At 39.9% G+C, this 72,089-nt stretch overlaps 1 long non-coding RNA gene across 1 annotated transcript; it reads left to right on the top strand.

Annotated features, from left to right (window-relative positions):
- Positions 1-20,031: 20,031 nt before the first annotated feature.
- On the top strand, positions 20,032-47,372 carry LOC111192869 (uncharacterized). Its single transcript, XR_007433070.1, has 3 exons — positions 20,032-20,155; positions 21,645-21,722; positions 47,141-47,372. It is a non-coding gene; the product is annotated as an uncharacterized LOC111192869 (long non-coding RNA).
- The last annotated feature ends 24,717 nt before the right edge of the window (positions 47,373-72,089 follow it).

The following is a 72,089-nucleotide window of genomic DNA, read 5'->3' as shown; positions in this document are numbered from 1 at the left end:
AGCTGGCCTCCACAGTCACCGGACCTGAACCCAATCCAGATGGTTTGGGGTGAGCTGGAGCACATTGTGAAGAAGGCAAAGAGCCAACAAGTGCTACACACCTCTGGGAACTCCTTCCTTCAAGACTGTTGGAAAACCATTTCAAGGTACCACCACTTGAAGCTCATTGAGAGAATGATGAAAAGAGTGTGCAAAGCAGCAATCAGAGCAAAGGGTGGCTATTTTGAAGACCCTGCAATTTTATTTTTAATTTTTTTTTGTTATTTCACCTTTTTTTGTTAAGTACATAAAACTCCACATGTGTTCATTCATAGTTTTGATGCCTTCAGTGAGAATCTACAATGTAAATAGTCATGAAAATAAAGAAAACACATCGAAAAAGAGAAGGTGTGTTCAAACCTTTGGCTGTACTGTAGCAAACTGAAAGTTGTGTTCAGTCTTTTATTTGAAGTCTTGTACTTCATCCAAAACAATCCTTACAGCACGGCATCACTTGGAAATCCGAAAAGCAAACAGACTTATAACTTAAAACTTATATCGTCGCTGTCCTATGAAAAACACTTATCTCCATTTTTGTTAATTTTTAGTTTACTACATCATTTGAACAGACAAACTGTCCCTTACACTGTGCAAAAATTTATTTATGAACGGACCAATAGAAACTCTTTAAAATGACCTAAAATAAATTCTTTTTATATTGACTTCCATTGAAAGTTTACAAGGTTTTTTTTCTCTCTCCTGTAAACTTGCTGTTTTGGAGATAAGTGCACAACGTCCTTCTTCAATCTCTTTTTTTTCTTTTTCCTTTTTTCTTTTTGGTCGTGCTCATGCGTAAAGTGCTTTAACTAACAGCAAATCAAATACTGACACGTATGCATAATATTAAGACTTACAATAACAATTGAACGATTGAAAAACAGAAAGTAACAATATAAATTCAAATGTTAACTTTTATTTGACTCTTACATGCTTTAATGTATTAAAATAAGGTTAATAAGATTGCCAAAACACTTCGCGAGACACAGTGCGAGAGTGGACGACGTGGAATACTGATTATCTCGACTATATTCACGTAAAAAAACTCGCGTCACCGGCAGCACCAGCGGCTCCAGCTTTTAAAATATGATCGATAATTACGAACGCTGATTCCGATAAAATATTCCTCACGTCCAGGCAGAGTAATGAACACACTAAAATGCACAGCCATGTTTTTTTTCATCAGCTACTTCTTAGAGCCGTCCTTCATCCTAGTGCGCTGCCTAACATCGCCAATTAAGACAGTGGAATTGGTGAAGTTTCTCCGGATAATGCACTGACCATAAATGCCTTTTATAGTGCATGGAAATAAAAGCCTCCATTACAGTGGGCAGCGGAAAATTTCTTTATAGAGGAAAATGAAGGCTCTGTATGTGCCCCAGTAAATGGGGTAGGGGGTGCTGAGCAGAGTGAGGCTAACTGACGGCCTGTCCTTGCAGCTGGGCTGGATGCTGGTCCTGGTGCTGATGCTGTGGCTGGTGCTGGGACTGGGACTGGTCCTGATGCTGGTGCTGGTGCTGGTGCTGGGACTGGTCCTGATGCTGGTGCTGGTGCTGATGCTGGTGCTGGTGCTGGGACTGGGACTGGTCCTGATGCTGGTGCTGGTGCTGGTGCTGGGACTGGTCCTGATGCTGGTGCTGGTGCTGATGCTGGTGCTGGTGCTGGGACTGGGACTGGTCCTGATGCTGGTGCTGGTGCTGGTGCTGATGCTGGTGCTGGTGCTGAGGGTGAGGGTGACGATGAGTATTTTGTTCTGGAACAGAAAATGAAGGAGGAAAAGGAAAGGTTGAGGTCGGTGCATCTTATTTCACGCTAGATGAGGTTTTCAGGTGGCAGAAGGAGGAAGAAAATGAGTGGTGGGGGTGGCTGATTGGGGCCTAATTAGGGATTTCGGACCCCTGGGACGTCTGGTCTGAAGTGCCCTGGCATGGCAACACACCTAGGCGCGCACATGCACCGACTGATACACGCAACAATACGGACACACACTCATGCGTTCAGGTCTTTCTGAAAGGATACTGTATATCACATCGAGATGTTATTACAACTTACAGTGCAATACTGGCTTTTGCAGGACTTGATAATGTAGGAAAATGACAATATGCAAATGAGTCATTTTCACAGTACATTATATGCAACATTTTATTATGTGAAATGATGTTATTCTTTTCCTTATTTGTTTATTAATGCAAAAAAAAACCCACAGAAATTATTTGTGAAGCTTTTGTTTAACACTGTCCTAAAAAATGAATGTTGCACATTTTTAACAATGTATAACTACTATTGCATCTCAATAAAAAATGTGAAACTATTAGAGTGACCTATTTTATGCGTTTTTGCATTTTTTTTTTATTGTTGATGATCATGGCTTACAGACCAAAAAAAAATCAGTAACTCAGAAAAGGTGAATATTATACAAGACCAATTGGTACTTTTGGCAGTATGGGCAGTGTGCCAAATCCTGGTGGAAAATGAAATCCACATCTCTATAAAAGTTGGTCAGCAGAGTGAATCATGAAGTGGACTTGATAGAACACAGTGGATCAACACCAGCAGATGACATGACTCTCTATACCATCACTGATCATCAGTACATTTTGCATTTGATTTGTAAATCAAGGGACGAGAGTCTGGAGGAAGAGTGGAGAGACACACAGTCCAAACTGCTTGAGGTCTAGTGTGAAGTTTCAATCACACAATCAGTGATGGTTTGGAGAGACATGTCATCTGCTGGTGTTGATCCACTGTGTTTTATTATCAAGTCTAAAGTCAGTGCAGTTTTGTTTTCCCACAAAATCTTACAGCACTTCATGCTTCCCTCTGCTGACAACTTTTATGGAGATGCGGATTTCATTTTCCAGCAGGACTTGGCACACTGCCCACACAAGTACCAATTGGTCTTATATATATATTTTTTTTTTTTTTGAGACACTGATTTTGGGTTTTCATTGGCTGTAAGCCATAATCATCAACAATAAAAGAAATAAATGCTTAGAACAGATAATTATGTGTGTAATAAATCTATATATATAATATATTAGTTTCACATTTTGATTCTATTATTCTATTCTATATTTTTGTATATCCCCATCTTTACCTAAAGTCTATATATCTATGTCTATACATCTGTGTGTCATATTGTTTAATCTCTGTTTTTGCTATTTTACATATTGCATCTTATATTTTATACATTATTATGTATAATAATCATTATTATATATTTTTAAGCATTTTACTGTCAGTTCTTAAGGTGTATGACTTCATGTGACTAATAAACATTGATCTGATTTATATCAGTTGTAACCAAAGGGAGCAGACGGGAGGCGGACGTAAAAGCGGGTAAGACAGAATCATTTATTAAATAACAAATAAACAAACAAACAAATAAGGAAGTAACGAGAAAATATGAAAACATAAACAAACAGGGAAACAAACAAGAGCTGCACTAACCAGAAAATAACTAACAGGGCTAGGGATATATACAAGGAAGAAATATACTAGATAAACAAGGAACTAGAACAAACAAGAGAATAAACAGGGAATATAAACTTAACACAGAACTAAGGAACGTGGAAATACACTAGCAAAAACGTGGCAAGACAAACGACAGAGAAAGGTCCAAAGACCGATGGATAAACATAGACAAAGGGGTACTATTTATACTAACATGAAACAATTAACACCTGGGGAAAGGGCGGAGCTACAAATTACAAAGACGTGATGAAAAAATACTGGGGAAACACACTAGGAAACGCAGAAACACAGGAAACAGAGCAAGAGCGTGACATCAGTTAATAACTTCCATTGCAAAATGTCATTGTTTGAACGCTTTATGACAACAGAATGCATTCTCTAGTGATCTCTTAATAAGGTCAAAAGTTATTATATTGCAGAACTAATTTTAGTGATAACCAATTTTTAGTAACATTACATAAAGGGATCTTCAATGAGATTTTATTACTTTATTACTTACTAGTAATTACGATATTAACACAAAGCAGTACAATCACAATATAGAATTGTGTTTATAGCCTACAGCCCTCCAATGTGTCTAATGACATTATGTGGACACCTCCACACAGCACACTTATACAAACACAGTGCGGCTGTCACCAGCCTGGCACTAAAAACAAACGCAGCTAGAGGAGAAGAGGAGGAGCGCGGGAGGAGCAGGAGGAGAGGGAGGAGTGCTGAAGGAGGGGGAGAGAAAAGGTTAATGCAGACGTGTGAGTGCACATGACAGCGCTTAGACCCTGGTGAGAGTGAGGGAGCACCAAAACGAGGAGTCCAGGGACTTTCATCTTCATATTCACTGGCCCCTTTTGTTTCCCCCTCTGTGCTCAAACTTCAAATTTATTGCCGAGCTTTTTTTTTTCTTTTCTTTTTTTTCAGAGGCAGGGATGACCTTGAGAGGACCTCGTAGTCATCCATTCCACTCAAACGCTACCTAATTAGCGACACCATGGTTTAGGGTTTGCTAAATCATGGGCTACAATAATCAAACCAAGCGCTGTCAAGGCCTGATACAAGCCACTAAGCAAAAAAAAAAAAAAAAAGAAGAAGAAAAAGAAAAGGCTCGTCTGGGCACGATACTGCAGCAGAAATAATTACGCCCTCTCCGTGCACTCACTTATAGTCTGCACCGAGGCAAAGGGGCACATGTGAGGAGGAAAGGAGGGAGAGAGAGTATAAAAAAAAGTCATCGAAAAATAAAATAAACAAAATGTCTGAAGCTTTAAAAAAAAAAAGTTTCTATTGTGTTTAAAAGAGTGGAGGTGAGTGGAGGACTGAGAGAAGAGAGAGAGAGAGAGAGAGAAAAAAAAGGTAGAATAAGAGGGTGCAGAAAGGAAAGAGAGTGAGAGAGAACACAGTTCCACTGCTTCACAGCTCAATGCTTGGGGTCAATAGCTCTCCTGCATGAACCTGGAATCAGGCCTGGTATCAATAGGGTCACGTTTATCTGCTCCAGGGTGTCCTATTCTATTGGCAATATGGGATGAGATAAGCCTGTGGATGTGTCTGTCTGTGTGTGTGTTTGTAAGAGAAATGAGAGAAAGGAAGAAACAAACAGAGGCAGAAAAAGTGTGTGGAGAGAGAGAAAGAGAGAGAGAGAGAGTGAGAGCGAGATGTGCATGGGGCAGATGAAGAAATGGAAAAAAAGACAATAAACTAAAAGAGGGATAAGCAGAAATAGAGAAAGATAAAGGCCAAGAGTGAGCAAAAAAAGTAAGAAGCAGAAGTAAGAGAGAAAGAGAGAGAGAGAGAGAGAGAGAACAGGAGGCAGAATGAGAAGAAAAGTGAGAAGAAAAATGTGGGTAGGATGTATGAAGAGCAGAGAAAGAAGAGGGAGAGAATAAGAGGCAAAAAGAGAGAGAAAGAGACTGAGAACAAGATAAAGGCCACGAGTAAGAGAGTAAGAAGCAGAAAAAGAGAGAGAGAAACGAGAGAGAACAACGAACGAGAGAGAAAGCAAGAGAGAGAGTGAGAGAGCAAAATGTGCATAGAGCAGATGGAGAAACAGAAAATAAGAGACTGAACTAAAAGAGGGAGAAGCAGAACAGAAAGAGCGAGAGTGAGTTAATGAAAGTAAGAAAATAGAGAGAAAAGAGAGAGCTTGAGAAAAAGAGAGAGAGAGAGAGACAGATAGAGACAGGACAGAAGGCAGAATGAGAGAGAAATTGAAAACTTGTGGAGAGAGAATGAAAGGAAAAGTGAGAAGAAGAGGGAGAAGAGAAAGAAAGTATAAAAGGCAAAAAGAGAGAGAAAGAGACTGAGAACAAGATAATGCCATGAGCAAAAGAGTGAAAAGCAGAGAAAGATAGAGAGAGAGAGAGAGAGAGAGAGAGAGAGAGAGAGAGCAACAGGGCGATGAGAAAAATAGAAGAGTAAGATGTAGGTAAAGTAGAGGAAGAGATAAACAGAGAGAGAGAGAGAGAGAGAGAGAGACTGACATTGGAGTCTAATCAGCGTGTCAAAAGCTGGTCCAGGTGAGCTGAGTGGAGGAGTATGGCTTCCTGTCACTCTGCCTCTCTTCCTCTCTCTTTCTTTCTCTCTCTTTCTCTCTCGCTCGCTCGCTCTCTCAGTGACCTCGCAGAAATGCGTTCATTGTCCCTATTGACAAGCAACATTGAGAGGAGCTTACACCAGCCATTTAAATCACTTACTCTCTTTCAGAGCCTCCCGAACAACAAGCAGCACGCCGCCTCTTTTATTACTCACTTTCCGAAAGGAGAGGAAAAAAGAATTATAATATGGCAATTTAGCTAAATAATTACCGCATTTTACAGCTACGCCTACACAGCCTCCGCTGGCGCAAAAAAAAAAAAAAAAGAGAACGAAAAAAAAAAAAAAAGCTAATAATTCAATTTCTCGCTTCCTGTAATTGTCACCAAAGCACCTAAAGGTCATATCACTCACCCAGAAGAAAGGGAAAAGGCAGGCAGGGGCTTGAGTCGTGCTCACGGGGGTAATTTAGTGAAGTGAGTGTTAAGAGGAACGGCGACGTAATGGACTGGCGGCGCGGTTGTGACCCCGCGCTCCGTCTGGGAGGGGGATGCGCCTTCTCCGGGTGGCCATCTTGGACGGCCGACAGTGAGCGATTGAGCGATTGTCTCAAAATGGAGCTGCTGTTTGCCTTGCATGAACGGGGGTGAAGCCCCAGTCAGCGGGGCTTTTTTCTTGCCTTATTTAATGGCAGTTGTAAAAAGCAGGCGGGCTGGCGTGGCGGCGGCGGTGGCGGTGGCGGTGGCGGGCTGGGGTGTGGACTGGGCTTTGCAGTAATTGTCTAATACAGTGCTGGGTATTAAAGTCATCGAGTGCCAAAAGGGAACACGCCGGCGCTTGACCCTGAGCCACTTTGGAGTAATCTAGTATTCAATCCAGCGTGTAATGACTGCGAGGGGCTGTCAATCCTGCTGGCTTTCTCTCTCTCTCTCTCTCTCTCTCTCTCTCTCTCTCTCTCTTTCGTTCGCTGGGCTCGGCCCACCCTCACTCTAAATGCCTGTGGATGGTGGGTTCTCACCAGAGGGGCTGCATGAAAGAAGAGGAAAAAAAAGAAAATGAGATGAATGAGTGGCAGGTGTAGTCGTATTTGCCCCGTGTCCAGCTCTAGCCACCATCCTCCGGCCTGTAATCTCCATCAAGCACTCCAGCCCCTCAGACTTCTTCTGCTTCTAGGCCTCTCCATCACCCCTCCGCCAGCTCTGTGGAAAAAGAGCGCGAGCGAGAATAAGGTTCGGGGCAAGGCTTTCCAAAGTGCTCATGGCTGTTTAATACTAATGAGGGCAGAGCTGTTACTTTAGGGAGGAAAAGTTCACACACAGCTGTTTGGGACTTTAGCTTCAGTTAGCTTAACCCCCGCAGTCGCCTCTGACCACTCCGATCGATAGGCCTCATCCAGCCGCTCATCCGACTATAATGACTGAGAGACCGACTGACTGTCTTCCAGAGATTTGCGCCGGCAAGGGTTGGACCGGCGGTGGGCTTGCATCTTAAAATCTCCACCCGTTTCTCTGGAGCCTGAGCCTACACACAGTGTTATGCTTCAGAGAGCCGCAGACTGAATATTCAGTGCTCACAGGAGGAAAGTGTACCAAAGTTGGGATGAACAGATTGGTTTAACACATAAATACACTGAAATGTACACTGCCAAATGTCAAACTGTATCATAACATGTATTCTGGCATGACCCACGGAAGGTAGAGATCGCTGCACTGACTTGTGGGAGCCTGCCATGAAATTCTAGCCAGACACAGCCACTCACGACCCAATTGAGCTGAATTTATAAAGGCGAATACTGAAAAGTTTAACAAAACTATAATAGTTAAACTAGTTGTGCACTTCAAATATACAGGCTCAAAGATATGGTCAATTTTATAAACAGCGGTGAAAATGCAGACATCCCAAGTTGCAAAAGTTGATTTCAGGGAGGTTACCCCCCCTCAACCCCCGCCAAAAAAACAAAAACAAAAAAAAACTTGCACACACCAAAGGATAACGAAAATTTTATTTTATATTAATTAATTTTACTTTTTTTTTTTTTATTAAATTTAGAGTATTCAGAGGTGAAATGAGTTTTATCTTTTTTCTTTTTGGAAGGCCCTGCCTCTGCTTTCATTTTTTTTTTTTTTTTGGAAAAAACTTTTTTGACAAAAATTGACAGCTACAGTATCACAAAAAATTGCACAACATCAAAACATTTCATGTCATATTACAATAATTATTAATATTGCCTCCGCCATGAAACTCCCGTCCGGGAGGGGGGAAAAACACTGCCCACCCACACTAAAAACTGATTGGCTGTCTCACAGACTTTTTGCAGAGAACAGGCCAATCAGAACCCTCTCTGTTTTCTCTCTCTCCTTCCCACACGTGATTAGAGAAAAAAAGTCTGTAGCCTGTGTGCGCGTTTGTGTGCTCTTGGGGCACTCGTTCTGAATTCCGGGAGATTATATGTGACTCGCGGGCATCAGGGAGCCACTACAGAAATGCGGGAAACTCCCGCAGCTTCAGGGAGACTTGGTCTGTCTGAAAATGTTTTTTTTATATTCTATGACAAAATAAGGAGATAAAAAAACCTTTGGAGATGATTCCAATTGCTGAATTGTAACTATTCTTATGGAAGGATAATTTCTGAAGTGTTGGTTTGTGCTTTACAGTAGAAAGAAATACACAAAACCTAATGCGAAGGCAACCTGAGAGCCTCTCAGGACAGAAATGTACTGGAACGGCATAGTCACCTACCCTCAACCCGGTAGAGCACAGTAGAGCATGCTTTTCACTTACTGCAGACAAAACTGGAGCAGAAAGTCTGCAGGAAAGGCCTGGCAAGGCGAGTGAGGAGACGTGATGTCCTCATTGGTGATGCCCATGAGTTCTTTTAGTGGCAGCTCCTGTAGCTTCAGTCTGGTAACTTGATGGAAATAGCAGACAAGTAGAGGTGAAGCAGGAGGAACAGACAGGAAGTTCTACCAGCCATCTCTGACAACTGCAACTGATTTTCAATTCACTTTTTTTTCAGTGTCTCTGCTTCTTTTCGAAGTTGGATGGTGCTGCACAATATGGAGAATCTTCTTGGCACAAAAACTCAAACTGGACCACCAAGCTGCCTGAGAGTGTGTTCTACTGGTTTTGTGAACACAAAGTGTATCCAGTGGTCTCCAACAAATCAACCTGTAGTTTTAACCCTGATTGATTGTACCCGGTCCTTTAAATCACTGAATTCAGATGATTCGATTTTTTATTGGGACCCTCAGAAAAACACAGACATAACTGTATAATCACGTCTCACAGTGAGACAAACAAGCCCTCAGCAGTCACCTTTTGTCAAAACTACACAGACAGAAGATATATATATTTATAGAAATGGCTTGTTAACACCCACACCAGTATAAGTTGTGAGGTGTTATTATGTGTGAGTGAGGACGTGTCGGCTCTAGAATTTTTCTAAGTAAGTGACACATTGTTCACTTGAATGTAATACTTTTTTTTTTTAATTTAATTTACCAATTTTTTTTGGTGCTAATTTTTTGTGCTAAAAGTTTTAAACAAAAAAAAAATATATAATAATAATAATAAATCTGCAATCCAAATTTTAAGGATCAAAAGGAAAAAATGTATGTTGCAAATTCAAAACAAGAATAAATGTATAAAATATATATGGAAATTATCATTATTTTGACTGCATTATTTTAATGTTTTTGTGTAAAACTTTTTTTTTTGTTGTGTAAAACAAAATAAACTTGAATGAAGGAAATGAATCATTTTTGCTGTACAAAGACTTCAGGGGACCAATCAGATTTCAGCTGGGGCCCATTCGCCCTGTGGCCCCCTCCCTAGAACTGCGAGTGGACATTATGGCAGTTTGAGCAAAGCCTAATCGTAGGTGCCAGGTGAATGGGACATATCTGAAGTTCTGTGGGGGTATATATATTAAATATATTAAATATTTCATAGATATCATTACCATCCACAGTGGACAGTGCAGTGACTTGCTGCATTTGTCTGGAATTGTTAATGTACACATGTACATAAATTACTCTGAAAGAAATCAAATTCACATTTAATGCAAAAGGCTTCAAATGCATATTGATCAGGTCAGTGAAGCTTTTTGTTTGTTTGTTTTGCTTCAATAGAATAAAACAAAAGCTATGAGACATAATTCTAGTTGTATATTTCCCATTACATTTGGCAAATACAGTAAATGTAAGCGTCAAACTTCAGTGGTGTTTGTCGATAATCTGTTTAGATATTTAAAAAATTATAGGTAATGATTAGTGATGTCAATTCTATTTAAAAAATATATAAAAAATAAACAAATGAAAAAAATGAGTATTTTGTCATCCTCGTTTTATTTATTTTATTTATTTTTTTTGGTTAACAATAAATAGTTTTTAGGATTATTTTATTATAATTTTTTTCATTAGTGACTCCAGGTTGTCGGCCTGTTTTCACTGAATTGACCCGAAACAAACAGGACTCTTCGACAGCCATACATTACTTACATACGAGTCCAGTCCTGGAGACAGAGAGACGGACAATAGAGAAAGAGCCAATCCTAAGCAGAGGGTCGAGGTGTCACTGCTTGCCCTCCCCCGATACATCCCTTGTCTCCCCCGCTTAGCAAAGCGGCACCTGTCACACTGTTTGAGCAGATGTGGGAGAAAAACAGTGGCACTTCACAACACTGTCATTCACATTCATAATACGCATTGCAGTATAAAGAGGGCCATTAGGGGCCCAACCTGGGAGCCATTAAATCATTTTAAATCGCTGTAACATCCCATTAGTGTCAGTGGTGAGACCACATAATAGTCTGTATTATAGAGCACAGCAGTGCAGCCCATTTGGGCTAAATCACAGGCCCTGCCTCTGCTCGCAGTCCCGCGTGCCGGTCGGAGCCTCCATCCAGGGACGCCGATGCCGGGGAGAAGGCTGCGTTCTCTCGGGGCTCCCCTCAGCTCACTATCAGTTATCAGCACACATGAAGCTGCATCCGCAATGAGCTGATCCCTGCCAGCGTGGTCTGCTACTGTGTAGGAAGCGCCTGTTGAACTATAAGCCACCACTTACTGATTGAGGCACATGGTTAAGAAGTAGTTAGAGTCTTTAGTTAGAGTTTCAGCTTTTCAGCTACAGCTGTATTTAGGCAAACTTATACACTGTGTTATATCTGTTTTATTGCATATAAAATATGCAATATACATATTCGTATTTTACATCCTGTCCCGGGCGTCTGGGTTTTTTTTTTTTTTTTTCAGAAAGTGAGGAAATGTCCTGGTTTTTAAATTATCTTTATTGGACCAGAGAGCAGTAGACAGCGTGACAAAACGCTCCCAGGTGTCCTGGTTTACCCAAATGAAAATATGGTCACCCTATGTGAGCTTATTAATTAAAGATTAATATTGCGAGTAAATACGTACTTACACTTTAAAATAGCCATTGTTTTCAAACATCCACTGTAAATCTAATATTTAGGTCATTTAGGTGAGAAAAAAAAGTAAATGCAGTTTTGAGAATGTAAATTATTGCCAATATTGTCACAGGAATTCAAAAACCTTCCAAAGTCTGGTTGTTCTATAAATTGTGTGAAAATCTCATGATTCGTGTCACCTGATTCAAGGTCATTTGCTCTGTTTCTCCTAATGGTTGATATTTTCAGTCTTTTTGAATAACTAAAGTAAGGAATATTCACTGTAATTGTTCATTAGGGAGCATCTCAAGGCTCGGCGCGTCGCACCTCTGAAAGAAGGCCCCCCGTTCCATTGTTTCAGCCACTCACGCCACTTTGATTGCTTATTGGCTGTCTCGCCTGACAACGCCCGGCCACTGAAACAAATCCCATGTGCCGCTGTGCCCCCTGTCAAGAGCGGAAGAGGAGAGGAGAAGAGAGGAGAGGAGAAAAAAGAAGAGAGAGACTTCAGCTGTGAGAATGAAATAAATGTCCCTGTCAAACTCTCTCTGTCTCATTAGGGCGCAGAGTCTCGAGGTGCCACCTCCAAAACAGCTGACAAACAAGCGGCGGACCTGTTCTATTTCTTATTAAAGCTCCGTCTCCGGCAGCGCTTCACTTCAATCATTCAACGCAACATGAATTTTACACAAACTCAACAGCATTGCGCCAGCTAGGGATGTGTTTCAATGAACACAATAGATTTTTAGTATCTTCCTCTATTCTCCCCTCCCAACACCTCCCACCTCAATCCTCCTCATGACTGGCGAAGTGTGCCACAATAAGGAAGAAAAAAGTCATTTGCAGACAGTTAGGAGTCAAAACGGGCTAAAAGCTGATGACTTTCATGGCTCTTTGACTAAATTCCCAATACATGCCACATGCATCCAAGCATCCGAGGCAAAAAGTGAATCCAACATGTCAGCAGCAAGCGCCACCCCAACCACCCCCCACCACCCCCCTACCATCTGCATCTCCAGTGTGTGAAGCAGGCGAACGCTGCAGATGAGAAAACCTGAATAAAGAAAGACACTTTTAGAAGGGTTGCACTGAGGACAGTGTGAATTATTAAAAGGCCAAGCCGTTTCTCTTTGGCACACTCAACTCGTTTCACCAGTACTGGCGGAGAAGCTTAAACACAGGCCGTTTGCAATGTGCTTCGCTATTTTGGACGCTATCTCCAAATCAAGAAATCAACAAGACTCTCCTGCCTCAGGCAGCAAGCTCACTAACTCACACACTCACACTCACTATCCGCGACACCACTGATCTAAAAAACACTTTAGCACGGATTACTGGATACTGTACGTCCCCAGCTAACTGAACTGCAGGCTGTTTCATCATACTCACAGGCCCGGATATCGTTCCCGGCACAAAAAGAATATTACGTTATGTTGGGAGACGGTTCTGACTGTCATATGGAATCCTTGAGTACAAATTACACACATTTTACAGCATCGAAACGTCAATGAAACCCTTCTAAAAAGATGAAGAACACGTCCTGTTTCAACATGTTACACTGAAGCTACATCTGTCTCGCATAAATATATCATCAACTCCTCCAAAAAAAAAAATAAAAAGAAAAAAAAAGAAACTTAACCTTGAACTGAAATGAGCCGCCGGATTTCTAGTCATTTTTCCCTCCCACTCCCAGTTTTGCCACATGAAAAATGGAACACGGCCGCTGATTGCGTTTATAAGTGCGTTTATATTACGAGGCCAAAACACGTCACACGTTAAGAAAACTGATCATTCAACCAAAAGAGCCAAGATGCTTTTTCCCCTTTAAAAAAAATCCCCTCATCATTAATGTGTTTGGATAAGTAAAAAAAAAAGAGTTGGAGTATAAAGTTATGGGCATTCGTTCTTTTTTCTCGCTTTTTACTGACAGCGTAAAAGTGGGATACTGAAAGAAGTCCGAAAGAAGTTCCACAGACGATGTCACTTCCAGGACATAACATTTCCACGCAATCCTGCATTAACATTTATGCCCAAAAGCCATCCATTATTCAACATAATTTGAGAGTGATGAGCTGAAAGTGACATTAATGGTAGAAACGCGATTGATATACTTAGACTCAAACTAAGACATGCAAATTCAAATACACACAGACACATACAGACACACACACAGAGACACACACACACACACACTTACACATAGACACACTATGTCTCTCCTAGTTTGACTCACAAAGCACTCACATACACTTAGATATATAGACACCCAGAAGAACATTTTCATTGCTCATACAATCTAGCCCACGGAGAAACACCATTAGAACAAACTAAGACATGAGATCTCTTCATTTCTTTTCTTTATTTAATAACTGTTGAGACTTCACATTTCTTCTTTACATCTGACCTTTAAAACTTATATTTAGCAACAAACAACTAATTCCTATGTCCAGTTTATTTTTTACCATGTGGAGATCTAGGCCCTTCCCAAAAGGCAGGACGAAATGTTGAGCTAAAAATATTTCTCCAGTCATTTATATATTATGTTGAAACAGTACACAGTAAAAAAGTTTGAAGCAGCACAGTCACAATGCTAACAGCCAACCCCCATCAGGATTTAAGCTGTAATGCTAACAGACTCAGCAGCTCGGCTCAGCAAGGTTGGAGCAACATAGCCGCAATGCTAACAACCAACCTTGGCAGGGTTAGAGGCACAGTGATAACAGCTGGTCTTGGCAGGGTTAAAGCCGTGATGCTAACAAATGGAGCGACCAGGCTTAGCATGATCAGAGTGTTTTAGCCACAATGCTAGCAACATGCCCGGGTAGGGTTAGAGATGTGATGCCAACAGAAAGAAAGAGACAAAAAAATATATAGTGCCTACTTCCACAATGTTCTTTTGCATGGTTTGCACACAAAAATGCCACAGACACACCCATACGCATCAAGCCAAGAAGCACAGTAAAATGTTTTGAGGAAAGTGCATGTGGACTCAAACCCTTAGTATTAGGGCAAGTCTGAGCACAATATGAGCACATTTGAGACACATTTAAGACACATTGGAACAGCAGGAGACTTATTGTATGCTAAAGTCTCCTCTGTCCTTCAAAAATAAACTGCAGAGATATGAAGAATATATATATTTTTTTGTTAAATTTTCTTTTCCTCTGGGCAGACACGCACACAGAGACACAGGACAAGCATAGGCGTGCAACACAATCAAATGAGTGTTTTTTTTCTCCCCACACTCAAACACACATAGGTGATTCAATTCAACTTCAAACGAGTACTCGTACTCAATCTATAAGTCAATCTGAGGCCTTAATTTATGCGCATAATAATAACGACGACGACGACGAGGCAGTGGAAGAGTGGAAAACTATTTAAGTAGCAAGACAATCAACACAAATCAACATAAGAAAGTCTTTCATGTAGAGGAAGAGAAAAAAAAAAAAAACGGCATTTAATTAGATGCATTGAAAACAGCCCTGGACGCCCAGTAAAGTACTGTGGAGAACGCTAAGCGCTCAGCTAATCAAATCACAATCACTTTGTGAGCTACTGAGAAGGCATGCATTTGCTGCAAATTCCAAAACGGCATCAACTAATTTAGATCTACTTCCTCGCCGCGCGCTCCATTTGAAAAGGTGTGCGGCGGATATGGCTTGAGCGCATTTCTTCCAGGCTTCGGAAGTTCTGTTTTTGGATCCATACGTTGGCTAAGAAGTGCACTGTTACGTCATAAAGGCTTTACGAGCCGCTAACGAACTGGAATGCTCGGAAACAAAGGCCCGTCGTTCTGACTCGCCTAACTGCAGTCAATTATAAATTATGCAGTCATTGTAGGGCCCACAAAAGAAGACATCTCCCTCCTTCCAGTCAAATGTAATTATGGCTGTGCGCCGCGCGATCTCCGGCTGACAGGAACAGTGACTGATGACCTTCGCGGTGAAAGACTTCTTTTTTCTTTTTTTTTTTTCAACCCCACCTCGCCGCCCCCCCACCCCCTCCACACCAACCGTCAGGTCAGGTCAGCCATCGGTTCACCCCCACCACAACATCCAACATCTCAATACGACGGACCTTGACGCGGCCCTCTCGCGCGCCAGCCCGATTGACAAATCAGCGCGTGGGCGCGAGGGCTGCCACGTCTCGCCTATCACTCACAATCAAGTAGCTATCACTCGTCTCCGTCAGCGGGGCGGGAGAAATGAGAGCTCGTCAGAGGCGCTAATTTGACACAGCCCGCTTGGCTTGCCATAATTGCTCTGTCACTGTCAGTCCTCGGACGGCCTCACTGTACAATTTGGACGAACAATTACGGCCCCCCGTTTACCGGGTGCCATTATATGCCACTGATGTTGCAGGGGCCTCGCGCTGACATGCCTCATCAGGCCCGGATGCGGCCCATTAATGAACGTTGTTAGCATTTCTCTTGGAGTTAGCCCTGCCGCTAATAAACAGCCAGTGTTCCATGAAGGAGCATCGCCATCCTCGTGACATGATATTTATTGTCTGCTCCTGACAGGGTGGGGTGCGTGTGTTGGGTGGTTCTGGTGGTGGTGGGGGAGAGAAAAGGGGGGGGTGTTAAACAGAAAATGAGTAAGAGAGAAAGCGCGAGAGAGAGAGAGAGAGAGAGAGAGAGAGACAGAGTGAAAAAAAGAGAGAGAGAGAGATTATGGTGGTTTATGGGCTATAGGACTGTTATGGCCTGTGCTATAGCAGTAGCTTCTCTGCAGAAAGCGAGGTCATTCTTCTGTTCCTTTACAGTACACCTGTTATGTATGTGTGTGTGTGTGTGTGTGTGTGTCTGTGTGTGTACCAGGAGAAGCACGGACTCCTGCCGTGTCCTAATGGTGGCGGTGTCCTCTAAAGAGCCCTCATTTCCTGCCCTGCCCCCTGGGTGGTGTGCACTGACACCACAGGGGCCATCTTAACTCTGGAGGGGGGTCACCATTCATCATGGCCTGCCCCCGTCCTGCACTGCACCACTTCCTGTCCTAAGGCAATTATACGCTGATCAGACGCGGCAGAGGTGTCATCTGGATACGCCTGCACGTACACGTACACACACACACACACAAAAACACACACACACACACACACACACACACACACACACACACACACACACACACATCCATGTCTTTATGCATGCAGCAAGCACCAAGACTGAGGTGTCATCCTTCACAAACAGTTTCTTTAGGGTTCTTTAGTAAAGGCAATGTTCTATATAACATCGTGACGTGACATGACGTGGGGATAGCAGTTTGCAAACTGATCACACAAAGTGTCACCTCAGGGATTGGCTCGGAAATGCTCATACCCACTGTATATAAGTTTTGTGGTGCTATCTTGTTGTGAGTAAAGTCGAGCCGAGGCCAGTTGGCTCATGGGGAAGTGGCTTAAGTGAATTAATTACTGGAGGCCTAAAACATTCAGTTTTGGAAGATGTACGGGCATATCATGTTCCTTTCTCAATCCACAGTGCTAGGTGTGTACCAGTAATACATCATAGAAGTCACTGATTCTCACAGTGGACAGAGCAATGGGTGGCAATGATCATGACCCGCAGAATCTGGCTAATATTGTCTTACCAATTGTGAACAGTTTAGGAGGACCCACATGCATATTCCCCACAGGTCAAAGTAATGTTCTTCGGCTTTTAAAGTTAAGAGAAACGCAAAAAGTCACAGGATACAGTACTAGTGCTGCACGACGGATGTCATTGGCCCTGCTTTGTTTAATATTGTGATATATATATATATATATATATATATATATATATATATATATATATATATATATCACAATGTTATTGTCCTTTTTTTGCCTATATATATATATATATATATATATATATATATATATATATATATATATATATAGGCAAAAAAAGGACATTTGCAATGTAAACTTTTTCCAATAACATGCAGCTCTACACAGTACTACTTATACTATGATACTATGACAGCAGATTTTCTTAAGGAATATGTGTGAAAATAGTATTCTCTGTCTCGCTTGATAAACTAACAAAGCCCAAAACTAACACCCTAAAAGCCTAAATGGCTCCTCATTAACGACATAAGATTTCAGCATCCAGCATTAATAAAAGGGGCCACTTTTCTGAAAAGTTTGCATGGCGAGGTTTCTGTATTAAGGCAGTGTATTTTAATGGCAACTGCTTGTAACACAAATTAGCAAAACACTGGTATCTCTTCGCCGCTAATTTGCAGCGCTGCGCTCCGTTTCTGTTTACTTTCTCATCCGCTTTATTGATCTGAATAAGCGGAGAAAAGGGGGAAAAAAAACAATTACGACAATAGCATTAAGCCTTCATATTCCACTATTGATCAGTGAACCCTACACTCATTCTAATAGCGCTACACTTTTTAATAGACTTTGCAATTAAATTGATAACTCTCAACAGCTCCCCGGCTTAATGAGATGTGTGTTCCCGTCCGCCTTCTCCGGCACAAACACAAAGCAAAAGCGCCTCGTGTTTTCACAGAGGTATCGGTTTTCATCTCTGCCTGTGTTTGGTTGCTCCCAGAATAAACTCATTAATTTGGTTAATTATTTGACCCTATCTTTCCTCGGATGCTGTGTGACAGTTGCAGGGAGGGAACAAAGGCCCGCCGCAACACTAACGCTCCCCTCCCTATCACTAAATAAACAAGCCAATAATACCCCAATGGCTGATTACAGAGCGTGTGAGCATTCCCTTTCAGGAGCAGATGAAATTGTTACAGCGTGTTTTTGACAGCTCCACTGCAGACAGTGTGCCGTGGCTATTATAGGGAGGATCCTGGTTGCAATTATTAAAGCTTTACAGACGAACTGCATAAATTAACGCGTCTACAGCCAGCCATGGGCAAGCACAGATGCTTTTATTCCTCGTTTTTTGTTGTTTACCCAACTATAACAACAATTTCATTGGTTGGATTCTAGATTTCTGCTATTCTGAATAAAGGCCCTGTCCCACTGCGATTGCGTCTAAATATCCACTAAAGTACGTCCAAATTTATCAGAAAACACTGCGTCCACTGAGTGAACGCGCTGCGTCCAAAATATAGACGCACTGCGTCCAAATGCAAATTACGTCCATATTCCGTCTAAATTGAAGTTGGACGCCGACTTCCAAATTTGTACGTCGACATCCACTCTTTGGACGTCGACTTCCAACTATATATGGTTGTTTTTTCTAGTGAATCATCATTTCTTCTTGAGCTACAAGAGAGAGCACATCTATTCTCTTCTACACAACCATGGACCACAAATTCCTTGCAGTGATGGTGCAGCAGCAGAACATACTTCTCCATGTGCTGGACCAGACCGGGAGGAGGAGGAGGCGGCAGCAGGAGAGGACTGTATGGGTACTTCAGATAGTGAGTGGAACAGTAGGAAAAAGGCAAATAGAACAGAAAACTGAGTGTTTCTTACTTTTTCTTGATTTTTTTGTTTAAATTCATTTATTTACAGACAGTATGAAGCCAATATATTTCATATTTTGCCTGCTTAACTTCATTTTATTTGTTAATATACATATATTCCTGCATTTTACATCATTAGGCCTCCTTTTTACAACTTGCAAACCTGTCATTGTTGCATTTTGCATTTTTTTAATTCTTTATTAGGGGCAGAATGACTGCAGACAAGTCAGTCCAGTACACATGTCCTCTTCTTCCACAGCTACTGTATGCTTTTGCAATGAATGCAGCATTTGGGTTTGTGTTGCTGTAGCTTCTTGACTACATTGCCCAGGATGCACCACACATTGACATTACACCCAATCCTGATCAAATGACACAGAACATGACACTTCCAGGAAGTAGATCACCTGAGTTCTAACCAAATGATTTAGCCCTAATAAAGAGGCTAATTCTTTCTTAGTCAGTGATAAGTATTGACGCTTTATCCTTGTACAACTTTTTCAATTATATATATATATATATATATATATATATATACTCTGTCGTTTTGACCTTGCTTTTGTACTTCCTGACCTTGATTTTTGCCTGCCCTCTGATATTGCTTTTTTTTTGTTTTTTTTACCTCTGTACTGTTTATCTACGCTGGTATGCTATCTCTCTTGTTGGTGCTGTTTACCGGTATTGACCTTGCTTTGTCTAACCACCCCTTTGTTATATACATTATTTAATAAAGTATTTTTTGATTTGGATCTGCGTGTGTCTGAGACCTGCTCAGTTATGATAGAAGCTTAATTTTCTTACAGAACTTAATGTAATTTAGTGCATTAATGCTGCATCACATTAAAAAAAAAACTTTAGACTATACTTCATACCAAATCTTGACATGACAGGCGCTGGCTTTTGAATGTATTACTGATAACAGTCCGGATGGTCTTTTTCATTTCTGGTCTGGAATACTAATATATTCATCAAGTAAGGTTTCTGTTTTGCACAGAAGTGTGTGACACCCACAAAGTGTGGTCATGTTTGTTTTAATAATTAAATTTATTTTTTATATTTATTTAATTAAATCTACCATGTAACTCTTTTCATGTACTTTAATCCTAATGTTTCAAAGGCAAGTACACCTGCTATATCCTGCTGCTGCCAGTAGATGGCGGTGGAGCGCTGGCTGTTGCTGTGACTGACTGTGACTAGCTGTAGTAGCCTTGAATTCCCCTCTCAGACCCCTCTCAGAGATACTTGAGAAAGCTAACATGCTTTTAAACCTGTTTTTCAGGTGAGTTCTGTGCTAAAAATGCACAAAAATCACTTTAAACTAGTTAATATATTATACCAGTCCATGTTTAGTCACCTAGGCTGAAATGTGAATCAATTAAATGTTTATTATTTGGTTAAAATGGCGGATGCATTGTGTATTGTTTTAATCAGTTGTGTTCGAGTTATGTTAAAAATATTTAAATATGAGATGTTCTAAGCTGCTATGAAAGTGTTTTTTATGTTTCTATGTAGTATTGTATTCTTTTACAAGTATATTTTGCCCATTTAACTGGATATTGACGTGTTTTTTTTTTTTTTTTTTTTTTAGAAAATGGCTGTTCTAAGAGGGGTGTGTTACAGTACTAGCAGTTAGCAGCTTTAGCATTTGTTTTGTTTATCTCCCTGTTCAGTTTAATGTGTATAAGTTTGCAAGCGAACCTGCTCTGAATGTTGGTCTTTGGCGAGCACTGAGTAATGAATATAATCAAATATATATGTAAAAATATTGGGTAAATTACTATTGTTTATAGTAATATAGTAATACATTTATAGTACTCTATTAGGCTAAACATATGCTAAAGAAAGTGTCAGAGATAAAAAAAAAAAATTCTGTATATATATATATATATATATATATATATATATATATATATATATATATATATATATATATATATATATATATATTTATGGACTTGCACCTACATTTGTATATTTTCAATATAGATTTGTAATGAACCAAAACCAGAATATATAAAAGAGATTTCTTTATGAAAAAAAAAAAATGGTTTCTGTCTCATGCTTTTAAACCTGTTTTTCAGGCATATATCTGTTCATGGGTCTCAAGTCTGGGACCTGTAACAAATGCTTTAATTGGCATTTGTAATTTGCATATGACTAAATGATGGTTTAACATGTAAAAAAATCTGATTTGGTGTTGCACATTACTTTAACTCTCTAAACTTGTTCTCTTTAAACATATACAGCTCTGAAAAAAAGAGACAACTTAAAAATTGAAAAATGAATTTCTTTGATTTTACCAAATTGAAAACCTCTGGAATATAATCAAGACGAAGATAGATGATCACAAGCCATCAAACCAAGCTGAACTGCTTGAAATTTTGCACCAGGAGTAAAGGCATAAAGTTATCCAAAAGCAGTGTGTAAGACTGGTGGAGGAGAGAACATGCCAAGATGCATGAAAACTTTGATTTAAAAAAAAAACACCAGGGTTATTCCACCAAATATTGATTTCTGAATTCGTTGCATTATTTGAGGTCTGAAAGCTCTGCATCTTTTTTGTTATTTCCGCCATTTTCTTATTTTCTGCAAATAAATGCTCTAAATGTTATATTTATTTTTATTATGGAATTTGGGAGAAAAGTTGTCTGTAGTTTATAGAATAAAACAACAATGTTGATTTAACTCAAACATATACATATAAATAGCAAAATCAGAGAAACTGATTCAGAAACTAAAGTGTTCTCTTTATTTTTTTATTTTTTCAGAGCTGTACAGTACAGTAATAGTGGCATTTTAGCTGCCTCATGCTGGAGAGAGGAGGCGCAGGATGGAAGAATGTAAAGGTATGACGCACTGTATGACAGAGACAAGAACATCTGCAGCTAGAAATAGCGCAGCTATAAAGTCAGAAAAAAACAGTCCTTTTTTATTATTTACACACCAGCTCATGGTCCATCTCTTTCCATACCATTAACTGCATGTGTCCTATAGTGACACGCGGTTCTGCGGTATCCACAACCAGGGAGGGGCGGTGAGGGAAATGACTTACAGTCCAGCCTAAAGTTGCCAAAAAAAGCAACAGAAGGGGGCTCGGAAATATCAAGCCATTAATCCATTTTGCTCCGAAAAAACAGATTTGACCTCTCAGTGGTGGAGTAGGACGTTAGGCGCTGATGTGGGCTGATGCGGGGCTGACAGTGCAAGGGCTCATGTCTGGATAGGGTAATTAGGGGAGCGGTGGCATGCTCGCTCTAGCAGCCGGGCTAAATCCCATTATTTGGCTCTCCTCCCGGAGAGAGCGAATTGTGTGTCAAGTAGGATGCATGCAGTAACTGCTATGAAATTACAGCTGCTGCGAGGCTGGAGGGCGAGTAATGCACTTCCATTGTGTCCTCGAGTGCATCCAAATAAGCAGGGCTAAGTGGCAGTGTTGGCTGTGGGGTGCCGGGGCCTGCCACCTGATGCAGCTACGCTGCTCTGTTTTGCACTGCTTCGCTTACGGGCGTGAAGCTACCAAGCTAAGATAAAGATAACAGTGAGGGTATGATAATACGTTTAGGAAGAAGGAACATTCATAACACTGTAGATGAGCCTCACTTTATGTGTTAGGAGTCTCTGATTCGCGAAGAAAGATCTGTGAATTACATTGACATGCCAAAAGTCATGGGACAGGACTTTGCCTATTTCAATGGACTGCAGTAAATAGAAGTGACATAAATTCCACAAGTAGACTGAAGACATCCTCACGTAAAGTTTTCTCTTATGAGGAAATAAAGTATTGAGCTTAAAGACATCGTCATCTATTCCAGACACAATACCAGTCATGATATGATTATAAAACTGACAGGATCAGAGGAGTTGTGGAGGAATAGAAGGGTGATCATCAACCAATGTAGTGGAAAGTCTTCCCTGGACAAAATCCAGTTTTACCACAACAAAAGCAAGATAAACTGAAAGTGTCTTAAGACTTTAGTCTATATACTCGTTTTGGCTAGAACAGGCTTTATGCTATTTCTGTACTTCTAGCAGCTAACTAACGCAGGTTAAATCCCCTGTGGAGTTGGGGGAGTTGTTACTGAATGCAATTAGCAATACTCCAAAATCTATTAGAATCGAAGAGACAATTAGTGAACTACGACAGCATTTTAAGGACACTTAAACAATTCACTCCAAGAAAAGTCATAATATTATGAAAATAAAGTCATAATATTACGAGATTAAAGTCGGAATATTACGAGAATAAAATCGTTATATTGCTAGATTAAAGATGTAATATAATGAGAATTAATTCATAATATAATTAGATTAAAGTCATAACATTACGGTAATAAAGTTGTATTGTTTTGAGGGAAAAAAAAACATTAATTACTTGGGTTGTAGTTTTAGAAGCTCTGATCTGTTACAGGGCTGCTGTGATTACCATCAGTATCTGCATTTATAACCTGCTGCTATTAATGCTCTGTTGTTACAGTTAAATAATACAGTGTGCAGATTCTTTCATGGTGGCGTCACTACCGGTACCGAACAGTAATCTTATAATATTATGACTTTATTATTCTACTATTACAAATTTAATCTCATGATATTAAGACTTTATTCTCGTAATATTACGACTTTAATCCCGTATTATTACTAGAACTGTATTTTTGTCTGTAAGAGTGGCCCTAAAATGCTGTAAAAGTGCACCCAAAGCAGGATAAACTATATTAATATTCCTTGGTATCAGAAGAAACAATGAATACGTAGGCAGAACAGGCTGTATCCCATTTCAGTAGTTAGCACGTAACTAACCCAGGCTTTCTAACTCTCTCTAGCGCTCACACACTGAAGAAAAGAAAATCCCCGATCTCCACCCTCTTCATCAGATTTTTCTCTTATGAGGAAATCAAGTATTGAGCTCGCAGAAACTGTGATCTATTCCATAAACAATGCCAGTCGGGATATGAATAAAACTGACGGGATCAGAATGCATTAGCATTTGTGTCGCTAGCTAGCAAAATCCATCATGTTTTCCGAGCTCCTTGCAACAGTGACAGCGTGAAAAGGATGTGGGATAGAAGCCTGTGGAGTCGGAGAAAAAAAAATTAAGGCCATTTCAGTGAGAGAAGAGGGGAAAAGAACCTAAAACTGTCAGAAAAGACGCAAGCCAGAGTTTCCGCAAATCTATTATGAATGGAATAAATCCTTGTGAAGAGGCAGGATAATCACACACACACACACACAAACGTGAACACACACAGACGTGCCTCTAAGCATAAAAAATGTTCGTTAACACAGGCTGGGTCAACAATCCCTTGCTTTTTTTTCCACTCGTTTGCCATCTATCATCTGTACTGTCCGTCAGCAGAGTAAAGCAGGTGATCTGAAACAGAACTTAGACTGCTGAGGAAAAGAAAGAGAGAGAGAGAGAGAGACAGCAAAAGACAGAGAGAGAAAGAGAGAGAGGGAGAGACAGAGATGCCAAATGATAGCTGCTAACACTGAGTTCTTTGTTCCAGCCAAAAAAAAAAAGAAATAAGTTTCATGAGACAGACGCAGCTACCTAGGGCCCATTCATACGTGTTAGTTAGACTTCAAACAGTGGCCTCTGATGAGAAGCCTGTCTCCTGCTAATATCTGGTCGCATGCCTGGGTTAAACTGCTTAAGTGACTTATTTCTTCCATAAATAATGCATATGCAGATGCGCTGAACTTCGCAAAAAAAAATAAGAACGGCCCCGCAACTGACAGCCAGGGTTTGTTTAAGCTCGGGTTTCGGCTTTGGAAATAGATCTGTCTGGTTTAATATCAGGATGGGGCTATAATTATGACAGTCTATTGTGCTGGTTATATCACCACACGCTAACACAGATTACTATATTTGGTGAACGCACGGCAGCTAAGCCCACTCCTCTTCCCTGCCAGATAAAGAGACAGTTGTCAAAGGCAAGGAGGCTGCGCTCCAAATCTAAATTTGGGGTGGGAGGGATAAGCCGATCTAATACAATTTACAAATGCAAAAAGTATATACAGCGCTGTGCCGAGGGTTTGGCACATGATTTAACCCTTGTGTGGTGTTCATATTTTTTGTTACTTGTATTTATTTCAGCACAATTAAGCAATTTTACATTAAAATGCTTTACACATGTTGCTTCACCTAAATTGCAAGCAATATAAACAGCTTACATGGTTAATATTTGCCCTTTACCTTTCTTGTGTAACATTTCTTTCAAAAAGTGCTACTCTTTTTTTTTATTAGTTTTTTAATAAAATGTAAAAGAAAATGAATTAAACTCAAGATATGAGTCGAAAATTTGTTTAGTTTCAAATTTACAAATGAAGCAATGTTTATTAGCCCTTGGCCAAAAACACTGTATGTAATATAAATGTGGTTGGGGGGGGGGTGGTGTACAGTGTGTGTTTATCGAAAATGAGTTTTGATATATGTTTTTCACAAAAAATGTTAGAAAGAGTTTGAGTTAGAAAAAATATTTTTTTGTATAATTTGATGAAAAATGAAAACGGGTCCCACAGACCCGAACACCACACAAGGGTTAAAAATATTTCTCTTTGAAATAATGTTTGAAGAATGTTTTTGTTTGAAAAAAATATATAATAATATCACATATCAAAAATGCAGTTGCAAGTAAACATAAATACTGCACACTTAAAATTCTTTCATTTTCAAAAAAAAAATACAAACGTCAGTGCACCTTATATCTCGGTTTGCCTTGTGTATGAATTTTACCAGTCAGGTTCTAAGGAGCAGTAAAGTCACACAGGAGTATAGAGGAGTTTCAGTTTAGTTCTCCAGCACCGAGACTGTATTAGCAGTATTAGCATTAACTGCTAAGCACTAGTTCTTTCGCAGTTCAGAGGTTAGTATTATCACCCTACTAACCCCAGCTAGCACTGCTGGAGCAGCATTAGCATTAGCCGCTAACTGTGTTAAGTTCTAGCTCTTTCGCTATTCTCAGGTGAGTACATCGGACTGTAGTCTGCGTGTTTACCGCGTTAAAACAAGCTAAGTGGAACAACGCACTACCCAATATCGTCCTGGATCACCAGCGGCATTTACTAGCAATACTAGTTAATCGCTTATTCTAATGCCGGAGCACCCAGCCTTAGATTTCCAGTGGAAATCTGTAAATCTAAGCTTACTGTAAATAAAAAGAAGCGTTTTACTCAAACAAATAAACATTTTTCAGGAGAGAAATCTGTGTAAATTAACATCCAGTGCTCGTTTGACTCTAAAAAAAGTTTTTTTTTCAAGAATTAAACATTTTATTTACTTAACTTAGCTTAACTTCACTTAGTTACCCCCCACGACCACCACCACCTAGAGGCGAGACCTGCTGAGTTAGAAGGGAAACATGGTGACACCACTGTTCCTTACTAGTGTCGCTTAAAATGTTCCTTATAATCTGGTGCACATTATGTATAAAAAATAGACCAGACTGTGTTATTTTATGTATTTATTTGTATGTTTTGGCTCAGGACTTATTTTCTCCAGTTTAGTCATGCCGTTTGAGAGTAAATGGTTAATGTAATGAGATGGCTGTGAGTAAGTCTTGCTGTTTCTTGTGATTTTTGAATCATGTCTGTTACTCTAAACCTAGGTTTTAAAACCTAGACTTTTTTCCTCGCGGGTATAACTCAGTCGATTTGCATGGGTTTGCATATAATTACAAAATAGTCTTTTTTTTCTTAGGGTTTAATAAAAGTCATAGAGCATAAGAGGTTAAAACATTCAGTAATCACGTGAGCTGAAGACTGAATTCCGTGCTAAATTAAGAGACAAGATCTTGCTTTTTAGCCATATGGCTTGATCAATTAGAAACATTTCTTGGGATTAGAGTTCAGGCACAGCAGGAGAACACGTGAACATATGCAAAAGACATTTAAACATCTGAGATGTTAAGCATTAATGAGTTTCCTCTTCATTTTTTTAAAGAACGGAGATTGACATATTAGCAAGATAAGCAGATAGAATTCATTTTGCTCATCTGCTGCTTCTCTCTCAGCTTATTACTGACACAATTATGGATTGTAAACTGGTTAATGAATACAAAGTAGGTTAAATCGATCAAGTTATTAATGTTTTAAAACAGTGGAGAGCACATCTGGAAAAGCAGGGCCTGCTTCCTTGGGCGCAGTATTTTTCATCCGTGAGCAAGCAGAGATGAATATCTCGATACATAATTTCCCTCATCCTCCTTCTTTAAGACCTTGTCTTACCGCAGTGAAATGTATCCTATTTCATATTAATCCCCCCTTGGTGTTGCACCGCTAAAGAGAAACTCATATCTCAGCTTCCTCCCCTCCCTCTGAAATTAACGTGCTGAATGGCTTAGAGATGGGTGCTAATAGCCGGAAAGCACAGAAAGCCTGGTACAGTGGAAAATATCCCGATCGGGAAGAGACGGCTTAAAGCCTGACCTTGGAACACATTACCCAGACATTGGAGGATGCCAGTTAAGCTGTGTAAACAGCAGCTTACAATGAGCAAATCATACATTCTCAATTTTTCTCTCTCACACACGTACATTCCTCGTAAGTCTTATTAAAGAAGATTTTAAAACATACTGATTTATGAAAAAGGTCACAATTTTAGAAACCCTTCTTCTGCCCTAATCTAGGTAAATACTGTATAGATAAAATATATAGTGTTAAGTATTTCTAGGTGAAAATTTGGTGATTAGTTTTCAATGGTTAAAAAAAAAGAAAAAAAAGTCAATGTTCACACAATTTAAAAGAATTCGAGGCATTTGGAGATTTTGAAGATGTCTATTATAAAAGGAGATCATTCTAAAAACACTGCCTATGGGGTGTTCTACTGACTCCATAAAAGCAGCTAGCGATTTTTTTTCTCTAATTTGACTAGAAAATAAATCTTTGATGATTGTCCTGATTGCTAAATATGATAAACACAAGTACAGAACAATTAAGTTAGACATAATAAGTAATTATAATTTTGTTAGCCTTTTGTTTGTGCAGAATTTAAAGGTAAAAAACAGTTAAGTCACTTTGTGTTGTATTTAAATCTTTTAGATCGCAATCTTCTGCAATGTTTACACAGATTATAAGCATATGAAAATGTAATTTTAATACTAGCACAGTTTTCCCAAAAAACTTTTCATAATTATTTTGATTTGTACAGCTGTACAGCTCTGGAAAGAATTAAGAGAACACTTCAGTTTCTGATTTTGCTATTTATAGGTACATGTTTGAGTAAAATGAACATTGTTGTTTTATTCTATAAACTACAGACAACATTTCTCCCAAATCACTTATATGCAGAAAATGAGAAATGGCTCAAATGACAAAAAAGATGCAGAGCTTTCAGACCTCAAATAATGCAAAGAAAACAAGTTCAAATTCATAACATTTAACAATTGCAGAAATCAATATTTACTGGCATAACCCTGTTTTTAAATCACAGTTTTTATACATCTTGGCATGTTCTCCTCCACCAGTCTTACACGCTGCTTTTGGATAACTTCATGCCTTTACTCCTGGTGCAAAAATAGTTAGAAGAATGGCTTGTGATGATCCATCTTCCTCTTGATTATATTCCAGAGGTTTTCATTTAGAAAACTCATCATTTTTAGGTGGTATCTTATTTTTTTCCAGAGCTGTATATGTGTATACGCATAAACACTGCACACACATTTATGGAAGTGCGAAAGGAAAGAAACACAGAATCAGCCTCAGCCTCCACTTGTTCACAATAACAGGGCAGAGATTTATGCACATGTAGATTTAGCCTACTTTTGTATTTTTGTTCCTCACACCATTAAAGCACATCAAACTGAAAAAAGGCCAAACTCGGAGTGACCCACTCTTCCAAGCGGAACATTTATTATGAGAAAAAAAATCCCACAGCTGTAACTTTGTTGTGTGATGAGGTGGTAAAACATCAAGGTAAATTCCACTGTTTGTGTGTATATGTGCGTGCGTGTGTGTGTGTTAATGTGTGTGTGTGTCAGTGTGTTGTGGGGAGGGGGAGGGGAAGCTGCTGAGTCCCTGGTGATATTTATTTGATCTTGTTTAGTTCATTATGCACCGTGTGGGACTGCACTGTGACTTGTGGATAAATGCCATATGAAAGCGTTGTGATCTAAGAGACGCACCTGCACTTTTATCAGTGCTCCCCAAACAGATCAATTAGTAAAGCTAAACAGTAAATAATTCATGCCTTTGCTTTGTGGCCTGGTTTCATCACTATCGGGAGAAAAAGGAAAACAGTTCGTTAGTGCGGGGGGAAACGGGCTTGATTGAGTGGCGCTTTAACCCGCGCTGATGTTGAGAGAGCTTGCCGAGAAGGAACCGGAGCTCCGAATTATCCCAGACGTCCGTCACACACCCTGTCCCACACAGCGGTTGGCGACCGGGCCTGGGCCGGGGTCAAGCGGAGGGACTCTGGGAGGTCTGTGGAGCTGGGAATGAGGGTATGACTGGGCATGCAGGAATGTGTCCTTGTCCTGCTCGACACGAGAGCCCATCAAACCTTATTTACTAAAAATATTCAGATCAGCTGAATTTTAACAAGCTGTGCCAGGAACAAGCCACGTCCTGGAGGAACCTGGAGGAATCGGAAAGAGAGAACGAGAGAGAGAGAGAGAGAGAGAGAATAAGAGAGAGAGTCACTTATTTGTCAGGAGACGGGCAGGTACATAAACTTTTCTTTTTTTTTTGCTTTTTTTTTTTTTTTGCTTTTACCCTTCTTTTCCTCCTTTTCTGGAATAAAATCTGAATTCAGGGGGTCCACTCAGGGGCTGCAGATTGCTCCGCTGTTCTGAGTCGGGCAATTTGAATAAATTATTCGGAGGAGAAAAAGAGGGAGAGAGATGGAGAAAAAGAGAAAGGGAGAAAGAGAGGGAGAGAGAGAGAGAGAGAGAGAGAGAGAGAGAGAGAGAGAGAGAGAGGGAGAAAAATGGCTCGGTGGTTCATTTTGTGCGAAATTATATTTTCGCTGGAAAGGTTAATTTTGAAGGGAGCCTGAATGGCTGGGAACGGTGCAGCAGAGGGAGCAGGCTGCTGGAGGAGGCGGCAGTTATTAAAAGCGACTGCGTTTCCTCCCAGATCTCTCCAGAGAGCGGAATCAGTGGAGATGTTAAACCTTGCTTGACACCCCAGTTGGATAATTGTGGGTGTGGGAGCTAATCAGCGGAAGATGTCTCCTCAATTTAAATCTTGTCAGTTAGTCAAGATTAGGCCCTCCTGTATTGGGCACCATTAGCTTTGTTGCATGTCAATGTGAGCGAGAGGCTGCTGGCAAGGTCCGGCAGCGAGGGTAAAAGGCGCGCACTCCCTGGTTAAGGCAGATGTATTCAAGTTATAACGACGCTATGGAATCTTTCAGGGGGGGACGCATATAGATGGGAGGGAAGAGGGGGAAACATTCCCTGTGTGAAATTATGCAGCGTTTGAAAGCGCATTTGTTCCCACTGACCCAAACGTGAGCCCAGAGGAACCGAGAACTTAAAGAGGAATGATGTGATTGGCGGCAGATTGGTGGAAAATTTCCTGTCACTAAATTATACGAGGGAATGCAGGACGTTTTGCGTTTTCTGCTATTATTGTGATGTTGTTAAAACCTACTGTACGCTGAAAATGTTTTGAAAGAAGCACGTATGCTAAAAAAAAAAAGGACAGGCAGAAGTGTCCATCTTGTTCTGTCAATCATTTATCAGAGTGGTGGATGAAACCACTGCAATGATTAAATCCACAGTCCTCTCTCAAACTGTAATCATGCAAAAGTCAAAGCCACACAGAAATGCAATCGTTTCAGTATGCTTCTTCACTTTCTGACCAATCCCGTCTAACAGCCTAACAGCGTTTTCCAAAACTAACTCTACTGTCTAACTTTAATGAAGGCTTAGGCTGGGCTGCCTCATAATTTACCTCAGAGGTTGGAATGCTCTAGCTGGGAATATGTGATGTGACACCCAAGTTTACTGCATTCTAAGTAATGTTTTTAGAAAAACAGTCAGTATAAGGCTGATTTGATGTCATTTACGAGAGTTTTATGACAAATTCAATCAAAATATGCCCCACTTTTATAATCCCATGTTATCATTTTTAGCATTATCCTAGAGGAGCTTTAACAGCAATACCAGTTGACAACAACGCATGATGCACTATTCTCTAGGAAGTTGGACCAATCCAAGCCATCTTGGAGTGGAGTATAGAGCCTCCATTATTGAGCTGTGGAGCAGTAAGGTGGTGGTCATTCAACCAACATTACTAACCTTACTGACCTTACTAATTAATAATGCCCACTCTAATCACTGAATGAACTCCTTTTAATGCCCATGATTTTTGGAATTTGGAACTGCAAATGGGCATATTTAGGGTCCCTATGTGTAAGTGTGTATTATTGGAATTATTTGACTTTGACTGGTTTTGTGGACTGGAAATTATGTATTGCATAAAAATCTCTAAGCCCTTCATCTCTAGATGTGATCTAAATTTTTTATTCTCCAATGGAAAAAAGGGAACAAAGCTTTTATTTATGTTTTCAATTTTAAACACTCACGCCCAGGCAAAGCGGAGCGGCCTCACTTCATACGAACGGCCAACAAACATTAAAACATTTCACAGAAAGGCACATATGTGCTTCCTCTATGGCGGTGTTAAATTATTGCTCGGCTCTCTACGTTCTCACATGAAAGGGATCTGGAGATCCATACGTTGACGGCCTAAATGGCTAATAACCAGTGACAGCGTGATCTCATTAATAACGGGAGAGTATAAATTTAGTGCCGTTTGAAAGGGGACTAATTCAAGAATGTGCAGTGAATTTTATAGCCCCTGTCTGGCTGGCGGAGGCCCAGGCCTTTGCATTCCCCCCATGGTAAATATTTGTAACAGATTTCTGCTGGAGGACAAAAGCTCCTTTCAGTGAGCGGCTGCTGTAACCTCCCGTCGAATGCTGGGTCAGGCCAAATAAACAACGCAGCGCTGCCAAGTTCACCAGCCCCACTGATTCCTGCGCTGGGCTGCTGCATACCAGCCCGTCTCCTCATCACAGCACACTGAGTGCTGACAGATGTTTCTGCAGCCCCCCCTCCTCCTCCCTCCTCCTCCCTCCATCTCTCTCTCTCTCTCTCGAATGTGTCCACCCTCCTGTTTTAGCACTGTCTCCAACATCTGGAGCTTCTGCATTCTGCAGTCTTTGTGGGCCTCACCACAAGCATTACTTTATATTGCTATCCTCTCTTTTAGACTGGCCATCTGCATTAAAGCGCTAGCATTAGCATTGAAGCGTAAGAGTGTATAAATAAAATACACATCCAACAAAATTTGGCTGCCAAAATTTTTCTTAAGCACATTACGTTTACATTACAAGCCTCATTAATGAATACATTTTTTTTTTTTTGGATCTGGATTGAATCTTGATGGTTCACATTAGGGGTGTGACGAGATCTCGTGGATATTTCTCGTCAGGCTTAAACCTGTCTCGCGGGGCAAAAAAAAACAGTTAAGTGTGGAGTTTTTAAGAGGGATCTGGCAACCCAGTAGCGATAGGGATATGATGAGTATAATGGCTGAGCAGTGAGAGCAGCTCTCAGCAGAAGAGGAAAATTCGGGCATTTGCATAGAAGATGCTTCTGCTACTTTTAAGTTGTATGTCCGGCTGCATTTTGGCTCCAGTGGAAACAATAAACGGTAACAGAGTGACCAACAAAACACAAACCATAAATAAATACTGTAAGTAAATCCTACACGTGACTGTTTCATAGACAGCTGTACTAATCCCTTAGCTCTGTACTGTATTTAAAAAATGTTCTGTCCTGTTTGCACTTCAAGCATAATCACATAATTCTTAAAATGACTGGTTGTGGTTATGCATATTTAAATTACCAGAGATTTAGGAGAAAAAAACACAAATCAAAGGCTTAATATGACTGGTTGTGGTTTGCACTTATTGTATGCACTATATAAGACCTATAAAAGTTTTATTTTTATTTTTTATTCTCATTTCTATTTCTTATAGAATCAATGTGTGAGCGAAACCAGTCTGTTAGGTTTGCGTTATATGATTTTGTCAAATAAAACTCTAGTTTTCAAGCCTTTTTTCATTTTTGACTTTTTCTTTAACATTTAATTTTTAAATCTCGTTTCGTCTCGTTCTCGTGAACCCAATATCATGTCTCGTCTCGTCACACCCCTAGTTCACATTCATTAATCTAACCTGTGTGACCTGTATCTGTCTAGCTGGCTAAAGATAATGATGATCAAGTCAAATCAAGTGGCTTTTATTGTCATTACATCTGAGTACAGGTACAAAGTGTAGTGAAATTACATTCCTCCAGAACCATGGTGCAACATGGAACACCAAAAACAACATAACTGACAAACAAAAGTGCAACACAAAACTATAACACTACAATAATGATGATGTTGATGACATAATGAAAGTCACATGACACAAATCAGATACAATGTGTCCAAACTAGGACCACTATAAATGTAAAAAGGCTGTTCACATTCACACTAGTTTTAAATCTGATTTTGAATCAGTTTTAAATCAGATTTGAGTCACTTTTATATGTTTCCTTAGATCAGATACAAATCTAAAATGTTGTCAACAGATGTCAGGTCGAATTTTGTGTCTTTTTTTTATTTGTGGAGGGTCAGATGGGTTAAGAACAGGGTGGAGAACATGTGTACAGAGGTTGGGGCTTAGCGAAGAGATATCTGGGTACAAAACAAGCAATCAAGTCACCACAGCGATTAGTGAGAGGGTCATCATTCAAAGTGTCACTGCCCACTGCTGTGTAATAAGTGAAAAAAATCTCTATTTTGTAGGTGGAGATACTGATGCTGTAGAATTAATTTTTTTATATACTTGTAGATTCATTAGCCTACATTCTTTTCTTGTTTTTTTTTTTTTGCTTTACTATTTACTACCAGGACTATAACTGTAAGCATGTTTGTACATAAAAACAATTGTAATACATATTTAGTGCATTAAATATAGCCCAAAATGAAACACTCCTAAAGCATTCCTCATAATTCACTAATTAATATTTTTATTTATTTTTTCTCAGTTTTGTAGCCAAATGTGACCTGTTTACTTTTCCTTTTGTTGATTAAATGCCCTACATAAAATATGACAAAATTTTACTGCTTGATACATTACAGGTTATACAAACTACTGTAGGAAAAACTACACCGACATGCCAAAACTCATTTATCTGTAAAAATCTGTATACGTTGGTAGGTGCTATCTTGTGATTAGGTATAAGTGAACACTCACTTATCAGCGTGCTCATGGTAATGCGAATTATTGCGTGAGTTTGAACCAGGCCTAATATTTCCTATTTAGTGCAAGAATTTGTCATTCCTTGATCCACAGGGTTGCATGTGTCTCATGGAATTCACATAGAAGGCATTACTACTCACAGTGGACAGGGCAGTGGGTGGTAATGATTGTGACTGGCGGCATCTGACTAGAAATGTCCATTTGATTTTCATTGGATTTTCAATGCAGGAGCCTCCAAAAAGTCATAACCTGCGAGTTAGTGCAACCCGGCAGTGCATCCTTTAGCTTACATGGGATATGACAAAAGTCATGGGACACTACTATGTGTTAAAAATCCTTGTTGAAACAAACTGCTGCTTGCACAACTATTTGTGTAGATCAAATAAAAAGATTATAGTTTTTTTGTTGTATTTTTCTTGAAGTACTGAACTTTAAACTAAATGTTTTCAATGAACTGTGGTGTGAACAGAACAATGTTCTGTTTAACTCCTCTAGACATGTTTTTGACTCCTCTAGTTTTTTTTTTTTTTTGTTCAGGATTTAGAATGCTGATACTATATAGCACATTAAATATATAATATTTTTTTTTATCATGAGCTGTAACACTAATGCTAATAACCCAGTTAAACATCTGTTTAAGAACATTAAACAGATGACTAGCCAAACTGCAACTTGCTGAACCAGTAAAAGGCAGTACTGGTATTTCAGTGTGTCCAAAATTGTAATATGATGTGTTGAAAATTATAATATATGGGTGCTTTAGGAATTACTGTATAGGTACAATTTCTTGACTGACGAGCAGAGCAAAGAAAGCCTTTGTTAAACTGCACACACACTTTTCATATGTGACCTCCCTCTCTCTCTCACACTCATTCACTCACTCACTCATTCACTCACACACACACACACGCACACACACACCTAAAAAAATCGTTTGCTCAGCAGCACTGCACCCACTGAACGGCCCCCTGTACCGCCTGTCTTTCCTCAGCGCTGGAGCTGGAGCTTCAATGAGCGCCATGCTAATAGCTAATGATTAAGCCTGGCTAATAATGAAGTCTGAGGAGGGGGCGGGCACAAGGATCCTCCCTGACACTCTACGCCATCAGAATAAAAAAAAGAGAGAGAGAAAGAGAGAAAGGAGGAACAAAAAAAAACAACAACAAATGCACATGACAGAGGGAGCTCCAGCCCGTTGCTGAAGCGCCGTGGCGGAGGAGCGAAGAGCGAGCGTTTAGCGCTGTAGATTAGCCGCATCAAAGGCGCCTCCGCTGTGAGGTGGAGCCCAGTTCAAGGCCCGTGTAAACAGCTTGTTGCCGGCTGCTGGGCTGGAGCCCACACAAAAGGCGCGCTCTGTGAGGAGCGGCAGCTCGAGCCGGGGGAAGCTGAGTAAAACATCGATCCATAACCGCACGCGTTAACACCCCTGCGCGCTCCAGCCCCAGCAAGCCTTCCTGCTCATCAGCCTGTGGCAAGAGCAGCTCTATTACACACACTAAGAGGCTTTCGCTATGTGTCCGGCTCAATATCAACAACACCAGTCAATGCTGGGGGTTAGAAAAACTGGGCCTGACGGAATGTGTCTGCCTGTCTCACTGTCTCGCTGTATGACCGTGCGAAAATATATAATAATAAATAATAAAGCTATTATAAAAAAAAAAGGTAACGCCTTAATCTATTAGACTTAATACACATACTCCTAATACATTATAATGCATTTATAAGGCATTATTAACATGATTATACATATTTACAAAAAAGGTACAACACATTATAGGCATGCTTACTAGGCTTTATTATTATTAATGAATTATTATTAAATAATCAAATATCTGTTATTAACAAAATGTTCCCAGAATGGACGTCTTTTACTTTTACTTTTCACTTTTATTTTTTTTTACAGAGTACAACAACAACTTATAATACATTATAAACTTATATAAGCTATTACAATATTTATAATAATAATAATAATAATAATAATAATAATAATAATAATAATAATAATAATAATAATGATTTAAGTGATTAAATGACGCTTATTAAGGCAGATTTGTCAAGGTAGTGGCATAAAACGTCTTATAAACACAGTTGATAATGCATTATATATATATCTGGAAACAATTAAGAGACCATTTCAGTTTCTGAATCAGTTTCTCTAAATTTAGCTATTTATAGGTATATGTTTGAGTAAAATGAACATTGTTGTTTTATTCTATAAACTACGAACAACATTTTTCCCAAATTCCAAATAAAAATACTGTCATTCAGAGCTTTTATTTGCAGAAAATAAGAAATGGCTGAAATAACAAATAAGATGCAGAGCTTTCAGACCTTAAATAATTAAAAGAAAGCAAGTTCATATATATATATATATATATATATATATATATATATATATATATATATATATATATATATATATATATATATATTTTTTTTTTTTTATCACAGTTTTCATGCAACTTGGCATGTTCTCCTCCACCAGTCTTACACACTGCTTTTGAATAACTTTTTGCCTTTTTTGCACTCCTGGCACAAAAAATTCAAGCACTTCAGTTTGGTTTGATGGCTTGTGATCATCCATCTTCCTCTTGATTACTGTATACTCCGGAGGTTTTCAATTTGGTAAAATCAAAGAAACTCATTTTTACATCTTTAACCATAAATCCTACAACAAGAATCATGCAGTTATGTTGTAGACATAATGTAATACTACAGTCATAGAGTAAATAATACTAATAATTTAACATCAGTACTTTTCAGTGCAGTACAGTAATTTGTACTATAATATGTAATATTTGGCGGCCGGCTCCGGTTACCAATCTGCAAATGAGCTACTTAGATGTCACAATGCTAAAATCATTAACTGGTGTCGCGCGCCAGTGTATGTGACGTGTCTGTATTTGGGGATTTTTAATAGTCGTCGCAGCATTAATTATTGATAAGGCTGGCAATTGATTGGTTAACCGGCTAATGTAATTGAAAAATGAAAATCATCAGAGTTGAGCAGTCGCCTGGAGTACTGAACAAGAAGCGGTGGATGGGGTGGGGGGATGTGGGGGTGTGTGTGTGTGTGTTTAGTTCTTAGGGGATCACCCTACGTAGAATTTCATCATTACCAGCACACTATAAAAGTGGAGTGGTGATTAAAAAGACTTGATTGATTTCGCTCTCATTGGAATTAGCCGTCCCTCCTCTGTCTGTCTGACTGCTGTACATGCAGACAGGCATGTGTATGTGCATGCATGTGTGTGTGTGTATGCATGCGTACGGATGTGAGAGATGGTGTGAGAGTGTGTGTGAGTGTACGTGTGAGGGAGTCTGCGTGACTGTGCGTTGGTGTTGTCAAAAGGTGGCCCCACTCCCTCAGTTTTCATTCTTCCCCCGTCTTTCTCCTACACACTCGGCTGCTCAGAGACACTGCTCACACTGCTCACCACACACACACACACAGACTCCCGCTCGCACTGCGCCTATTGATTTTACTATCTGCCGCAATGAGTGATCATCCGCTCCCAATTCCTCCACTCACATATGAGTTCAATATCCATAATGATACTGAGGGGATATTTCATTAGTAGGAATTGGGAAGAGTGGAGGAGAAGAAAAAAAATACAGGGATGAAAAACACATGGAAGAAGTGGGATCTTATTCCCGGCTTATAAATAGAGTTTTCAGATAAAAATCAATTTGAAAAGTGTTATTATTAGAGTGAGAATATTTTCAGGAATATTTGAGCATTTTGTTCAAATGTGTAAATGTTGAAAAAAGGAAATTTAATAATAAAAAAAGACCTGTTTTACATTTATTTCCCAATATTTGGAATTTAATAATACTATTTATAAGTGTTTTGCATGTTTAGTGACCTTGCTATCTATAGTATGCTATATATAGTATAATACTGAGTATGGATCTATACTGTAAATATAGTATATGTAGCATATTTTACTGTAGATACTACAGATGATCCTGTATACAATCTATACTATACATACTATGGAATTAATATGACACTATCTATACTTTAGATAGTATGGACAATGTTATGAATGTAATACACACTATATAGATGCTAAAAATGATAAAGTATATTATTCTATACTATTAGACACTAAATATTTTGTGGATGCTGCTGCAAATGTAAAATTAACATTTACAGATAAAAGAACATATATTTTTGGAAAACAATTGTTTAAAAAATATCTGTTTATTTTGTGTGTGTGTTTGTAAATACAAATATTTTGTTGTTTCCTATTTAGGTTATTTATTTGTTTCCTTTTTTTATTAGAGCACATGTATGTTTTGTATCCATTTACACAATAACATGACTCCCATTCACAGTCAAACAATAATGACAATAATTTGTTGCTACCATGGTAATTTTACTGGATAACAGGACAAACAACAAAGAAACAAAAGAAAACAGAAAAAAAACATCTTCATGCTTATTTCACTATGCATGTCATTTTGGAGCATTTCTATTTAATTAATAATTTATTCATTTTGTACTATGTAAAAAATAATCAGCATATTTAAATGATGTTAAAAGGTGGAAAAGAGCAACAAATTCTGCATAAAAGCACATTTAAAAAATAAATGTAATTATTAGACACAAAAATGAATAAAATGATTTCAGATTTTAGAAGTATTAAGAGAAAAAAAGAAGAGTCTGTATCATTTATTTTATCATTCTATCATATTAGTCTATCATCCATTTACTAATCTGATTGAATGCCTGATTTCTAGCACCTGGTATATATATATATATATATATATATATATATATATATATATATATATATATATATATATATATATATATATATATATATATATATATATATATATATATATATATATATATATATATATATATATATATATATATATATATATATATAATCTCCATTACTACCCTGCTGGAGGGGGGTGGACCAGCGGTAGTAGGTGGACAGGAGTGTGTGTGTGTGTGTTAATCGTACGCCCTCCACCCTGCCTGGGTGTTAATTCAGCAGGGCTGTTAAGAGAGGTGTAGATTAGCAGATAAAGGTGCAGCACGCAGGGGTCAGTCCGATATGGACTCCCAGCCTAACCAGGGCTTGTCAGATGCCTGCATGGATTAAGCCTGAGGTTTCCTCTCTCGCTCCTTTCCCCCTCTCTCTCTCTCTTTTTCTCTCCCTCTCTGTCTCTTTCTCTCTCTCTGTCTCTCTTCTTCCCTCGCGTTGTCAAGAGGTCAGAGGTTAACCATCTACCCCGTTTACCGGGCCCTCAATCAGAAGAGAGGTGGTGCAGGCGATCTGCATAATGGCCGACGCGCAAGCGCACACATGCACACGCACACACACTTTCTTATACACCTCTATTGCTTCATTTTGCTAGGGCTGAAAGGGGACCAGCACATGTGGAGTCTGCCATAGGGGATTACAGTGCATACAAAACGAAAAGAAAGAGGGGGAAAAAAGGTCTGCTAATACACACTTTTTTTTTCTTTTTTTTTTGGCTTTTCATTTTTACAGATGCGGCGAGGATGTCTCAGTTAAGAGTGAACGGAACGGCAAGCGCGGCGAGAGATCACTCTTCTCAGCAAGCCATTCTAATGACAGAGAAGAAGAACAAAAAAAAAAGGAAAAAAAGAAAAGAAGAAGAAGTGGGGAGGAACGGCGGCGAAATACGGGGAAAAAAAATGAAAAATGTGGAACATGAAACTCCGCAAATTTGACTTATAACAAGCAAAATTACACCCTGCTGTCATTTAAATTATGGCTGCCCTCTATAAAGGTGTCTTTTAGGTGCATTAATTGAATTCGGCACTATTTTCCAATAATAATCTGTAAAGTTCATCCGTCCATCCCTCACCGGATCCCCCGCCGCGCGCGCGAGGAGGACGTATCTATTTCAGTGGCTTAATTTATTTTCATGATTCGCTGATAATGACTGCCATGCAGGCTGTACATCAGAATTAACCTTCATTTCACTGAGGTATATTACGATGACAGTCGCCGACACATTTCACCTACACAAAGGGCATTCTCCCTCTCCCTGCTTTATAATCATCCTCGGCAGACGAAGATTGTTTGATAGCCGATTAATTTTCATAGAAAATCAAGTGGCCAGCTCTCCCAAATGGCATGCAGCCTCGTGCTTGGTGACTTTTCTGGCAATTAGGTGTTTTATTTAATCCTCTCTTGCTCTCGCTCTCTCTTTTTTTTTTTTTTTTTGGCATGATTTTCTTAAATTGCACATTTTTTTTAACCCATAATCCTACCAGCACTACCATCGCCATAATCCCCCAACACCCACCACCCCTTCAGCCCTTACTATCTCCACCCAGCAATTTATTTTCAGTGATGCCAACATAACAAAAGTGCTGTAAATTAATCAGGGACATCAAGTGACAGGGGGGCTTTCTAATTTCTATGCAAACCATTAAGTGTCAGATATGAATTCCACCATTTGCCATGGTCTCAGTCAAAAGATTTCATTAGGGAGCTGACGTCACACACGAAGCCCACGCCGGATCATTTCTGTCCTATTTTCTCCCTCATGAGCTCTTTGTTCTTCTAGCCTTTGTAGGATCTGGGCACTAAAAAGGCCTATGCAAATTACAATAATAGATTTCGCTAAGCACCGAAGCAGTGGCATGATAGCCTATTTAGAGGGAAACCAAAGTAACATTCAATTTATGGTATTAACCCCGGCACATGCGAAAGGTTGCCGAAAAAAGTGATTAAGAAATTACGGAATTGGTCCACATTGCTTGAAGTTTTTTTTTTTTCCATCTCTCTCTCTCTCTCTCTTGCTCTCTTTCTCCCTCTCCCTCGCTCTCCCCTCTTTCACAATGACATGGCATACATAATAAAGAAGGACTGGTAATTAGAATGTTCTGGAGAGCAGTTGGGCGCAAGCTTTCAGTACTGACACTGAGAGCGGCGAGTGAGAGAGCGAGCTGCCTCCACGGCCACCGAGGTCTACAGGTTACGACCGCGGCTAAATATAGGCTGCAGGAGACAGGGCTGCTGGCACTGACTGATGGAAGGACTAAATACAGGAAATATAGCATTTAAAAATATATATATAAAGCTCGAGCTTCACCATTCAATTCCATTCAATTCATTACAAACGGACGTCATTACAATTTTACAGCATATACTTACAACTGTCTGTGTAACTGTCCTCACAACAGATTTATATATATATATATATTTCTCAGATTTTGCTATTTATAGGTGTATGTTTGAGTAAAATGAACATTGTTGTTTTATTCTATAAACTACGGACAACATTTCTCCCAAATTCCAAATAAAAATATTGTCATTTAGAGCATTTATTTGCAGAAAATGAGAAATGGCTGAAATAACAAAAAAGATGCAGAGCTTTCAGACCTCAAATAATACAAAGAAATCAAGTTCATATATATATATATAAAGTTTTCAGAGTTCAGAAATCAATATTTGGTGGAATAATACTGGTTTTAATCTCAATTTTCATGCATCTCCACACTTTCTCCTCCACCAGTCTTACACACTGCTTTTGGATAACTTTATGCCGCCTTTACTCCTGGTGCAAAAATTCTAGCAGTTCAGTTCGGTTTGATAGCTTGTGATCATCCATTTTCCTCTTGATTATATTCAAGATGTAAAATCTGCACATAAAAACTCATCTTTTTTTAAGTGGTCTCTATTTTTTTTTCCAGAACTGTTTATAAAAGTGTGTGAGTGTGAATAAAAAAAATTTCTCTCATTAGTACCAAAACTGGTTCTTCTATGGCATCACACAAATAACTTTTATTGTTATGAGAGCAAGCGGCCTTCTGAAACATCTGATCCATTAATGGACATTCACACTAAATGTTATTTATGACGGTTCCTGCATTCAAATGAGGCACTTCTAATATCCAAGTGTTACACATTAATCGCCTTTTGGTTCAGCCGTCAGAGTTTTATCCATATTTCACGGGAAATCTATATGATTAATAAAAGATGACATACAGAACACATTCAATCTCTCGCACGGGGGATTGAATACATTCACAACTGGCCTGCATTTGGTTCAAGATGTTTTGAGGATTTTAGGAGTTCTGATCAACTTCCAGCTTCAGAAAGGTGGAGTGAGTTGCCTGAGAATTTGAAATCTCTATGGTCTGCTCAGTAGAGACCAGAGAAGAGTCAGACTCGCCTACTTATCTCCCAAATCAAGCATGTCTCAGACTGCCTTCATTGAGCTTACAGAGAATGAAAACAGCAGATTCCCAGTTTGTCCAGGAAATAAACAGTATAATTGTAGATCAACTCTATTTAATAAAAAAAAATTACAGTATTCCAATATAATTTTATAGCATAAAAAAAAATCTAAGACAAAAAATGTGTCAATATTATATTTGGAATGAATTGTTTTGTCATCGAAACACAAAGCGATGTGCGGAGCTACACGTCATACTGCAACCAGCCAGTAGAGGCGCTAGACATGTAGTTGCTTCCCATTTAAAAGATGTAGCATTGGCTTCATACATAAAGCCATAAAGTGGACAAAATAGCCTGGAAGAGATACATTTTATTGTATAATTAAAGATTAAAAAACTTTCTTTTTTAATTTGCCAAACTCTCCACAATTTTCAGGTTTTACTTATATCAACCCATTTACAGGCCTACAGTATACAGGATACAAGTGTAGTTGATACAAAACCATTTTTCTCTGCAGTAAACAGATAATTCACACTATGAAACTCCTACAGGACATTTGGAGAAGCTGCATGTTTTCTGTCTACTCCACTTAATAATTCCAGATCAGTAACAGGAATCAGACCCAAATTCTGCATGATTGAAAATAGACAGAAAAAAATAAACAGACATAACGAAACTAAAGTTGCAAAAAATAAAAATTCTGATAATAATTCTGTAATTAATCTACAGTTACAGTAGATACAGAATCACCAGCACTGTAATCTGTTGTACCCATACTGCTCTGTAATTAATCTACAGTTACAGTAGATACAGAATCACCAGCACTGTAATCTGTTTTACCCATACTGCTCTGTAATTAATCTACAGTTACAGTAGATACAGAATCAGAAGTTATCAGAAGAAAATTGCATTCACATAAATAGAGGTTTTAAAATGAAGTTTAGGAAAGTGCCAATTTTATGATATTATATATGTTATTCATTATATTTTTGCTGACAGTAGCTGATTTATTTAATTTTTTTAATAATTTCTTTTACAATTAAGATTTGTAGTAACGTTTCTAATCAAACATGACACCTTTTTACCTTTTTATGTAAAGCTTATGTAGATATAAATCCTAAAATCCTGTTAAGGGGTTGAGTTATAGGAGTAAGGAACATAAGTCAAGAATACATATTGGGGCCTGGGAATTTAAAGGATAACCAGCAAACAATTAACACAATTAATCACAAAAAATTCATAGTGATTTTTTTTTTTTTTAAGTTTAAGAAGAAAACATTCTGGACAGTCAGTAGGATGCGACTCTACTGCACTGTTTTTACTACTGTTTTTAGGCAGTTCATAGAGTAGGCTGCTTCAGACGCTCCAGACAGGTTTTAGCCCTGCAGCTAAAAACTAGGGCCCTCGTCTCCCAGCCACGAGCCTGCAAATAAATATAATCAATCCTGCATTTACATACAAATGGGCCTTCTCTAGCCTCTCTCTCTCTTATTCTCATTCTCTCTCCCTCTTTCTCTCTCTCTCTCTTACTTAGTGATCTGTCTGCCGTCTAGAAGCAGACAAATACGTTCATTCTCTACGTCAATTTCAGATTTAGCTTCCAATAGCTTCCAATGCTTTATTGATTGTTTCTTTTTTTTTTACTGCCCTTTTTCCTGTTCCTCAAAAACATTTCCACTTCATTCTATTAGCGGATATCGGGGGAGCCTTGAGCTGACAAGTCGCGTAAGCTTCCTCATCGCCCGCCCAACAAGATTATGACTATTGACACTGTCACTTTTCCCGCCACTTATCATTGCTTACTGGTGGTGGGATCGCGGCAGTGCATCAAGGTGCCACTTAAAGTTGGTAAACTGGCGGAGAAAGAGAGAGAGGAGAAAGATAGAGAGAGAGAGAGAGAGAGGGTCCGTGCAGTACGCCTCATTCACTTCGAGTCAAGCTGACAGACCGCTGGCCTCATATGAGTGTCAAACCTGGTCCAGGACAAATTTCCTCCACCCATCAGACACATACAGGGGTTGGACAATGAAACCGAAACACCTGGTTTTAGACCACAATCATTTATTGCCCCGACAGACAGTTCTGGTGGTAACAGGACACAATCCAGGTTAGCACCCGAATATTTCAAACATTCCTTTTCAAACAGCTTCCTCTTACTGCGTCCACAGTTAATCCTGTTGGATGTGGTTCGTCCTTCTCGGCGGTATGCCGACATTGCTCTGGATACTGTGGCTCTGGATACATCACAAAGACCAATAGTGGTGGAGTCAAGACTCATCAAATGCATAGATCCTTCTCTGTAGGGGGGGCTTTTTTTAAATACAGCAGATGCAGTTTTGTGGGAGCTTGAAATTAGAGTTTGGCAAATGATTGTGCATGTTGTGCTGTTTTTTTGTTTTTGTTTTCATGCTTGGCCATTATTAAGTGAACTTTTCTTTTGAGGAGCTGTGTGCTGAAGTGTGCTAGCTCGCCTACAGTACAGTACAGGCCAAAAGTTTGGACACACCTTCTCTTTTTTAATGCGTTTTCTTTATTTTCATGACTATTTACATTGTAGATTCTCAATGAAGGCATCAGAACTATGAATGAACACAGGTGGAGTTTTATGTACTTAACAAAAAATGAGCTGGACTCCACCGACACCGGACCTGAACCCAATCCAGAGTGAAGCAAAGGGGCCGAAAAGTGCTAAACACCTCTGGGAACTCCTTCCTTCCTTCAAGACTGTTGGAAAACCATTTCAGGAGGCCACCTCTTGAAGCTCATTGAGAGAATGATGCCAAGAGTGTGCAAAGCAGCAATCAGAGCAAAGGGTGGCTATTTTGAAGAAACTAGAATGTATATTTTCTTTTTTTTTTTGTTAAGTACATAAAACTCCACATGTTCATTCATAGTTTTGATGCCTTCAGTGAGAATCTACAATGTAAGTGTGTCCAAACTTTTGGCCTGTACTGTATATGCATTTGGTTGGTGTTTTTTGCTTTTTTTTGCTATTACTCGCACACTCACTCCAACACACTCACTCTTACTCACTCACACAGCACACTCAAGACTCGAGACGCTCCATCATTACCACCACACACAGGCGGCGGCTGCGGCGCTACGTCGTTCGCAAATGTTCGCAGTTCGCGATGTGATCCATATGTATCATTAGTGTAAACGATCGCTTCATGGGACGACTGCTTGCGAGATACGGCGCAGCCCTGTCCAAGCACATCACGGCTCACGAAATGCAACTTTTGCTCGTGCCTGTAATTAAAGTGTCAGGCTGGCGCCTGCTCCCGCACACAATAACCCTGCTAGGTTTAATTTGAATAGGTAATCTCTGCGTTTGCTATGCATTAAGAGAAACATCTGAGCTATTGCACTATTAACTGTTTCACTCACCCAGCGTCGGCCTTTTAATTAGAGTTTAATAGCAGTTATTAACTCATTACAGGGTGTTGGGGGAGCATTTGGAGCTACTGTGACCCCTAGCAAAGTTGACACTTCAATGGTGGAATATTTCCCGGAAAAAAAAAAAAAAAAATCATTCATTTAATTGTGACCTATGCAAATGTGCAGTTCGTCATTACAACCCAGCTGCAATAATTAACTAGAGTGCTTCGAATTAAAATATAAATGGAGGAATTGTGTGTCAGCCGTGGAGCACACTTAAAAAAAAAAAAAAAGAAGAAGAAGAGAGAATTAAGGAGGGGGAGAGAAGGCAGAAGAGCAGAAAAAAACGAGGAGACTTCATTCGTCTGAATTGTTTTAAATGAGATCAGCCGCGCTGGCGCAAGCAGCATCCTCTGTTTTGTAAAGGAGAGAACGGTTCAGAATTTCCGAGCTGACACACGATACGCTTCCCCATTTCTCCAAGGGGTTACAGCAGATTGAGGGAACGCATTCACACACACACATATGTGTGTACACACAATCACACACTTGCAACTGGAGTATCAACACGTAGCATATCTAGTGTCAGCAGCCCAGATTGCCGCGAACAAACGCATTACGATTTGCATTTCGCAAGCAATTTTGTTTACTCGCAGACGTTAAGTGCTGTATCAACACCTCCGTCGCTTCCACGACACCATTACTGTCACATGAGGCCGCGAGGCGAATCCCAGCACGCACGTCTTCAGCAGAAACAATTAAAGCCTTCAGAGACTTTATTCCAGAAACACTTACACAGTGTTCCTCTTACATGCTGCTCCCATGAATCCTGGAAAAAGCTGAACGTCGCATTTAAAGGAGTTCTTCAGTGCTTGGAGTCTGGTTACACCTGATATTCATAACATCCATCCAGGAAACGGGAATCATTTTCGATGATCATCAGATCATGGATGGATTTTACTCTTTTAATCTTCATAAAAAAAAAACATGTGAAGCCATCACCAAGTCCTGTCGTGTTCAGATCCCAATCAGAAAAAAAAACTCAAACCCTATTTGGAGTTGATCAGAGTCGTGGATCTCATCCACATTTGATGGAGCAGAAAGTTTACAAAAGAATTTGAAAGTTTTATGTGATTGGATTCCAAAAGTTCATATCAGGAATAATGATTGGCTTCTCTTTCCTTCTTTGTCTCTTTCTCTCTTTAGCAGTACTAGATGGAGTTCCATTGCAGTTTAACCTTTTGATTCACACATTCAGACAATGTCTTTCAAAGGGTCACACTTACTAATCTTGACCAATTTAAAACCATTAAACAATTAAAGAGCTATAAGCTTCAGCTCTAGTTCTAGCAGGAAACTCCAGTGCTCGTCACTCGTATCTCAACCAATCACCAGCTTCCACCTGTCTTGATAAGACCTCTGCTTATATGCCCTTTTCTGCTTTCAGGCGCTGTTTAGTTTCTTCTCCTTCCTCCCCACCGCCGCCAGTTTGGTCCCGCCGGCTGCCTGGTAATTGGCTCCGCCCTCTGCCTCCTACATATGGCAGGATCTCTGAGGGTCCAGATGCTGCGTACCTGGGCCGATGACCGGGCCTATGCCAAAACCCAACTTTATATAAATTGTTATCTAATACATTGTTAATACTATTAAAATAAAAGCTGTTATTGTTGCAACTTTGACTTTGGAGTCTTCCTGGAAAAATTTCTATTTGGGCTTATATGAACAGTGGTGCTTTTCAGCGAACCAGTGTGTGATTCCATCAGTTTTAGTGGAAATGTCAAAACGTCACATCATACGTTATCAACAGAGGGCTTAGTACAGCAATGGTAAAGAGATGGTAAAGCGATGGTTCATACTGAAGAACCTAGGGTTCTTTGGTTCCCACTGTGAACAAATGTGTTCCGGATTACAGAACTTTTTTTTTGGTGGTGGAAATGTGATGAATGGTTCCAAATTAGGTTTGTGTCCCAAAAAACCATTAAACACTTTTCAGAAAATCTGAAAATCTTCTTTTGAGAGGTTTCTTACAGTGTTTACTCTGCTTCAAATGGTTAAATGTTTTTTTTTTTTTTTTTTTTTTTTTGCATTTTCTAATGGAGCCGTTCCAGGAATATGAGAACTACAGTTGCAAGAGAAAGTATCTAAACTCTTTGGGATGACTTGGATTTTTACATAAATTGGTCATTAAACATGTGATCTTCATCCAAGTCACAACAACACACAAAAAATAACATACAACAACTTTTTTGTGTGGTATTAGTTTAAGCAGACTGTGTTTGTCTATTGTTGTGACTTAGATGAAGATCAGAACACATTTAATGACCACTTTATGCAGAAATCCAAGTCATCCCAAAGGGTTCACATACTTTTTCTTGCAACTGTACCTATAGTTTCACCACATTATAGAACCACCACCATTACTGTAAATTGCTTCCAGTCTCTGAAGCTGGACACTGTTGATGGAAAGCTTTTGTTTACTGGAATTAAAATTAAGAATATTAATTAAATAAATAAAAAATAAGTACAAAAATATGTAAATGTTCATGTTTTTTTTTCTTTAAACCAAACCAGATGTCAGATCAGATCTTTTTTTACACTGGGGAAACATTATTAGTGCCAAGTGTAATCAGCATCTGCTCAAAGTATATATTCATACACAAAATCCCTCCACCCATTCTCACACTCTTCTATAGAGGGACCATTGAGAGCATCCTGAGCAGCTGCATCACTGCCTGGTTTGGGACCTGCACCGTCTCTGACCGCAAGACCCTCCAGCGTATTGTGAGGACAGCTGAGAGGATCATCGGCGTCTCTCTCCCCTCCATCACGGACATTTTCACCACCCGCAGCATCCGCAAAGCAACCAGCATTGTGAATGACCCCACTCATCCCTCACACAAACTGTTCTCCCTCCTGCCTTCGGGAAGAAGGTACCGCAGCATCCGGTCCAGCACGACCAGATTCTGCAACAGCTTCTACCCCCAAGCCATCAGACTCCTTAACTGCAGAGACTGAACTGATGGGTTTTCTGTACATGCACACACACTCTTACCCCACTTACCCCAGAAAATGGAAAGCACTAAAAACCCTACTACCTCACTGGACTCTATTGCACACTGTGTAATAGAGTAATTACTACACCACTGGTCTTTTTTGCACACTGCAAAATTTGCACACTTTCTTGTTATTTATTATTCTTTGTCTGTATTGTGTTGTATTGTCTGTCTGCACTTTTGTACTGTTGCACTATTGTTCTGTCTACACTGTGTTTATGTGCACCATGTTCCCTGGAGGAACATTGTTTCGTTTCACTGTGTACTCTGTAAAAACCACTTTGACTTTGACTTTGAAATGCCAGTCCAATACCACACACTCCACGACAGCCAATCCTGCAGTTCCTGTCCTTCCGAGCCACTCACCCTTCGGCCTCCCCAAACAGTAAGGAGATCTTGAGTCGAGTGTGGAGGAACGCTGTTGGGGGCATTTTTTTCGCTTTTCAGTTTTACAGCCCACCGAGATGCGCCTCGAGGAAGTGTTCAATCTCTGAAAAGGGGGGAGAAAAAAAAAATAAAACACTTTTAATAAAAAGCGCAAATTAACCAAAACTGTCACTCAGGAATTGCAAGCGGGCTGAACAAAATATGTTCTTTGAAGTCCTCATTTCAGCAAAAATTATTTTCTTAAAGAGAGAGGGAAAAAAAACTTTATATCTAATTAAAATGATAACTGCATTCTCATTTTTCAAACTCTCCATGTCCTGAGGGCCAATTGGGATGAGTGTTTCTCTCTCTCTCTCTCTCTCTCTCTCTCTCTCTCTCCTGCTTGCCTGTACAGCAGTATGGCGTGCTGCTGAACTGCTCCTGCAGCAAGATCACATCATTACCATCTCCCCAGCTGAGCCGCAGCCAACCATTATCATGCAGCATTATTAATCTTCTTGTCTTATCAACTTGCAAATCACAAACCATTGAGCCTTATGGCGTGGTTTTGGGTCCACGGTTATTCATTTTGTAGGTCTACCTAGCCTCCAAGTCCTCTTAATCACCTGACGATTGTCATTCTCTTACTTTTGCCCTGCCCCCTGTGGCCTCGCTCTGTATCCATGCAAAAAAAAAAAAAAAAAAAAATCCCACGCCCTCTCTGTCTCTTTCTCTCTCTCTCTCTCTCTCTCTCTCACTCTTTTTCTCCATATATCTCCCCTTCCACTCACTCACGCACACACAGACACTTTTTTTTCTGAAAGAGGGTCCTTGCTTTTGAAGAGAGGAGACAGTGAGGAGGATAAATTTCATTAATAGAGGAGAATTAACATCCCATCGCCATGAGATGACCTCTTTTCCTGACACGTATGTCTAAGTCGTTCTCGTCCTTTTCTTCTTCATCCGCTTCTCCTTCGCCATTAACATTCCAGAGAGCACGGAAGTAGAGCAGAGTTCCGTCTGAGAAAGAGAAAAAAGAAAGAGAGAGAGAGAAAGAAAGAGAGAGAGATTGAAAGTTTCCTTAAAGTGAAAAAAAAAAATAAAAATCAGTGACCCCCTGACTCCCACCCTGTGATCAGTTGGCTCTTCTAGCCACTGAAATATTCATAATGTGGAAAATCCAGGCAGGATAATGGTGAGATTTTTATTGCAGGACAACAGCTGTGTTCAACTCACAAATCCTGCTCAGTGGTCATTTCATACAAATAACATTATTAAACAATTACTGCAATTTTCTTTTATATTTATTTATTTATATGTATATATTTAAATATGAACAAACCCATTTTAAGGGTTAAGCTAAATAAAATTTAATAGGAATATAAAAATTTGTACAATATATGTGCATGTATACATTCTGTAAAAATAACAATGAAATTAACTCAAATAAACAAACATAGACGATGTCTCATGATTTGACCTGTCAATGATTACATTAATGCATTTCCAAAGCTTTTTCTAAAGAAGGTCATTATTTACCGTTTCTGACCAACTCAAAAAACAATGATAAAAAATGATTAAATAATAATAAAAAGAAAAATTAAGAAGAAAAAGAGAGAGAATAGAAGAGAAAGAGAATGTGAAAGATGTAGAATAAGGTGAATAAGAAAATATAGGAAAACATTAACATTAACACGAAGAGATAAAGCAAAAAAAGAGAAAATAAAACAGAACATAGGGGAGAGATACAATAAAACAAGAGAAAGAGTGAGAAAGAGAGCGAAAAAATAAAGGCAATAGAATTAGAGAGAACGGGACAAAGACAATTAAACGAAATACAGGAAAAGAGACTAAGAGAGAAATTAAAAAAGAGGTTAGATGAAGACAGAGGTGTATAAAGAAAGGGAAACTGAGAGTAAAAAGAAAGTAAGAGTAATAGAAAGCAAGTTAAAGCAAAAGAGAAAGGCAGAGAGAGAGCGATTGAGAAAGAGAGTGAAAGAATAAAAAGAAAAAAGAAACAGACAAAATAAGTCAAATACAGAAAGACAAAAAGGGAGAAATGAAAGAGAATTAGAGGAAGAGACAGAGTTAGGCAGACAGAGATACATACAGTATCAAAGCAGAATGGAGACAAAAAGGTAAGAACAAAAAAGAACAAGAACAAGAAAGAAAGTGAATTAGACTGAAGGTAAGAAAAGCAGAGAGCAGCAAAGTTTTCGAGTGAAAAAGAGAAAACAAAAGAAACAAAGCAGGAGAATCAGAGTAAAAGAGACTTAGAGAGAGTTACAGAGAGTTAAAGAAAAAGAAAGAAAGAGAGAGAAATGCAGTTTGAACTTTCTTTTTTTTTCAGGGTACACTGAAACACTGCAGCACAATGTAGACGGTGAGAACCAGATAATAATTTTTATGCTTTTCAAATCGATTTTTCAGGCTTCAGCTCTAAAGCAGAGTTTCGCGGAGGAACCTGAGCGCGGCGGAACACCTCGAGAACGCGGCTATAAATAATGGAAGCTGTTTTTAAAAAGAAAAGAACTGCTTAAGGACAAAATGTTGATTATGATGGTGCCTTTTATCCCCCGTCTCATATCTTCTTCTTCTTCTTCACTTTCTAAAGATGCGCAGACTCCAGGCAAACAGGGGCAGAGCCCGGCGCTGCTTCTGACCAAAAATTAATTTCCCGAGATAAAATATGCTGAGTGTGGAGAAGAGACGGACAGGTGGTATTTAGATACGGGCGGCGAGATTTGAAGAAGCTCCATGCTGCGTCGGAGCCTTCCTTTGTTTGATCTTGTGTATGCGTTTGTCCTTGGAAGTCAGGCGGAAAACTCTGTCGTTTTTCGGCGGGAACGGCCGGAACGTCTGATCTGGGAGAAGGCCGTCTTTACACACGACTTGAAAGTGTTTTCTGTCTCCGAGAGCTGAAATTGTTTTGGGGGAAATGAGTCGAACGCTCAAAAAAAGCCTTGCTGGACGTCCAGCTGCTAATGGCGGACCAGGCAGACTCAGACATGGACACTCTGCTCGTCTGTGTGAGTTAAGATGCACAGTTTTGAAATGGGTGAAATACGGATAAAAAAAAAAAGACCTTTACATGTTTAACAGCATGTGTCCTATTTTGTCATGCCATTGCTATGCAGCCGCTGTAACGAGGAATGCAGGAGTTTTTTATGCCTGTCCATAAATTAGGCCTGGGAGGTTGATGAGCAGTGAAGGAGAAGCATGTCTACACTGGAAGGAAAGAGAAAGAGAGCGAGAGAGAGATGCAAAAAAAAAGAGAGAGAGAAAGTGAGAGAGTGAGTAGATGTGGTCTTTTACTGCCCCTAACTGACTATCATGACCAGAGGACACACACACACACATCACACACAAACTAACAGTCTTCACTGCTGGCGTATTCCACCAGACCAGACCCTTGCGGCAGGTTCTCCACATGCATGAGCAGAGGAAGCAAAAGAAAACGAAGAAGAAGAGATAGAGAAAAAAGACAGACAGACAGTCAGAAAGAGAGAAAGAGAGAGAGACTGAGGGTGATCCTGGCTCGCGGTACAAAGCCAACGGGACTTTCTCTCCTCTTTTGTCTTGTCCTCCGGTGTGGATTTTCTCAAGGCTCCTGGCAGGTCGAGCGACAAATTGCAGCCCGAGGAAACGGAGGCTTCCTGGTCAAACACAGACGAGCTATCAGTGGAGGACTCTCCGAGGATTCAGGCCCGCTTCCAGGGGTTAAGGTTGTGAGGACTCAAAGAGACACGCACATCATCCTCTCCACACATCTGAACAGGACCGATCTCCCCAGGATAGGCTGGTTCCTCTTTGGGGCAGCGAAGTGTCGACATGCCCCAGCGGGACTCCAGTGCCACCATACCCAACTCCAAAAAAAAAGTCCTCCACCTTTCTGTGGGATGAGTTCACATTTACCTGTTTGATCAGATCTAACAGCTCGACTAGTTGGAAAACACATAGAAAAGGAAAAAGAAAAAAAAAATGAGCCCAACATCACGTCAAATCAAGACTTTATGCCAGACTCTAAAGAAAAGTAACAAGTCTTTAGACAAGAGTCGACATCAGGTCATAAAAGGTTTATGCTTAAGTTCAAAGGAAATACATAAAGAAGTGTTTAGACAATAGTCCAAGTCCAGTCAAGAGTATTTAGGCTAGAGTGCAATTTTAGTCATATGTCTTTGGCTAGAGTCAAGTCTTTATGCTGGAGTCCAAGTAAAGTCATACGTCTTTATGCTGGAGTCTGAATGAAGTTATGAATCTTTAGGCTTGGAGTCCAAGTCAATTCAAGAGTCTTTAGGATAGAGAACAAATCAAGTCATGAATCTTTATGCTGGAGTCTGAATCAAGTCATGAGTTTTTAGGCTTGAGTCCAAGTCAAGTCATGAGTCTTTAGCCTAGAGTCCAAGTCAAGCCATGAGTCTTTAGGCTTGAGTCCAAGTCATGAGTCTTTATGCTTGAGTCCAAGTCAAGTCAAGAGTCTTTAGGATAGAGTCCAAATCAAGTCATGAGTCTTTAGGCTAGAGTCCAAATAAAGTCACATGTCTTAAGGCTAGAGTCCAAGTCGAGGCATAAGTCTTTAGGCTTGAGTCCAAATCAAGTCATGAGTCTTTAGGCTTGAGTCGAAGTCATGAGTCTTTAGGCTTGAGTCCAAGTCAAGTCACATGTCTTTAGGCTAGAGACCATTTCAAGTCATGAGTCTTTAGGCTAGAGTCGAAGTCATGAGTCTTTAGGCTAGAATCCAAGTTAGGTACTGAGTCTTTAGGCTTGAGCCTAAGTCAAGAGTCTTTAGGCTTGAGACCAGTTGAATTCATAAGTCTTTATGCTGGAGTCCAAATCAAGTCAAGAGTCTTTAGGCTAGAGTCCAAATCAAGTGCTGTTTTTTAGACTAGAGTCCAAGTTAAGCCACAAGGCTTTAGGCTTGAGTGATAGAGTATAATAAAAGAAATGGCATTATGTTTTCTACATAGCTGCTTATTATAATAGATTAAATGATAACCAGCTCATTTTGCATTTAATTATATAGACACACTTTTAACATTTTTTTTCTGTAATTGAAGCAATTAAAAAAAAAAACAGTCTAACAGGGGCACCTAAACTGATTGTAAGTCACACATTGTTTGTTAATCAATGGTTGATTAAATAAACAATAATGAGTGCTTACCATTCCGAACTGCACTCTAAGTGCATTTATCAACAAAGGTATAGCACATAGAAACGTTCAATCCTACACACTAGACTAAATGAAAGGGTGCTATACATCTAAATCAGGAATAATTTTTAATTTAATTGAAAACTTTAATTGCTAGCTTTTATTTGTGAGCTTACCCAAACAGGAAAGTTCACCCGAGACTCAGGCAGCCGTTCTGTTGGGGTAGTTTTCATCTAACACCTTCCAACACAACCTCCACATGTTTGCAGACTGTGTTAGCAGTTAGCTACCCCAACGGGACAGCTGGCCGAGTCCTGAGAGAGTAGGAAGGATTCAGGGGGTCAGGGTGCATCCCTTCAGGCTGCTCCGGGGCGCATGCCCGGGGCTATCGCTCGCAAATCTGCACGGTTTCCCCCAATCAAAGGCCGCGGTGCAGGCCCGCCGAGCCGCTTAGCCGAGTGAATTATTCACAGGCGAAAAAGGTCGCCTCGCACTAAAACTCGTGAAATGAACCGATGCCCTGGTTCTTCTTTTGCTATCTGCTTCTCAAAAAGCACATCTCAATCTTTAATGGATGGAGAGGAGTGGGGGGGAAGGAAGGGGAGAGAAGTCCGTAAATGGCGAGAGGGAGAGCGAGACGCGATCAAAGTGATTTTTAAATTTGCAGATTTTTTACATTTGGATTTATTAATGATTGATTTATTAAGATCGGGCCTCGGCTTCACTCTGGTATGTGGGCTAATTAAGTTTCGCTCCAAATCTTAATGGAGAAACCCAAAGTAATTGATCTTTTGATGATGTAAGCCACTTTAAAACTGGTTTTAATGATCCATGACATAGGAAACACAGCTAGAAGGTTATCAAATATGTGCTTATGCCGTTAAATAACTTTTATGTTGGATAAGCTAACCTAAAAACAGGAAGGTTTAAAGTATTTCTCGGTGAAGAAATAAGTTGAGAGTTGTCGGTGGAGTTTCTCAGAGTGGGCACCCTCTAGAACAGAAGGAGGATAGATGAAGAAGTCTTGGTACGTAAGATAAATCTGTTGTGTCTGAAACATTATTTAAAGGAGAACTCTGGTGTAAAATGGACTTTGGGTGTAATAAAACATGATAAAAAGAACGTACCTTTGATTAATAGCGCACCTCCGTTCTCCCACAGCGTTCCGAGATCCAGAAATTTTAACAGTTTGCCCAAACATCCTTTAGACTGGGTCACATGGGGCATAATTTGCCCGGATAAATAGCTTTTTACACTGTTATCCAGCTCAAAATAGCTCCACACCCCCTTGCTAGAAACCGGAGAGCCCTGACATTTAAAATGAGGCATTAATAACTTAAAAAGTGCACAAGAAGCTTATTAAAAAACACTGTTTACATCCTATAACTCTAAATAATGCTCCGCATAGCCTGCTTACTGGTGCCAGCTGCTATGTATGCGGAGTCTATATATATATATATGTCTATGACAATTATCAGTACAAAGATGGCGGCGCACGGAGCTGAATCTAGCTTTATAGGAAGTAAACAGTCTTTTTTAATAAGCTTCTTGTGCACTTTTTAGTTATTAATGCCTCGTTTTACATATCAGGGCTCTCCAGATTCTAGCAAAGAGGTGTGGAGCTACTTTGAGCTGGATAACAGTGAAAAAAGCGATTTATCGGGGCAAATTATGCCCCATATCACCTATTCTGAAGGGTGTTTGGACAAACTGTTTAAATTTCTGGATCTTGGAACACTCTGGGAGCGGAGGTGTGCTGTTCATCAAAGGTAAGTACTTTTTATCATGTTTTACTACATCAAAAGTCAATTTTACACCGGCGTTCTCCTTTAAGCTTTGTTGATGCTTTTTCTACCAAGGTCTACATCTGATAACATGAATTTTTTAAAGAGTAAATGCTAATCTTTTCAATTAAAAAAAGAGTTACGTCATTGTGACTGCAACAGTAAACAAATGCAAAGTTTTCCCGCACCGTCTCTCATTAAAAAAAGCGACATCAGTGCCTAGCGAGCGTCGGCCCCTGCAGCATCACAGGGCCAAATGCTTCTTTGATGGCGTCTCAGGTGAGTTTGCATCAGTGCCTGTATAATTACCCATGCGTCTGCTGCGTATGCAGGGCTGGAGGAGAAGCCGGGGTGCAGAACGCTGAAGCCAGCCAGTGTTTGTCTCTTCTGCTGGGAAGACTGGTTCCGCTGGGCCGGACTGCGAGCACAGGGAGAGCTTGTTGTCCCATTTGTCCAAGGATGTCCTCCCCCTTAATGAATGCAGTGAATGCAGCTGAGTACAGAGCACAGGGTTAATGCTTTGTTAACACAGGTCCCTTTGAAAATCTGGATTCTATACATTCAATCAATGCCACAATTGTGTCTCTTAATTCAAATTCAGTTTCTCAATCAGTTTGTCTGATTTAGCTATTTATAGGTTTATGTTTGAGTAAAATGAACATTGTGGTTTTATTCTATAAACTACGGACATTTCTTGCAAATTCTCCCAAATAAAAATATTGTAATTTAGAGCATTTATTTGCAGAAAATGAGAAATGTTTGAAACGGCTTTCAGACCTCAAATAAGGCAAAGAAAACAAGTTTATATTCATAAAGTTTTAAGAGTTCAGAAATCAATATTTGCTGGAATAACTCTAATCACAGTGTTCATGCTTTTTGGCATGTTCTCCTCCAGCAGTCTTACACACTGCTTTTGGATAACTTTATGCCACTCCTCCTGGTGCAAAAATTGAAGCAGGTCAGTTCAGCTTGGTTTGATGGCTTGTGATCATCCACCTTCCTCTTGATTATATTCCAGAGGTTTTTTTAAATGGTAAAATATATTTAAATACACTATTTGGACACCTCCTTATTGACATTTTCTTCCAATTTTCTCTGCTGTCTATGGAAACTTTCTACCAGATTTTGGAGCATTTTGGAGCAGATTTGGACATGGCAAAATTCAAGGAACACAATAATAATTCCAACTAGAAAAGTGCATTTCCTGAAGGAAACACAGGATGGTTGCGCTGGTAAAATAGCTTGTTCGGCGTTGCTATGTTGTTTCTAAGTTGTTGCAAGGTGGTTGCTAAGGTGAGTGAACACATGGCCTAGCTATGGACACTAGGTTGCTCTGGAGGTGCAGGATGTACACATTTTTGACTAGTAGCTGCTTTATCCAGTTGTGATGTTTTAATGGGCAAAAATGCATACATTTACGAAGTTTCTGCAAAAAAAACGTACGTCCGATCAAAAAGCTGTATACAAGCATGCATTGCACCATCAGACCGCACAATTTGGAACGTTGTTGATCTCTCGAAAAATGCAGGACAAGAAAGTGCCTATAAAAATAATAATAATAATAATAATAATAATATTAACGCAGAATAACATTATAGCTAAAGCAATGCACAACCATAATTAGGATGTGCCATGACTTTTGGCACATTTATTTACATGGCAATGCTGTGTATTTCAAAAAGAACAGAAAAACAACAGTTAAAAAAAGTATAGACTGTTAAGGGTTATCGTCGTAGCTGGTTGAGCGCACCTAGCTCAGTGCTGACAGCAGCAGCAGCGGAAGAGAGAGGGCAACAGGAGGCGGCCGTTCCCTCGGGTTACTCAAACCCCCCCCAGCATGCCAGAATGAGCTGTTCCACTCACTGCTGGATACCTGACAACAGGCCTTCATAAATTACCAAATGAAGATTGATAATCCCAGCTCTCCTCTCAGTGTGCACACACAGCAACCTGCTTTTACAGGGAAAAAAGGAGTGAAATCGCTGTCAGACGCAGTCAGAGTTGGTAGAGGTTTGTCGTGCACTTCTTGTCACGGCTCAGAGAATTCGGTACAGTGACAGGGTAGCGCGTGTGTAGGAACGCTAACGCTAACTTTGCAGCTAGTTTTCTCAGGTACTTTAAACTATCCCTAGATAACTCGAAGAACTGCGCTGAAGTTGAACTGAACTTAGATGAGACTGAGACTGAACACGTCTATGTGGAATTAGACCAAACATGCTTTATAAAATTCGGCAACTGAAGAGAGGTGTTTGGCAAAAGCAGCTCATTCTTGGCTCATACTCGGTCATATTATACTCGGCATCCGGGGCGTTAGCCAAGTGATGCCGGAATTCAAGAGCTGTCTGGGGCAGACGTGGGATGATGTAATGCATTTTGTGAAATTTGGCATTTGCGGCATTTGGGCCAGAATAAATTCTTCACTCAAACAACTTATGAAGAGAAAGTGGTCTGATGCGGGCTATCCTATAATGCGGAATAAGTGAATTCTGCCTAGATATTAGCCGTGCATTTTGATAGAAATCAGAGATACAATATTCAAACTGGAACTCGGCCACATGGATCAACATTAAGGGTGTAAAAGTGGAAGGAATAGAGGAAAAAAGGAATAGAATTAGTGGATTATATGCAACAAAAAAGGAGGCTGCTTATAGCCACAAATCCTAGTCCTATTTTTACTTTTAAATTTAAGACCTATTTAAATGATTTAATAATTGCTATAATTGCTTGGATCGTCCATTTGATGATGCTTAACTGACATTCAACTAACATTCAACTGCATGTCTATTAAATGCAATTGAACTTAAAAGGTAAAAGTAAACGATTCTCTGTTTAATGTAACCAAACAACCAACTCTAACCCAAACTCTAATCTTAACAACTTAACAAAATTTAGTTTGGAGTTAGATTAACTTTAGTTTAAGTGTAGGGTTAGATTTTAGGGTTGATTAATGGTTAAGGTTATGGTTAGGTGTAGGGTTAGATTTTAGGGTTGATTAATGGTTAGGGTTAGATTTTAGGGTTGATTAATGGTTAGGGTTAGGTGTATGGTTAGATTTTAGGGTTGATTATTGGTTAAGGTTCTGGTTAGGTGTAGGGTTATGTTCTATTTTAAATAATTTAAATTCAACATATGGTTAAGTTGCAGTTAATAGACATTCAGTTGAATCTCAGTTGAGCATCAACAAGGCCATCAAATGGACCATCCAAGTAAAGTGTTACCAAAATGTGTAAAATGCGTTATTGTTAACAAGCAAGGAGCTTGTTTTATGAGCCTACCTACAGAAGGCAGAGTGAAAACGATCGAGAAGGCAGTAATGAATTGAATAAGTTGTATAAGGCATGCGAATCAGGGTTTGGATACAAAGTGTGTCAGCGAAGGGACCTTTCATTGAGCAGTACCAGAAACCACACGTTTTTTTTTTTCAAGGGATTAAATTTAGGACCTTTAGAGGTTAAAGGGTACAAACTACTGTACAAACAAGTTGATAGCTAACTTCATTCATTCATACACTGATGGCAAATCAATAGGTAGGTATGGACCCGTGAAAGATATTCTCAAAAGACCTGCCTGATGTTTTGGAGATGTTCTGACCCAATCGTTCATTCAGCAAAATATGGATCTTTTTAAAAGATGCAGATCTTTTCGTCGCCCATTCTTTCCTGCTTCCGAAACATCAATTAGAACTGTGCATTTTCATATTAGATCAATTATCAGTACCGATGTGATACTGCTATTAATATTATGCTAATTTGCTTCGGTTACTGAAGGAAAAAACAACAAAAAATGCCTCCATTAAATAAACGGGCTCTGTCTGAAGTTCAGCAGTGTGTAAACATGAACTTTTTGAGTGTGTATTGGCTTCAATATCAGTATCAGTAAAGGGGAAAAGTGGTATCCTGCCACTCCCAGATGCCAGCTTTGTGTTCTTTTCTTATTTCCACAAGGAAACAACAAAATTGGCCAAGAACAGACAATAAAGGAGCATCAAACAAAGCGCAGCAAAGTCACAGCAGGACGGAAAATAAAATCCCTGAGACGCATTCATATCAATTTCACCCCTGTAGCCCCGCGGAAGTGTTGTGAGGGGGATAAATACAGCATGTTTAAGCACTCTCCCTCTCCCTTGTTGCCCCTGGCCGTGTTAAATTTGGGGCACTTGTGTGCGAGAGATTGATGCTGGCCTATCTGATGCGTTACGAATGTCTGCAGGGATCCCCGCTGTCCTCCGTCTTTAAAAACCTCCGCATCAGCATAATGGCTGTGGCCACACGCGCACACACACACACACACGCACACACACACACATGACGAGGAAGGTTATCGACTTGTGAAATCGCATTCAGGACAGCCTTTTATTTTTGCCAGACTATAACCTTGCCTTGTAAGTTGCTTACTCAACAGAGCCTATTATGAGGGGCTGTTACTCTCCCTCGCTGTGGAAAGGTCAGCGCGGTACTACAGCCTGCCTTTTCAATATCAGCACTTCATTATTAGCCCGCTATTACTGTACGCTGATTCACAAATTGGCATGGCAGGGGGTTTTGGGGAGTGCTGGCGGGAGGGAAGGGGGGGGGGGCTGGTGGGTTTTGGGGGGGATGGATGAGGATAAGGGGGTTCTGGAGTTGCACACAACAACCTCTGCAGTGTTCAGGAAGTGGAACGAGGCAACGCGCTGCATCCCTAACACTTCCTCGTCATGGCCTGCACCGATAAATTGGCAACGGACAGTCGGAGAGTCCGTCCTGACCACAGCAGAGAAAGAGAGAGAGAGAGAGTGGAGAGAGAAAAAGAGAGTGAGAGAGAGTGGAGAGAAAAAGGAAATGAGAGAAGAACAAAAAAGTAAGAAAGAAATACAAAAGAGACGAAAAGAAAGAATAAAAAAGTGTAAGAGAAAAAAATTTAACAATTGAGAGAAGTGAGAGAACAAAAGAAAGAGGTGAAAGAAAGAGAAAGTGAGAGCAACAGTGAGAGAGAGAATGATGACAAAAAGAGACAGGGCAGAGACAGAAGAGGAATAATGGTAAAAAAGAAAGATGGAAAAAGGGAAAAAACTAAATGTGAGAAAAAAGAGAAACAAGAGAGACAAAGAAAGAACAAAACAGTGTTAGAGCAAAAAATGAAATTAGAAGAGGAAAAGGAGAGTGAGACAGGGTAGAGAGAGAGAGTGTTGAGAAAAACAGTGTAAGACAGGACAGAGACAGAAGAGGAATAAAAAGTAAAAGAGAAAGATAGAAAGAGAGAAAAAACAAAATGTGAGAAAGAGAAACAGGAAAAAGGTTTGAGAGAAAAACATAAAATGAAATGAAATAAGTGAGATAACAAAAGAAAGAGGCGAGAGAAAGAAATAGATTAGAGAATAGGAAAGAAATGGATTAGACAAAAATAAAAAAATAGGTGAGAGAAAGAGAATGAAATGAGTGAGAAACAAGTGAGAAAAAGAAACTTTCTAGACAACAGAAATGAGAAAGAAAAGGAGAAAATGAGAGAAAATAAAAAAAGCTAAGAGAAAGAAGTTAAAGAGAAAAAGAAATATGGGAGAGAAAGAAGTGAGAGAAAGAAAGACAAAAATGACAGTAGTGATGAAAGTGAGGAGAAAGAAAATGAAAAAAGGCAGGAGTGTGAAAGTCAAGAGAATGTGAAGTAAGAGGGAAAAAAGGGGAAAGAGAAGTAAGAAAAAAGACATTAAAAATATGAAAAATAAATAAATAAAAAAACTTGCAAATGAATAAATTAGGAGAAAGAGAGAGTTCAGAAAAGAAAGTAAAAGAGGAAGAGTAAAGCTAGGAGGAGAGAGGAGGGCAGAAGTGAGAAAGCGAGAGTGAGAGATGTACAGGCGGAGCGAGAGCTGTGGAGGCCCTTTACAGGCAGACACACGCGGATGACTTCGGGGGGCTGTCAGAAAACAGGAGGGAAACAGTCAAATCCAGCTGACTGATACTTTACTCCGTCAGCTGGCCAAAATGCCAGATCGCATGTAAATCACGAGCGGCTGACCGTTTCCCCCCGCTTCTCCTGGCTACTTGTCAGTTTCCTGCCGTCCGTCTCCGCTGCGCGATTTGGACAATTGTCTCAGAGTGAGGGAGCGCGCGAGATTGATGTTTATTCAAAGTGCCTCGCTCCGATGGCCAGCCAACATATTTCAGTAACGGAGCCATCAGAACGGACACTCCGCCATTACTCTCGCCGGAGTGTTTAATACGCTGTACGGGTGGAAAGAGGAAGAGGCTTGAAGGCTTGTGTCATCTATCTAAGCCATATTTAAAAAGTGTTGCCGGCAAAGTTTAGCGAGGCTCGGGTTCAAATAACGAATGGCTCAGGAGGTCTTCATTTCCTCTGGACGTGTGCTAGCATCCTGCAGAGGTGGATTTTCACATTTTCTCATTTTTAATATGCCATAAAGGGCATTTATTCAGACCGTACGGGGTCTGAGAGATGAGTCAGATGGACTCCTTAAAATAAAGACATCAAACAGGGTTCTTCAAGCAGGGTCAGGAAATAGGCGGCCTGTGAGGTTGTATAAACTATAATGAACGATAATGAAAAAAATTATAAATGAAATGCTCCTCTGTTGAGCTTTTGTTTACGTTCCTCCCCTGTCTCTCTGTTGCGCTCGGTGTGATTTTATTTTCCGCCTGTTCTCGTTTTTCCGCCTATTCTTGAATCCTCCGTTTTTTCCTGACCGTGTCCCAGTTCACTTTGAGATATGTTAATGCTCATATACTCCAGAGAGTCCTATTCTATTGGAAATACTTCTCTACGGGACAACAGGTTCAACTAAACGCAGCTAAAAGCTTTCAATAGAAGGGTTTCCATTAGAATTTTCTGAATCAGTTTCTCTGATTTTGCTATTTATAAGTGTATGTTAAATGTAACATAAGTAAAATTAACATTGTTGTTTTAGTCTATAAACTACAGACAACATTTCTCCCAAATTCCAAATAAAAATATTGTCATTTAGAGCATTTATTTGCAGAAAAATTAGAAACGGCTGAAATATCAAAAAATATGCAGAGCTTGCAGACCTCAAATAATGCAACAAAAAAAAGTTCACAATGATAAAAGTTTTAAGAGTTCAGATATTTGGTGGAATAACTTTGTTTTTTAATCACAGTTTTCATGCACCTCGGCATGTTCTCCTCCACCAGTCTTACACACTGCTTTTGGATAAATTTAAGCCACTCCTGGTGCAAAAATTCTATCAGTTCTGCTTGGTTTGATTGCTTGTGATCATCCATCTTCCTCTTGATTATATTCCAGAGGTTTTCAATTTGGTAAAATCAAAGAAACTCATTATTTTTAAGTTGTGTGGTAATTTTTTCCAGAGATGTATATAGACTGACATGGAAAAAAGTCATGGGACAGAAACTAGTATAGTGTCACTATAGTGACGGCTGGTCTTGCATTGAATGTGGATGTGATTTCAGCCAGACAATTCTACCCAGACAATACTGCCAGTCAAGATTATTACCAATGACTGCACTGTCCACTGTGGGTGGTAATGTCTCCGATTTGTGATATATTCCTTGTACACATGTGACACTGTGGATTGAGGAGTGCCATCTGAGTAAACAGTTTATGCTCAGTTTATGTGTTTTTGTTGGCAGAGTAAGGATACCAAGTGTAAATGACCAAAAAAGATCATCTATGGTATTAATTTCCCTCGAGTGTAAAGTAGGACCAGACAGATTTAAGAAAGCCACTATTATTATGAGGAAAACACACACACACACACACACACACACACACATGCTGTAAGACCCGAAACATGTATAGCAAATCAAAATCAGACGAGTCTGTAATTACTGATGGGACAGAGCGGTGAGGTAACAGTGTTGAATAGGATTATTCTTAAGGAGAAGGGGAAAGGGAAGGGGGGGTCGGGGTTGGTGGTAATCTGAAAGACATATTCCTCTGGCCGGCTGCCCACGCCATGTATAAGGGCGCAGCCGAACGCAGTGGCTGTCCTTCCCGTGACCCGTGAGCACATATTGACTTAACCCGGTCGCCATGACGACTCGGCCCCATGTATATTTCCACAGGTGAGCAGTTAAAAATGTTGCCACGCCGGACGGGCTGTCCAAAATGAATTATCCAGCCTGTCTCCTCTCCCAAACATCCCCTCCAACATAATCAGGCCTCTGTGCGAAAATGAGCCGGTCCCTGGCGATAGAAAAAAAAAAAAGAGAGAGAATCAGGCTCAAATCGGAAATAAGCGCAAGTTTAAATAATTTTCAAAAACAGCAGGCCAATAAATTTCCGTGCAGAGGTTAATTTAGTAAGGGGAAACCCTGGCGCAATTACCCGGTCCGATTCCCTCTCTCGTGCCCTGAGGGCTCCAGTCGAAAATGTCACAGGGAGGAATTATTTTCCTCCTAAAACACGGCACGGGGAAAAAAAACACACCGTCCTAACTAGGCCCCGCTAATATCCACTCCACACTCTCCTCCGCATCATATTAGCTTTTGTCACAGAATATTACTTTATCATGCCTTCTACTGCTGTGCATTCCTTAATAATGCTCTGCAGAGTGGAAAACTATCATTGGAAAGAAGCTGTTTTCCTTTTTTTCCTACATTTTTTTTTTTTTTGGGCTATTTCTCGGCACGCCGTGCCCTTGAGATGATGGCGAGACAACCCGGCGAGTCAGGAGGAGACGGGGGACGAGCTCGCTGATGTATTTCACCGAGGTGACAGTTTGGGCCGACGTAACTTCATTTAGCTCCTCGGAAGCATAATTGAGCCCCGTGCTCTAATCAGCCCCGGCCCCGCGGATCAGGAGCAGCCTCCCAAATCTCTTCCGCCCGTTACAAGTGGAGGCGCGAATTCACTCTGACATGATGTGAAATGTTTAGCAGTCACACTCGTGAGTTACTGACACACGGACTGCCCACCTATCATCAGCCGACATCCACTACCCTCCCTGTGTGCCACACACACACTCGCACACACTCACTCGCACGGGTACGTTTTACTGCAATGTGAGGACGTGGGGTCATTCACATGAAGAGACATTCATATGAAGGAAGGCTGCACAGTATATTGTATTATATGTTGTATAACTGCAGTTTCATTTTGATAGTCAAATAGAAACATTTTAAAATTAAATGATGTGTAATGTGCAATGTTAAAATACATTGTTAAAATATTTTGCCAACCTATTTTTATGTACTACAGCTTTTTTAACTTAATATTTGATCATTTTATATTACTAATATAATAGCCTATTAAATCACTGACTTTTGGGAAAAAAAATTATATTGCAATATATATTAACTAAAAACATGTATTACAGTATTTTGTGCTTCATATTCAGCTCTCAAAAAAAAGATAAGAGACCACTTAAAAATGATGAGTTTCTTTGAGTTTCTTCCATGAGTAAGACGGATGATCACAAACCATCAAACCAAGCATTAAGCCGAACCGCTTGAATTTTTGCACCAGGAGTGATATAAAGTTATCCAAAAACATTGTACAAGACTGGTGGAGGAGAACATGCATGAATGATGCCGAGATGCATGAAAACTGTGATTCCAAACCAGGGTTATTCTACCAAATATTGATTTCTGAACTCTTAAAACTTTATGAATCTGAACTTGTTTTTTTTTTTTTTGCATTATTTGAGGTCTAAAAGCTCTGCGTCTTTTTTTTTTTTTTGTTATTTAAGCCATTTCTTATTTCCTGCAATTAAATGCTCTAAATTCCTTTTTTTTGGAATTTGGGAGAAATGTTGTCTGTAGTTTCTGGAATAAAATAACAAAAAGTTCTTTTACTCAAACATATAGTACATATATAGTCTCTTAATTTTTTTTCCAGAGCTGTATATAAATATATACATTTTATGTATACACAAACACACATGATGCATATGTAAATAGCTAAAAAAAAAAACACACATATTAAAACATACATTTATTGAAAAGCACAAAAACATTTTATTGTCTATATTTTAATATTTTATTTCTTTTTTATTTACAAATAGGTATCACGAGCGGGTTTAAAAAAAAAAAAGAAAAAAGAAAAACAGAACCTGTGTGGAAGCTGTAGTTTAAAGAACTACACACAACAGCTTTTCCTTATAAAGTTCTTCTTGACATAAAATTTGTATCCTATACAAATTAGGACCAATTGTTTGGTCCTGAAAATGTATAAAAACTAAATCACACACACATACTCACACACTTCAGTGTCAGTTTGCCTGCCTCTCTCTCTCTCTCTCTCTCTCTCTCTCTCTCTCTTCTGGTGCTGGACCGAGCGCCGCTATCATCATCATCATCATCATCATCATCATCATCATCATCCCGCACGCCACTAATTATGACACTATCTTAATCTCGTCCCATCAGCCAGATCCAAATCAGATTTCCCCAGGCTGCAGCCCCTTACCACCCAAGAAGCCAGACTAGCTTCCCTTCCTTTAATCAAAGACTGGCTCAAGCTGCTTCAGTGGCAGAGCTGGAGAAGAGGGTGGGTGGGGGGGCCATGCTGGGTCTTTCTGTGAGATGAAAATAAATGAAATAAAAAAAAATAACAACCTCCAAACACACACTCTCACTGGCCAAAACACTCCCACACACATGTTCTCGCAGAAAACCGCACTCTGTAGTGTATCTGTAGTCAATATATTAAACGTAAAAAAGGGGAAAAAAAAGAAGTAGCGTGGCTCCATAAACAGTTCAGAGAACTTCTGAGAGATGAAAGCGGCGAGTTACCAGTTACCTGCGCTTGTGCTTCTTCTGCTTCTGCCTCTGCTCCGAGAGGCCCGGGCCTACCTCATCGATCAGTAAATAACAGAGGACTTCTGGGAGAAGAGAGAGAGAGAGGTGAGATGAGACGAGATGAGGAAAAAAAAAAAAAACACAGCAGGAACCTCAAACCTCAGGGAAGTACACGAAAAACCTCCATGATTACTTTTATTCCCGTGGTTTTCTCAGCACAGTCTTAATCTGGAGAGAAGTAAACGGTGCTGAATTTGCTGTTTGGTGAGCCCTTGATTTAGTGTTGGTTGTGGGGGGGTGGGGGTAGAGGGGGGGCTGGTGGAGAAAAGCTAAGCTCATTTGCACTTCAGAGGTCTGACGGAGCATGCTTGGCAGGCCTTTGCTTATTTTTCATCAGCTCCCTGCCTATCGCAGTTTAAAAAAAAAAAAAAAAACGGGCACTCCAAAGCCTCCCATTAGAATTTATAAACAGTTTAACACATTGCGCAAAGCATTTAAACAAACATCATGAATATTTCACCGTTCATAAAAAAAAAAAGAAAAACCTCCCCTCTGATGCCTCCCAAAGCTGATTCCGCAACTAAATGCATCCCGCAACATCTTGTTAACTAATTGACTGTGACGGTTTGCTAAACACACACAAATGCGCTACATGATGCACGTTGCTCTGATCCTGCTCGCGCAGCATCCACGGCAGATTAGGGCTCCTCTTACATGTCAGCTTTAAAGGCGCCTCGCGAACACCTCGCAAACAAGATTGCGCTAAGCTGTTTAGCGCGCCGCCGTCTGCCTGCGCGCCGCGCTCGCACGGGGACAGCTCGAGCGGTTTGCGTCCCCCAGCCAAAGGAAGCCAAAGGAGGCTGAGAAAGTGGAAATTTCTCCCAATTTACACAGTTAATTACCCAACACACTCATTAGTGTGTTCACGTCCCCCTATTGCTAGTGATGCCCCAATACATCAGAACGGTGAAGACTAGCACCCAGTGGTGTGCAGTAAGGCCCTTCTAACCCTTCAGAGAAGGGGTGACAATAGATGCATGTACAGTACATCATTACATAATATTTAATAAGGAAATATGTATTATAGTTATTGTATTTAATTGCATATAATTCAAAGCATTAGTCTGCGTTTTTCAGTTGCTTTGGGACTCATATCTGACTCACAGCATCACTAACCAATCAAAACTGCTTTTTAAAATGGCTTCTGCCCCCTTGTGTCTATGTGGCCCTATTGCTGATTTTGAGAAGGGTGTAGTAATGAGTCTGTTAGTACAGTCGTAGGACAATCAAACCAATCAGATTCATGATTTTCAATACGGGGCGGGGCCATTGAGCTATAACCCCTTCCCAGCGCTGTGCTGAAGATGTTACGCGTTCCTTAGTCATAAACGGAGCTCATGCTGGATTAGTTCAACAGTTAACAGCTAACTATCATAGAATTGCGACTGTAAATCAGACAGATTTTGTGTCATATCATATTAAATAGCTTTTTTAAAGGCTGTCCTTCAGTGTGAAGCTACTTCACAATAATTGCCCGCCTGACTGACTTTTTGTGTGTACTTAATGTTTTGGCTGCTCTGGCATACTGTAGTCATGCAAATGAGTGAACTTTGTTTAACAGCTGTACTTGTAGGAAAATTAAGCATTGATTGGTGTGGTCTATTGTATAATTTTGTTGTTTGTAGCTGTATTTGTGGGATTTTAATGTGTACTAAGTTCTATAACTGAGTTAAGACAGAGCATATGTAGTTGCAGAAGGATAGATAGATAGATAGATAGATAGATAGATAGATAGATAGATAGATAGATAGATAGATAAATACTTTGTTGATCCCCGAGGGGAAATTCTAGAATTCTAGGGGTACCCACTATAATTAACTGCACGCCATTGCTAGCACATGCCTCTTTTTGAACTGAGTAGCATTACAGCCCGTTTGGAGGAAAGTGCAGCGACTCGGTTCCGATACATCAGCTCACAGATGCAGCCTTGTGCTGATCAACATCACCCTTTGGAGTGCCGTGGGGAGGAAGCACCATCTATCCACCCAGAGAGAAAGCAAGGCCAATTGTGCTCTCTCGGGGCTACGGTAGCCGATGGCAAGCTACATAAATAGGATTCGAACTGGCGATCAGCCTGTTGAGCCACTCGGAAGCTGAGCATAATGCATTATTAGGAGAGTGTTGGGAGGCCCTCTGCTCTCTTTTGGTTCAGTTCAACACAAAGCTCAGGCCGGCGAGGCCGCGTCATTGAGCGCCGGGTCCTGGAGAGCCCTTTGAAGTGAGCATACCGGTGAGGAGCCCGAAACAAATCATCTCTCTGAACTCTCAGCCCTGCTCACACACACACACACACACAAATAACAAAGCAGCAGTGAGAGTGTACTTGGTATTCCACCTCCCAGGATGCTGGCATGCAGGCAAAGATGAAGAGTTCACATCAAACTGGTTCACAGTAAATCTTCACAACGTTCGGTTGAAGCTCAAACAGAAGGGTAGAGAAGGTAGTTATTGGACCACTAAAAAAAAAGAACCAGTACGATTGGATATTAAGAAAAAAATAGTTTTAATTGTTTTAATCTACCAGGCTTGGTGTTCAACCCATAAGATCCCACACAGAAAGATACAGAAAATCAGAAAGTCTCTCTCTAACTGGCATTTGCTCAACACAGTACAGTTTGTGATCATGTGTACATGTGACCTCATTCACAAAACGTCAAAAGAAAAAAAAAACATTGTAAAACTTAATAAAAGTGAACTGTTTGCTTCTAAAGTTCTCCTTCAACCCCACTTAACAATTTAACAAATGCTTAAAATGCAGTAAAATGTCACATATGACACACAACCAGTTCTGACGCCATGTCAGCAGCAAAATGATGAAATACACGTTATGAAATTGTTGTTGTGACATGTCTGTTACATCAGCATTTTAACCTTAAAATATTCACAGAAGAAGTCACGTGACTTCTACAGAGTAACAAAAAAAAGTAAGAGAAGGTTTTCGGATAGATTTCAGAGCATTGTTGTGTGTATTTTATATGGATGGTATAATATGTGTAAGCAATGTGTGCAACTTTATTCATTTAAAAAAAATGTCCAAACCAATCTAGCCCTCTGTAAAAAAGCAATTGCCCCCTATACAATTAAATGCGATTAATCACACTTTTTGGAAATCTGAGTTCAATTTTAGTAGCTACAACCAGGCCCGATTACTGTCAGTCTTTAGAATCAAGAAGAAATCACTTGAATAGAAGATGTCTGACAACATGAAGCAGCTAAAAGATCTCAATTCAAAATTCAAAAACAGATGAGAAAACAAAGTCACTGGCTAAGGCTTTGGGACTCCAGTTGACCAGAGTGAGATCTAATATTTACAAATAGAGAAAACATGAAACACTGGTGAACCTTCCCAGGAGTGGCTTGCCAACTGAAATTATTCCAAAAGGGCATGAACAACTCATCCAGGAGGTCACAAAAGAACCCAGAACAACATTTTAAAGAACTGCAGGTCTCACTTGTCTCAGTTAAAGATTCAATAATAAAAAAGAGACTCGTCAAAAATGGTCTCCATTTTTCTAGATTTCTGCCATAGTCAATTGTCTATTTGCAGAAACAGTTTCATCCAGACATGATCAGTCACGTTCATTACCACTCACTGCCGGGTACGTACAGAACAGTGTGGCACGAGGAATGTTACAGTCATATGAAAAGCTTTCGGCACCCCTATTAATCTTAATCATTTTTAGTTCTAAATATTTGGGTGTTTGCAACAGCCATTTCAGTTTGATATATCTAATAACTGATGGACACAGTAATATTTCAGGATTGAAATGAGGTTTATTGTACTAACAGAAAATGTGCAATATGCACATAAAACTACTTTTTAATGACTTACTGAAGCACAAAATTGGTTTGGTAACCTCATTGAGCTCTGAACTTCATAGCCAGGTGTATCCAATCATGAGAAAAGGTATTTAAGGTGGACAATTGCAAGTTGTTCTCCTATTTGAATCTCCTCTGAAGAGTGCCATCATGGGCTCATCAAAACAACTCTCAAATGATCTAAAAACAAAGATTGTTCAACATAGTTGTTCAGGGGAAGGATACAAAAAGTTGTCTCAGAGATTTAACCTGTCACTTTAAAAAGCAAAAGCACACCTCAGGCGACTCTGTTTGTGGCGTGCTTGCAGAAATGGCTTCTTTCACATCACTCTCCCATACAGCTTCTCCTTGTGCAAAATGATAAGGGTGCCCATACTTTTGCACTGGTCAAATTTTGGTTTAATGCATATTGCACATTTTCTGTTTCTGTACAATAAACCTAATTTCAATCCTGAAATATTACTGTGTCCATCAGTTATTAGATATATCAAACTGAAATGGCTGTTGCAAACACCCGAATATTTAGAACTAAAAATGATTAAGATTAATAGGGGTGCCCAAACTTTTTCATATGACTTGCTTAAAAATGCTTAATAAACTTGGCAATGGTCCATCCATCCATGCATCCAGCTAGCACCCACTATCAGTTCTCACTTGAACTCTCAACTCTCAAGCACTCTAACCAGTGTTCAACCTCACTCACAGGATTGTAATACATGTTGCTATTCCATGACCTTTGGTGGGTCAGTGTATTCTGGTTCCCCTCAAAAAAAACAGCAAAAATCTGTACAACACTAACAGTGCACTGAGACCACTGTTTATGGTCTTTATTTACGCGGCTCAAAGTTATCCACGCTGATACCAGGTACGCTCTGTCTCTCTCCTCGCCGCGGTGCAGTGAGCGGTCTCCAGCAGCAGCTGCTGGGGGTACAGTCTGCTGAGCTGTGGCGTGCTGCTGTAGCAGAAATCACTGATTGAATCAGAATGCCTACACGGGGGCTCTGTGGAGAGCATCTGCACCCGCCGGCTCCCCGGAGGGACGCCTTCGCTCGACCGCATCCGAGCACCTGCCCTGCGTGAGCCTGCGCGCGGCGAGACCCTGTGTGGGCCTGCCTCTCCTCCACCTGCGGGGGAGCGGTTGGGAGGGGAGGGGTGGGTTATATGTGGATGATGTTGGGGTATTGGCTGGGGGAGTCGCAGACACCCTCGCGGATATGCCTGGCACCCAGCGTAACATTATGATAATTCCGTAATCGCGGCAGACAAGCAAAATCACAATGCTGGTAACTTCCTGTTCACCCCCACCCCCCCCCCCCTCTTCGCTCTAACCGCACCCAGATGTAAACGCGCCGTGTCTCTTTCGCGCCGTGGGGAAAGTGGCGAAGACGCTCGCGTGCCGCTTGCCTCGTTGAGATAATAGCCGGCAACTTTAGAGGGCGATGCTATTTTT

This window comes from Astyanax mexicanus, chromosome 2 (assembly GCF_023375975.1).
Source record: "Astyanax mexicanus isolate ESR-SI-001 chromosome 2, AstMex3_surface, whole genome shotgun sequence".
NCBI lineage: Eukaryota > Metazoa > Chordata > Actinopteri > Characiformes > Acestrorhamphidae > Astyanax > Astyanax mexicanus.
The sequence above is the reverse complement of the archived record's forward strand: the minus strand, read 5'-3'. Positions and strand labels throughout refer to the sequence as shown.